The 72,089-nt window shown below is 40.0% G+C and overlaps 3 protein-coding genes across 3 annotated transcripts; 2 read left to right on the top strand and 1 right to left on the bottom strand.

The window, feature by feature from the left end:
* Positions 1-24,855: 24,855 nt before the first annotated feature.
* LOC121641288 lies at positions 24,856-26,246 on the top strand. Its single transcript, XM_041987354.1, has 4 exons — positions 24,856-24,957; positions 25,056-25,211; positions 25,528-25,620; positions 25,929-26,246. The coding sequence occupies exons 1-4, from the start codon at positions 24,856-24,858 to the stop codon at positions 26,244-26,246; spliced, it is 669 nt and encodes a 222-aa protein (XP_041843288.1).
* Positions 26,247-31,808: 5,562 nt separating this feature from the next.
* On the bottom strand, positions 31,809-33,617 carry LOC121642247. The gene is made up of 3 exons (XM_041988857.1): positions 33,487-33,617; positions 33,044-33,326; positions 31,809-32,925 (listed from the first exon to the last, which is right to left on the bottom strand). Exons 1-3 carry the CDS (start codon positions 33,615-33,617, stop codon positions 32,224-32,226), a joined length of 1,116 nt encoding a protein of 371 aa, XP_041844791.1. The 3' UTR covers positions 31,809-32,223.
* Positions 33,618-39,365: 5,748 nt separating this feature from the next.
* LOC121642118 (E3 SUMO-protein ligase KIAA1586-like) lies at positions 39,366-52,502 on the top strand. Its single transcript, XM_041988612.1, has 5 exons — positions 39,366-39,377; positions 39,546-39,641; positions 40,115-41,611; positions 51,897-52,006; positions 52,383-52,502. The coding sequence occupies exons 3-5, from the start codon at positions 40,339-40,341 to the stop codon at positions 52,500-52,502; spliced, it is 1,503 nt and encodes a 500-aa protein (XP_041844546.1). The 5' UTR covers positions 39,366-39,377; positions 39,546-39,641; positions 40,115-40,338.
* Positions 52,503-72,089: the final 19,587 nt, after the last annotated feature.

Here is a 72,089-nt window from a genome sequence, read left to right as displayed (position 1 = left end):
CCACTGAACCCACGAGGACTGAGTGGATTAATTTTATTTTTGGAGGAAATGTACCCGGAAAACTTCCAAAGGTTTTGCATGTCTGTGGCCAGCATTTCAAAGAGGACTGTTTCCACAACATGGGGCCATGGAAAGCAGGCTTCGCCAACCGTTTGAAGCTGAAGCCAGGTTCAATACCAACTGTCCGTGACACAGCTGGAGAGGTAAGAGCTGGCAGTTATTTTATCGTTTCGGCCTTATTAGTCTGATAGCTTGAAAATATATTAACCTGTCAATCACCTCATGACGGGCGATGCGATGGGCGGAGCCAACAGCTGAGCTGCTCCACCAGGGTTCCGCCCACCACAAACGGCACATTTCTGAAGCTGCTAAAAAGAGGGAGGTGAAGAGAAGCCGCTGCACTCAAACTGAGGGTCGATTTGTCCATACCATGGCGGAAATATTTCATTTAGATATTAATGAATGGTCTCAGATTGGGAATAAAGTGTATAATATGGGACCTTTAATAAAGTCAGTCAGCGGATAGGATGCACAAGCAAAAGCAAGACTAGACACTGAATGAGGGTAAACAGTAGATATATATAGGGCTGTGTCCAGGTGAAGACTATTAGTCTGATGAGGGCCTGCAGGTGATCCTGATAATGACAACTCCCGGTGCGTTGTGGTTAGTGTAGTCCAGTCCTAGTACTCGGGAGATGACGAGCGGGCCGGAGGACGAGGTGCAGCCCTGACAATTATTGGACCTCTTGGTAATTTTTTGATAGCTTGAATCAAAGCACTGATAGATTCTTTTAGTATTGCATAACGAAAACAGAAAATATTGCAGTCAAATCATCTGTGGTATTTAAATTTGACTCTTCTAAAAATATTAGAGAACATATGAACTTCATTAATAGCTCATTTGTACAAAGTATTTTATCTGTTCGAGAAAAGAAAGGTTTTAAACATGACTTCTAGAACAAAACCACAAACCAATAAGTTAGCTGTTCCTGTAGCTGCTGGAATATAGTCTGAAAGGTGGCTCTGGTTTAAAGGCTTAACATGGGTTACCCACCAAATCCAGTCCCACCACCCTCAGCCTGTGTCCATCCATATGCCACACACAGGTTAAACACATGGCTCTACTGTAACATCTCTTTTCGCCAGTGATGTGATACCATTGTTTTTATCTGATCTGATAGCAAGTTAAATTTAAATTCATAATTTTTAAGTAATTTTAATTGTTTATTTTAACTTTTAATTGTTGCAATTAATAATTTGATTGTAACTGATTTGCTGCCTCTTGGTCAGGACTCCCTTGCAAAAGAGGCTTTTAATCTCAACAGGACTTCCTGGTTAAAGAAAGGTTAAATAACTAAAATAAAAATAAAAAGCCAATACCGATGGTACCAGCACTTCGTACAAAAACCTAATGTGTTTGGAAAATCCCTTACACTGAGAGGAAGTTAAAGTTTACATTTTTATAAAATGCTTTGCAACTCAAACCGAAATTACAAGTAAAACACAACATAAATTAATGAATAATTTCACGTTTGTCAACACAAACACAAATACATACTGGTAGTACCTGATAGAACCTGGTAGTCTCTGATAGAATCTGGTAGTACCTGGTAGTCCCTGATAGATCCTGGTAGTAACTGATAGTATCTGATAGAACCTGATAGAACCTGGTAGTCCTTGATAGAACCTGGTAGTAACTGATAGTATCTGATAGAACCTGGTAGTCCCTGATAGAACCTGGTAGTACCTGGTAGTCCCTGATAGATCCTGGTAGTAACTGTTAGTAGCTGATAGACCCTGATAGAACCTGGTAGTCCTTGATAGAACCTGGTAGTAACTGACAGTATCTGATAGAACCTGGTAGTCCCTGATAGAACCTGGTAGTACCTGGTAGTCCCTGATAGATCCTGGTAGTAACTGTTAGTAGCTGATAGACCCTGATAGAACCTGGTAGTCCTTGATAGAACCTGGTAGTAACTGATAGTATCTGATAGAACCTGGTAGAACCTGGTAGTCCCTGATAGATCCTGGTAGTAACTGTTAGTATCTGATAGAACCTGATAGAACCTGGTAGTCCTTGATAGAACCTGGTAGTAACTGATAGTATCTGATAGAACCTGGTAGAACCTGGTAGTCCCTGATAGATCCTGGTAGTAACTGATAGTATCTGATAGAACCTGATAGAACCTGGTAGTCCCTGATAGAACCTGGTAGTACCTGGTAGTACCTGGTAGTCCCTGATAGAACCTGGTAGTAACTGATAGAGCCTGGTAGTACCTGGTAGTCCCTGATAGATCCTGGTAGTCCCTGGTAGTATCTGATAGAACCTGATAGAACCTGGTAGTCCTTGATAGATCCCGGTAGTCCCTGATAGAACCTGGTAGTACCTGGTAGTATCTGATAGTACCTGGTAGTCCCCGATAGAACCTGACAGAAACTGGTAGTACCTGGTTGTATCTGATAGAACCTGATAGAACCTGATAGTCCCTGATATAACCTGGGAGTCCCTGATAGAACCTGGTAGTACCTGATTGAACCCGGTAGTACCTGATAGTACCTTATAGAACCTGACAGAACCTGGGAGTCCCTGATAGAACCTAGTAGTCCTTGATAGAACCTGGTAGTACCTGGTAGTAGCTGATATTAGCTGTTGTACCTGGTAGTATCTGGTAGTAGCTGATAGTACCTGGTAGTAGCTGATAGCGCCTGACTGTACCTGGTAGTAGCTGATAGTACCTGATAGTACCTGGTAGTAGCTGATAGCACCCGACAGTACCTGGTAGTAGCTGACAGTACCTGGTAGTAGCTGATAGCACCCGACAGTACCTGGTAGTAGCTGACAATACCTGGTAGTAGCTGATAGCACCTGGTAGTACCTGCCTGCAGCATCAAAATACTCAGAGCTCCTGTCCCTGTCTTGTTCTCCTTGTGTCCTCCTCTAAACTTCAAACTTTATTTATTTATAAAGCGCTTTTCATGCATGACTTACATAACAATAAAAAATACTCATTAAAATCTTTCACACAGTCGCACGCACACATGTATACACACACACACAAAGCACCCCCCCCCCCCCACCCCCCTTTGTAAAAACATGACTTTCTAATTTCAGTCTCCAAAACTGAATGTAAGTATAAAATATTAAAAGTAATAAACACCTGGCCTGATGCTGCTGTGAGGAAACATTATCATGGGGATCTGTCCACACCAGGAGCCAGTCCATCCATGTCCTACAGCAGCCGCCACCACAGCAACCACCCCAAATGGGGGCAGCCCGGGACCCACATCACAGCCATAAGGCTGCAGTGTAGGACCCCAGTCACCCAGACACGGGTAATCACCGTGGCAACAACCCCCAGACAACACCACAGTAAAAACCCCTGTCCTACTCTCCTCCTCTCCTTGTGTCCTCCTCTCCTTCTCTCCCTGTGTCCTCCTCTCCTTGTGTCCTACTCTCCTCCTCTCCTTGTGTCCTCCTCTCCTCCTGTCCTCCTCTCCTTGTGTCCTACTCTCCTCCTCTCCTTGTGTCCTCCTCTCCTTCTCTCCCTGTGTCCTCCTCTCCTCCTGTCCTCCTCCTCCTCTCCTTCTCTCGTTGTGTCCTTCTCTCCCCCTGTCCTCCTCTCCTCCTCCCCCCCCCTCCTCCTCTCCTTCTCTCGTTGTATCCTTCTCTCCCCCTGTCCTCCTCTCCTTCTCTCCTTGTGTCCTTCTCTCCTTGTGTCCTCCTCTCCTTCTCTCCCTGTTTTTCTTTCTTTTCTTAAAAGTCAGCTGTTTTAGATTGTTTGGTGGACTCCGTTTAAAAACTGCTATATAAACATTAAAGATGAATGGTTTTTCGTTCTTAGCTGTCATGGTTATGAAAGCCGACGCACAGGTGGAATCCAAAAGCAGACTGATACACAGATGTGGAACGAAAGAAACGTTTAATTTACAGAAGCGTGTTCTAGGTGAGTCCACAGAAATTCCAGCCCGGTGAATTCTCTCTAGGAGGAGAGGTTCGTCTGTTCCAGGGGTAAATTGCGAAATGAACTGAACATCTTGTGACTGTGTACCAGAAAATGCCCAAGAGGAGCATGATCTGCAGGCGTGGTGAGGATTTATCTGGGTAGTTGGTGGGTAACTCAGACCAGGTAGAGGAAGCAACTGGTGAATGATGTCTGAATGATCTCAGCTCACAATCCTGGAGTGACAAGGTTGCACTAGAAACACTGGAGAAGCGAGGTTTAATAAAGTTTCCTACAAAGAAAGCACTGGTGGGAGCCTGATTACGACAGACACAGCGAGACGATCTGGCGAAGACTGGAACTCCTGCAGGTCCTCAAGAAGCCGGCTGGAAACAAGCTGCAGGTGTGTTTGTAGGAGCACTCCAGACTCCGCCCTGGACTTCCTGGACACCTGCTCAGCCATCTATCAGTGACATCAAATAGCTAAAACAATTAGAAAAATTACATATTTGGAAGTTTTGTGTAGGACTAAAGTTGATTAGAAGGTTTGTAAAAAAAAAATCTTGATTAATTTTAAAGCAGTTTTTTTGTCTTTGTGACTCAAACGTTTGTAATTTATAAATCTGACACCTTAATAAATAAATAAATAAATAAATAAATAAATAAAGCATCAACATGAATGTTGTTGTTAATTTGTTGTAAATAAAGACTTTTGCTCCCAAAGTCTTTTATATGGAAGATAACTTGCTTTTTGTGTTTTCCTGCTCATTAAAAAAGTAACCTTATTTCATCAAACTGGCATTTAAAGGGTAAAAATATTTTAAATGACATATTTGGTTTAGTTTTGATTCAGACTGAATTTGAGTAAAGAATTGCAGTAAACTAAGTGGAAAAATAATATTGTAATTTTCTTAAAAGTAGTTTTTGAGGGACAACTTTTCAGTCCTCTAAGAGAAAATTATAGCAACACAAGGGTTAATCTAGTCATGCTGACCTTATGTGAATCCCGGATTTGATCATGACCCTACTAACACCCACTTCCTTTCCCAAAGCAAAAATCTGATACGTAAAGCCAAGATGGGAATTTGTGTGAATCAGAACTGGAGAACGAACAGTTGTGTTGGCAGTGAATGAATTATTCCACTGTGTCTGGATGATTCATTTGTAATCTTTCACATTACAGATAAATTAATTTCGCTTCCTTCTCACACACACACACACACACACACACACAGATGGAGGAGCTGAACTCAGGACCACCAATAAAAATCCTGTCAAACCAGAAGGGAGATGAAAAGGACTGTAAATGAAGGACATGTGCAGGGCAATTTGTGGACCAGAGAGAAAGTGAGGCCTTGTAAGTATGACATGAAACCCGTGCGCTCAGTCTTTGATGTAACAGTAATATCTTTGTTTGGAACCAATTCCATTTCCTTTTAAAGTCTGACCGGTGCTCGGTAGCTGGGAGCTCTTGTGTAATGATGAGGCCTTGTGAGGAGAAACCTGATGGAAAAAAAGCCTGGAGAGCCTATTACTGCTGACCGCTGAACCACAGAGACCTTTAATGTGCTGTTGCCAACTATCTGCACAGCTTTGTCCTGCCAGCAGTTTCTCTGGAAAGACATGGCTCTGATTTGTAAAGCAGATCGATATGTAATGATATGGCTGAATTAAGTGGCGATCCATCATGTGTTTGTACATGTAGACAGGTCTCTCACAGCTCTGATTCTTTTTTTGCTTCACATGTGTTTTGCCTCCATAACTGGTTGTGTTATGATGTGGTTTTGTTTCTTCCTGATACTTTTCAAACAAAATAGATCGTTTTTCTTCCATCTCTTTACTGTTATTCACCATTTAAATTTAAATTCTGCTCTCCTAAGAAATCCCAGTTTCTCTTTCCAGAATAGACCTCCCACACAAACTACTAGTTTTTAGATCATGTTTTATTTAAAATATGGCAATCAATGTGTTAAACTGTAGGGTAGACAGGATATCATTAATCCATTCAGTTCAATTCAGCTTTATTTATAAAAAACAAATTAACAACAGTCATCCCCGGAAACTTATAACTTTATAACAAATCCATTTTATAACCCAAATTAGTCCAATCTGGGACTATTATGATGAGATCTCCCCTAATGATGGCTAGTCTGGCATCGTCTTCATCCCGTCTCTTCTCTGGGGTCTCTCCAGTCAGTAAAAGTCAGTCTAATGCCGACTCTTGTCTTATCTCTTGTTCAGTTCCTTTCTCTCTTTCTTTTCCTTGCTTCTTACAATAATGTGTTGATATCTAGTTGTAGGGGTGTGACGTGGTGGCGTAAAGCAACATGCTGCTGTGATGTGATGCGCTAGGAGACGATAGAAAGTAGTGAATGTGGTTTCTCAGCCTTGGGATGCTACCGGGCAACAACAGCTCCAGGACACAGACATAATAAACATAATAAACATAATAAATGTGACCTTTGTCACAAGTCAGAAACATATATTTAAGGTCAGAACCTTACATAGTGCTACTTTAAGTTATTGCGCAATGGAAAACGTGGTCTTACAGACCAGAACAGGATGAAGCAGGTATATAAAATAAATGGATGTGAGCTGTTCACCTGGATAAAAACAAGCAGAAAGTATACTTTTATCTCAAGCCCGTCTGTTTCTCATGTAGGGACAGAGCTGCGTTCTTATGTATATTATCAGTAAATGTCCCTCAGAAAGCACAAAAATAACTTGGAAAAAAAGGTGAAAAACATGAGCTGTAGATCAACAAAGGTCAACACGTGATGTCACACAAACCTCCAGGGGAACAGAAAAGGAGGAAAAACATTGTGACCTGGTTATGAAACGCATCCTTGTGTAGTTGCTGTTTCACCTGTTACCAGAAACCCTGAAAACATGGCAGGAACCGAGTCATGTGACCTTGATAATATGTAAAACAGAGACTTCTGATGTTAATGTTTCAGAACATGAACACAATCCAGTTTAACCAGTGAAGATTTAACAATATTAAAAACCATCCAGGAAAACCACTTTTGCATTCACACACATACAATCCTTCCTAGGATTACCTAGTGCTGCCTCAGGGTTCACAGGATGTTGCCCAAGGACACTTTGGCTTCTACTTTGGGGAAGCCAGGATTGAATCAACTACCTTCCAGTTGGAAGACAACCGCTCTTCCTCCTGATCTCCAGCCGCCCGTGTGCCAGACTGACTGATGAGGGAGAGTCAGGATTTTTCCTACATTCCCTTTTTTATCTCAATGGTAACACAAGCTGACACAGTATAACAGTAATGAGATATTTATTGGAAAGAATAACTGATTTACTTGAAGTGCAACACTAGCACAGATTAAGTAATCAGAGTACCCAAAGTGACTCTGATCCCATCATGATAACAAGTCTAACACTGTCCTGAAGTCATGTTGGAGGACAATTTAAACTGGCAGACCCACGAGTATCCACACACACACACACACACACACACACACACACACACACACACACACACACACACACACACACACAGCAAACCATGCACACTGTACATTCACACTGTGGAGGAAAACAGGAAAATCTGCAGCCATGCTCCTCTGTGTGTTGTTTAGCAGGGAAGCATCATTGTGTTGTGTTGACTTGTCCATATGAGGAAATATGAGGAGGTCATCACATTGTCAGATGTTTCAGCTGTATGGCTTATTAAGAAGCCTTTAACTTCTGGCTGCAGAGCTCAGTCTGATTCACAGAGCCTGTAGGAGCCATAAAATGTTGATTTATCTCTCCTCCCCGCAGCTCTGCACACTGAGCCTGAGGAGAAACTAATGATGTACTGCAGCAGCTATTTAAACCTCTGCTTCAACGCTGGGTTAAATATGGAAAGAAGTTAGAAATTAGCAGCAGTTTTGTTACTGTGATTTCAGCCCCAGACACCCCAGTGTGCACTCTCCTTTAAAAAAAGGAAAGTGAAGGGAAGCTTAACACAAATAGAAGTCTGGTTTAGGGGGAACATTTAACTAATTAAGAATAAGACTTAATCGGTGAAACATGTGTAAATGAGATTTTTACAAGCACTTTTTTTTTTTACAAAAAGTAAACTTGGATTTTAGCTTTAATAAAATTGTGTATTTATTTATTTTTTCAGTTCAGGGTGCTTTTATGTTTTAGGATGGACAAACATTCTTTTAAATGTCCTTTTTTTTTATCATTCATTCATTAATTCTCTGTACCGCTTAGTCTATTACGGGTTATGATAACAGCATGTGAGGATGGCAAAGACGGAAAATCTAACACTTTTTGATACAACAATCAGGGAACTGACAGAGATGTTGCCAACCATTCTGTCTTCACGTCCAGATGGTATGAAGATTATTGTCCACACAGGGTCTTTTGATATTCTGAGGAGGAAAACTGGCTCAGAGATCCTGAAGAAAGACTTTTCTCTGTTGTTGGAGAGACTGTGTCAGTTTGGAGCACCATGTTTACATTTCAGGACCCGTTCCTACAGCGGATAAAGGAATTTATGTTTTCAGTAGACTTCTTGGCCTGAACACATGGTTATCAAACGCATGTATCACCCATGGGATAAAGTTCATTGATAACTTGAATATCTTTTGGAACTGTAAGGAGCGACTCAGACCTGATGGTGTGCATCCAAATCTAACTGGATGCAGATTACTTGGTGCACACTTACGTCATGCTGTTGGGACGGCAAACCCAAACATGAGTGGACAGCTCAACCCCAGCTCTCCCCCCTCACCAGACCCTCTGCTCCACATCACCCAAGGTCTTCAAAGGATGTCTCTATCCTGGTCTGGACCCCAGCGACCACCATCTACCAAGAAACACAGGGCTCCTCCTCCTCATCCTCCTCTTAGATCATCTGTACTGGCAGAGCAGGACACAGGAGGATGTGCAGGAGGTTCACAGAGCAGCAGCAGAATTCACAACAAAGATAACATGCCATGATGTGTTCAGGGTCCTTGAACTGACAGCTGTTCTGAGATCAAGCCTGGATCCAGTAGGATTCCTGTGTTAGTAAAATAAGGAATCGAACACGGTCAGTTTGTGGGGTGAATCGATCTAATCTGTTAACTGTACCTTGTATAACTCAGAATACAACAGAGACCAGTGTAAACTTCATAAAGCTAGCTGTACTAAATGTTAGATCTCTGTCCAACAAGTCACTGTTAGTTAATGACTTCATCATTTCTCACAGTTTAGATTTTCTTTTTCTGACAGAAACGTGGTTAACAGAAGACACAAGTGCTACAGTTCTTAATGAAACAGCACCCCCTCATTTTAGTTTTATGAATAAATGCACTCAAAAAAAGGAAATATCAATGTTGTTGGCTATAAAACATAGTATTATATTATAATCACTCAAAAAAAACAAGTATTTCATATCAATTTGAGATAGTTGTGTTGTTTGAAAGCATACATATGCAATGTCAGGTCTACTTAGTTGTGTTAGTTACCCCAACTTAATTTTGTAATGTAAAAACTATGTTAAACGAAAAAGCACTTCAGTAATAGAGTACTTTGTCCCTTTGGGGACACCATACACCTGGCAAGCATCCTTTTCATTTCAAATAGATACACGCTGTGGATAAATCAGCAGCCATCCTCAACATAGAGGTGAGTAAACATCTTTTACTGCCGTTACTTCATAGAGCAATTAGTGTTAAGCAACGTTGTTGTTGTTCTGATACTGGCCAAAATTCGTCGAGTACTGGTGCTATTAACAAGCATTTTTTGCTGTTAGCTCCATAAGCGCTGTTGGCGCGGTTAGCTCCGTTAGCGATGCTAGCCCCATTAGCGTGGCTACATTGAAACTTTAAGGGTCCGTTTGAGCAGCGCTACAAATAACCTGTGTACTATTATACCCAGATAGGTAACCGACTCTTTACGGGTATGTTGGAAATGCATGTAATAATACAGTTTTGAGAGGAAGCAGCTCACATGTAGTTAGGTTCAGATAGAGCCTGTGGATTTTGTGAACATTTTTTTAATTCTGATAATAGCAACTGAAATTTGTGAGACTTATTTATTTATTTATTTAAACATACAAACAGTCTGAAACCATGTAAACAAGACCTTATCCAGGATACTCTGGACATGATGTGCAGCTGGAAAAATGAGGCAATGTGTTACTGTATACACCAGTTTGTGTGAAAACAGCAACTGTGGCTGCACCAGTTTTTAATGAATTTATTATTTTTTATATTTATATTTCACTTATGTCTGTCAAAGGAAAACAAAAGTTAAATATCTTGATTTTGCTGCATAAACCTTTTTCTGAGGTTAATGTGTAATTGAATAAGATCAAGCAATAAATTAATTACAATTTCTATTTTTTCTTAAGAGGCAGTAGTAGAGAAGTAGAGAAGGCCTGGCAAGCCAGTTGAAGGAGCTGTTGCATAGAACTGTCTTTTAATGCTTTGACTCTAATCTTGCTCTCTTTTTTTCAACAGATATGAATGTGGTCTTGTAAAGACTGTGGGACAACTGTATCAACAAGAGTCCATCTACTAAAACACTACAGGTTAGCTCATGACAATTTTGGCCGCAGACACCCCTACCCATGCACTTATTCTGATTGTCCATGTGTATTCAAAACTTGGAATGCCCTTCATAGTCATTTAAGCAGGTCACATACTAATCAAAGTTTTGAAAAATGTGTTATTTCAGCTACATTTAACTGTCAGTTGTGTACAAGCGCCTACATAGCATCAGCACAAGAGTATTTTTGTCAACTTAATAACCATCTCAAGAACCATGAAACAGTGAATTGTGTGTTTCAGGGCTGCTCTTTCCAGACAAATGTTTATGGTACTTTCAAGTCCCACAGAAATAGAAAACACACGCCATATTCTCTTCAAGATTTTAAAGTAGGTATTGTAAACACTAGTGAAGCAGAAAACTCAGCAGATGGCGACACTGATAATTTAGCTTTTAGTGGTGAGTGTAAGGTTGATTCTGATAGTGATATAGAAACTGAAACAAAAGAACAGCATTTATTTAAGACTATAGAACTGAAATTAGGATCTCTTTTACTAAAACTTGAAAACTATTTCCACGTTCCACGCACAGAGATAGATGAACTGCTTGCTGAATTGCACTATTTGTTAGGATCTGCCTCTGTGCCAATATCAAACAAAACAATTCAAGAAACCTTCAGAAAATACAATGTCTGTGTGGACCAGATTGTGGTTACTGAATTGACCACTGAATTATCTTGTAATCCTTTGTTAAAAAGTATAGCAAAGGATGGCCCACTGGCTACTGCTCATAAGCGCAGAAAGTATTACAAAGAAAATTTTGACATTGTTGATCCATTAGAGTACGTACTTGAATCAAAAACAAAACGAACCTTCCAGTATATTCCTGTTTTGAAAACTTTAGAGCAGTTACTCAAACAGAAAGATATACTCAGTAAAGTTGTTGATAGTCATTCAGACCAGCATTCAGTAAATGCCAAGTATAGATGTTATCAAGATGGTTGTCACTTTAAAAATAATGAGTTTCTTGCAGGTGAGGAATTAAGACTTTCATTGTGCCTTTACATAGATGACTTCGAAATTTGTAATCCATTAGGGACGTCGCGAAAAAAACATAAACTTTGTGGAGTTTATTGGATTTTAGGGAATTTGCTGCCAGTTTGCCAGTCGTCACTGAACTCAATTTATCTTGCTTTGCTATGTAAAAGTGAAGATGTCAAAACATTTGGCTATAAAAAAATATTTGAGCCTTTCTTGCGTGATCTTGTCACATTAGAGCAACAGGGAGTTTTCATCAATCATCTAGGGACATTCATCAGAGGTACTGTTCAGTGTGTGGTGGCCGACAACCTTGGAGCTCATGGATTAGCTGGATTTGTGGAAAGTTTCTCTGGAGATTATGTCTGTCGCTTTTGTACTGCTACACGCAGTGAAATTCAGTCACAGGAAGTCAAAGAGGGTGGCTTCAGTCTCAGAACTAAAGAGCTACATCTTGCACATGTAGCAAGTGCATGTAAACAAGGTAAACCCTGTTGTGGAGTCAAAGCTACGTGTGCTTTAGCTGAGAGCCTTTCATTCTTTGAGGTTACAGCAGGTTTCCCCCCAGATCTTGCTCATGACCTGTTCGAGGGGCTAGTACCCGTTGAACTTGCTGAGTGCTTTGGATTGCTGTTAGCCAAGAAGTACTTTACTTTTGATGGTTTAAATGAGCTAATTCAGTCTTTCCCATACAAGTGGGGGGATAAAGCAAATCGCCCTCATTTACTTCCACGTGCTTTCCAAAGTAAAAACAATATTGGTGGCAACTCACACGAAAACTGGTGTTTATTAAGACTAATTCCACTGATTGTTGGAAAACTAATTCCAGAAGATGAACCAGCTTGGCAGCTAATATTAGATTTGAAGGATATTGTTGATCTGGTCGTTTGCCCTGTACATACCAATGAGTCAGTTGCATACAGTAGTAGCGGTTTAAAAGTTCCCCTGTTTCCATGATGGGTCCTTGACTGGTCCTTGACTGGTCCTTGACTGGTCCTTGGCTGATCCTTCACAGGTCTGTGGGGGTAATGTAATCCCCCGCAATGACGTCGTCAGCGAGGCTCTGCCCCTAAGCAGCCCAAGTAAAAAAACAGCTGCAATCCCTCTTTTGTCCACGGGGAGGAGCAGTGATTTGATCTTGCTGCTCTCTAAACAGTTTATAATGAGCTGTGTCGCTCATTTGTTGCATTTTTGCCAACATTTAAAAAATGATTTGATTTGAAAATGGCGTCAAATAAATGTATCAAAAAAGCCGACATGTGTAGCTAATGGTGTTATGAGGCAAAGCACAACCTCCTCAAGTCGGGTAAGTGGTGAATGTCACTAGCAGCGAGCTTTCTAAACATCCCGAGGAGCGCCGCCAGCGGTCATTTGACTGCAACGTAAGTTATTCACAGTGGGGGTTGATACAGCTGCTGCATAACTGAATATTGACAAAATCATAACGTAATATCGGCAGGTAAAAATAACATAATACTGATAATGTGTAAAGCAGGGATCACAAAAGTCCGGACCCAGCCCAACCTATATTCTGAATTAGGCCTCAAAGTGCTATTATCCTAAGTAGATAAGTAAATAAATGGTTTATACTGTGAAATGAAGTGTCCCTGGATTTTATTCATAGCGATCTAGTGATAAAACGTGATAAAACGTCATACAACTGTGTCTCAGCGGTGGGACAGCTGCCTGCCCGCTGTCTGAAGCAGGCACATGCGCAAAGGCTGGTAGGAATGACAGGAACCAGCAGCCTATCATCACACAGGGTTTGTGATCTTACAGCCAATCAGAAGCAGAGTAGGGCGGGCATTTATTACAAGTCCGTAGCCTTGTTATATACGACAGTTTGGCTGAGAAAGAGTCTCCCTGAGCGGCTCTGTGGAAGTTTAGACGTGCTAAACTGCTCGTAAATATTGATGTGTTTACTTTTCCAAACAAGTAAGCAGGTAAAACTATAGACAACAACTATCTAATAAAAGTCCTAAAATACCAGGTTCAGCCATTTAGTTTTTAATACACTATAAGCATGGTAGCATGACTGGCGGTCATCAAAAGACCGCTGGCGACGCTTCCAGTGTTTAACACTAGAAAACCCAGAGATTTCTTACCCCTCTACCATGCCCAGAGTACAACCAAAAGGCTGCCCGGTTTGAAATTAACAATTCAATGGCCAACAATTAGCACCTTTACATTTGTAAACACAGCCATTACCTGCTGTTAGCTGTTCAAGCATACTCCTTGGGGGGAGGAGTGTGCTTGAAAAGAGCCTTGTGGACTGTGCTGTATAGTTTCACTCACCACAAACGGTATTTGTGCTTTTGACCATTTCATGTACCCTTTATTGAGCATTGGTCATGTGAGTTTTCATCGTCATCACACTATTGTACGCCCAGCTTGCTTTCAAGTGAGAGATTATCACGTTTCTGTTTCCACAAAGGCCAAAAGGAAAGCATAATCAAGTATTTCAAATGTGAGATAATTACATTCCTTTTGACCTGGGAACAGAAAAGCAAAATCAATTTAATGTTCCTCACTTCCTAATATGGTGCAACAAGATTCACAGTCCTCAATGTTTTTAGTAAAAAAAAACTAAAAAAAAAACACCTTACTAACAGGGTGGAATGGAACATAACAGAGTGGAACAGAATATAACAGGGTGGAAAATATTTGTTCCCAATTCCAAATTCTGATGATTTTCCTCATTGTCCTGCATTTTGCCATCTGAAATGACAGGTATTACAAGGATTGGTGATAGGTAGCTGTAATTTTTTCTATTTCTCTTTCCAGTCTTTGTTTATTCCTTTTTGTCTGACTTTGACCTAACTGTCTTTGCCTATAACAGAAAGAAATCAAAAGACATAATTAACATGCAGTTGTATTCGTTTTAAGGGTATTGGGTGATTCGTGTGGAGAAGGTATCGCTGCCCTAGCCTTTTCCCTGGTTTGCGCCTCTCTCTTTCTTACTTCCACTTTTTCCTCTGGGCACGCTTTCCTCGCTCAGTGAGGTCTGCAATTCTTTTTTTTTTCTGTCTTTCCTGTACATATATATAGTGTTAAAAGACACACAAATATCTATATTTATATTATCTATTATTGGTAAGCTAACTTGCCAATATCGCATAATAATGAAAGCCAACGAGCCTTCTAACAGTCCGGTTACTTATGGATCCGCTATGTTGCAAAGAATTCCTATAAAGACAGCCTTTAAACATAAGTCTGTGTAAGTACTTTCAAAAATATTTTATTTTAACACAGCAAATTTCACACAGCAAATAACACACAGAAAACCAAAGATGTAGGCCTACAGTAGCCTATAAGTCCCTTTAACGGCAAAAGCCTGGGCGCTGCGTTTCGGGATCTGTCTTGCGGGGAGATCTCAGTCTTTCGTTTATCCTGTTTCTCACTTTCTGCCACTGATCCGGAGACAAGTTGGGGAAGCGCTGAGAAACATGCTGGTGGATTCGCTGTTTTAGACTTTCGGGCAGAGGTTGTTTTCCGTTGGAGCCGCTCCTGTTGACGGTCTTTCCCCAGTCCTTGTAAAGTCTAAAAGGTGTGAGCGCCATAAACACACCGGCAGCGTAGCTTTCGGGTCGAGGGTGGCCTCCACGGTGGCAGAGTCTGAAAAACTCCTCCTCACGTTCGGCGGGGAGAGCTCTGACCTCAAAATCCGTCGTAGTATGTGGGAAAGGTTCTTGAGGTGGGAGGGGGTCCTCTTCTCTTACACCAAAATCCAGACAACGTCTAGCAATAGGACTAGCTTGTGGTGCGGACTGTGGTGCGGGCCTCTCCAGACATTCTAAGCGGGACTCAATATTCTTTATTGACGCTTCCAGCTGGTCGAGTCTCTCCACAATGTTATTTGTTTCTGTGATACAATTCCCGTGGCAACTGTCCCTCGCAGACTCCATTGCTGCGACCCGGCTTTTTAGGGCCCGGACCTCTGCTTCAAAAAATGGCTTAATAGAACCAGCATGGCTTCCTCCAGCAGAATTTACTATGTTAGCCTGTATAAGAAAAAAATAAAGAGAGAACATTAAAATAAATTCACCCTTTCTCCACACAGGTCATTGTTATTGTTTTAGGGGTTAATTCAATAACTTACCGCTTTTTTTTTCACAAGCCTCACATTTCCTCTCACCACCGGAGTTTTAGATTTCCGTGATGATGGTGACGGCTGCTTTGTCTGGAGGGTAGAATTAGATTAATTTGGTATGTTCACCAAACAAGGTAGGCCTAGTTAATTCTGATTAAATGTTTAAAGAAAGACAAATAGGGTATTATAGCTTACCACACGTTTTGGCCTCTTGGCAGCTGAATCAATCTGCCAGCTTCCATCTTTGTTGCAAAGTCGATGATCAAAGATGATGATTTTATCCGCTATTTGTTGTCTACCTGCACAATTGTTCTTTGGTGTAGTGAAACCTCATTGGTTGTTTACACCTGGGGAATGCATCCACCAATCAGATGCATGCATTTACGACACATCATTTACATACCTGAGCACAAAACGCTCCCCTTCCCACACTATCACACTCGGAGTCGGAGCCTAATTGCATCTAAGATGACGCGCATTAAAAAAGAAAGTTCTCAGCAAGTACGTCAGATGCGAGCAACAGGGAAATCAACGAGGGAAATTCAGAAAAATTTTGCTGACCGGGGCATCAAAGTTTCACAAAGAGCTATAAGAAAGCATTTCAAAGAGCCGCAACCTCGCCGTTCACATCCAAGGAAAATGCACGGGTAAGTTTTTCATCCATGTAAAACAAGCTAAAACTGATATTGATAGGCTAAATTTACTTGTATTCTGCAAGTCAAGTCTAATGATTTTGGATTGGTCTCTTTTCCTTCTTCTCACAGAGCCATTCTGGTTGCCATTGATGAAATGACAAAGTCAAACGATGAGATGACCGCCATTGCAGTGCAGCAGAAAATCCTGTCAGATTTCAGTGTTCGAGTTGGTTTGACAAGCATACGCTCGGCTCGCAGAAAAATGGTGAAAGAACGCAACAAAGGAGCAAGGCTGCAACAGGCAATTACGTGGAACACCTCTGGAGAGACCTGGCATAATGTTCTTTTTACAGATGAAACAACAGTTGCGTTGGAACACTACGCCAGACAGAGTTTCCACAGGAAGGATCATGTCATTGCCAAACCTCAGCCTAAACATCCATTGAAGCTGCATGTGTGGGGAATGATCTCCCGGTATGGTGCGGGCCCAATGATCATATTCGAGGGAATAATGGATCGAAAATTTTTTGAAGAGAGCATAATTAAAGAACATGCTGCACCATACATTAGAAAATATTTTGGGTCTGACAATCGCTTTTTCCAGGACAATGACCCAAAACACACCGCTGCTCGAGCGTACATTGAGTCCGAGGGGATCAACTGGGTTAAAACTCCACCAGAGTCACCGGACTTAAATCCCATTGAGCTTGTTTGGCACTCCATGAAAGATTTTATTCGAAAGGAGGCTAAACCAGGAACCAAACAGGAGCTCATCGACGCCATCCACATGTTTTGGAACACAAGAGTCACCGTGGACTTTTGCAACAGACTTATCTCAGGACTGTCAAAGGTTTTGAGGTTTATTATTGATAATGAAGGGGGTCACAGTGGTAAATAATGGTTCTGCTGATGTTTATTTGTTATCATGAAACAATAACAAAACGAAAAATTGAAATGAATAAAATAGCCTGAGTGAGAAGCTGTAGGCCTAATCCGTTGTCAGATGGAGAAAAAACGCTTCCATGGCCAGATGATCAGCAATGAATAAAGATATTTCTACAGTGATCCAGATTTATTGTTTGTTGTTTTTTTGTTTTACATTTTAGATTTTGTAAGAGATGGGTGTGTTTTAACAACAGCAGTTTTATCCGTGACTTTAATCGATAATTATTATCATTATCCAGTGTATAAAAATGTTGGTGTAAAAACGCCAAAGATAGATAAGCATGATGCTGAACTTCGGTGGTCTTAGCTCCTGGTTTGGTGTGTCTTGTTCTGTTTATTATCATTCTGAAAGGTATGCAGCCCACAACTTGAACAAAGGCTAAATTCCTCAACATTCGCACTTGCTCCATAAAATTACCATCTCCAAGGCTCCTCCACCACCACTTTGACTATGGATTGATAAGTAAATGAGCCGCAGTTTTGTAATTGTTGCATTGTCAAAACAGTTCTGTTAGTTTTGTCACACAAAATTCAGTAGACTAGTTGGTCCCTATGCAGTGAATTTACATGTTATTACAAAAATACACAATAATAAAATAGGCAAGTGGTAAGATTAGAATAATGTTATAAGTTCTGCGCAAAGACTCCTTTTTCGTTTTCCAAAACAAAACTGACATAAACAATCTTGAAAAAAAAATGTGCACGTAGGCTATGAGGAAAGAATGAATGCAATGAAGTAGGGACTGGTTGAATAAACACGGTTTAACTGGACGCCTAAGCGAGCGCGTTGCAGGATGGCTCCAGATTTTATTGTCAAATGGTTCCAGGTCAACCAAGTCCGAACTGCTTAGAGCAGAGTCCTGCACGGTTCCGTTTTGCTACGCATACCTGCTCTAACCCGTTAGAATGACTCCCGAACCCGACTCGTCACCAATGTATTTATTCCATTTAAATCCGAACCAGACTGATGTTTAACCCGCGACCCGAGCCATTAACGCATCATTGCCATGCTGCACCGCTTCTTTTCCATTATTATAGCCTATTGTTGTTTTATCATTGTGTTAATCTAAAACACATAGATAGCCTATGAATGTTTATTTTAAGCTTGCTCAACATTTTTAACACTAGAAGTCCCAGGAATTTTGATATCTCCCTAAAGTCCCAGAGAAGGGTCGAAAGACCTTTAGTCCAAACTGACGACTCTGCTGGCAAAAATTAGCATGTCTTCATTTGTAAATGCAGCCATTACCTGAGGAATGCACCCATTGCATCCAGCCCCTCCTTGTTACCTTGAAACGTCTGGTAAATTCTGTGGCAGTGGGGGATGGTGGGCTGAGGGGGATAAATAGTAGCTAGCTTCACCTCCAACAAATAGAAGGAAGCAAAATGCAGAGGCGGCTTACAACTCAGCAGGCATTGGACCTGATCCTCAACGATACAAACCCTTGTGACTCAGATGGAGAAGAGATACAAATTCAGCTGGATTCGGACTCTGACTCTGAGCAGTCTTCAGGTAAGATTTGAAACTATTATTGAACTTTTTGGTATGACAAATTTCTTTCTTTCTGCTTTGTCCTGTACTGAGTTGCAACACTGGAATTTCTCCATTTTTGTACAAATAAAGGATTTTTTTAATCTTATTTCCAAAACATCCTATTTTCGTCCTCTGAAATTGTGAAATTGTTTACCTTGCAGATGATGAGACTGCTCCACTGCCAGAAAAGAGGGCTCGGTTGGGAAGTGAGAGGACAGAGATGGCTAAAGATGGCACAGTGTGGCATGAAGAACAGCTGGGGACATGTCTCAATTTCACCCCAATAGAACCATACGGCACAGATGGAGAGCCAACTGCTAAGGCCAGAAGAAGTATCCGGACTCGTCTTCAAAGCTTCTTCTGTTTTATAACACTTGAAATGCTTCGTAGCATTCAAGAATGGACCATTCAGCATGCACGGCAAAAGGAGCAGGCAGAATGGTTCATGAACCTCCCAGAACTAATGGCATTTATTGCAATTATTATCTTGCGGGGGGTGAAGAAAGTTCCATCACTACGTGACAATTGGTCAGCAGAGCTGGGAAACCCACGAATCATTGCTACTATGGCCCGAAACCGCTTCCAAAACATCATGCAACACCTACGCTTTGATAACATGTTCACACGCAGTGAGCGAGTGGAGACAAATAAGTTTGCTGCAATTTCTAATCTGTGGGAATCTTTTGTCAATAACTGCATCAGATCTTATAACCCTGGTCGACACATCACTATTGATGAACAGCTTTTCCCGACAAAGACTCGCTGCAGTTTTCTGCAGTACATTGCAACAAAACCGGACAAATTTGGCATAAAACCGGACAAATTTGGCATTAAGTTTTGGCTGGCTTGTGACTTGAAATCAAAGTACATTTGCAATATCCTGCCATATCTTGGCAAGGACCCCAGTAGTCCCAGTGGAGAGAGACTCTCTGAGAGTGTAGTGATGAGGCTGATGGAGCCGTTCATGGATAAGGGCAGAACTGTAACAACAGACAATTTTTTTACATCGCTGTCCCTTGCGCAACGACTGCTTAGCCGGAAAACCACCATCCTTGGCACAGTCAACAAGATTCGCCGGGAAATTCCTCAGTCAACTAGACAGAAGGACCACACTAAATTCACCACTCGAGTGTTTTCCACCACTGGTGCAACACTCACAGTATATGCGCCGAAACGGAAAAAGACTGTCTATCTTCTCAGCAGCATGCACAATGTGGTTGAGACTGAGAATACCACCAAAAGGAAGCCAAACACTGTCACACAATACAACACCACAAAGTGTGGTGTGGATGTGATGGACCAGATGGTGCGGGAGTACAGCGTGCGTGCAGGAACACGGAGATGGCCAGTCGCCGTGTTCTACAACATGATCGACATGGCGGCACTGAACGCTCATGTTCTTCATAAGGAATGCACCGGAGTGCAGGAGAGAAGAGTGGACTTCCTGGTTGAGCTCGCGAAAGAGTTGGCCAACTCTCATGTGAGTCAGAAGAAGGCACATAAGGAGCAACTGCTTCAGCAGCAACCTCCCACACCTAGCCCTGGGAAAAGGGCAAAATGTCAGGTCAACCATCGATGCAAGAACAATTGCGCAACTGTAAGATGTGTTGACTGCTACAAATACACATGTGGCAAATGCAGGATGGAGATACCATGGAAGTGCCAAGCATGTTTGGACTTAGCACAGACGGACTGCTGAAAGAGCAGAAAAGCCATTCACACAAGGGCATGCCACTGTAGCCTTGTGTAAATATTTGTGAAATTGTTTCATTACTTGCATTATTTTAACTGTTTTGTTGTTTTTTTTATGACAAAAATAAAAAGCATTGGAAAAAATTCACAGTTGTTCTTTTATATCTTTGTCATGTTGACATTTATGCCCTCTTGACTTAGACACTAATGCTTCTGGACATTTTACTCACAGACCCTGCCTGTACCACCACAATCAAAAAATGTTCATTTTAAATATTCAAAATTGTTCATTGCTTGGGCTTTTTGGACATAAGGTACATGAACATTGGGTTAGAAAGTTTGAAAAATTGGTCAAAAATTCTGAAAAATTTGTATTTTTTCATTTGTATGAAAAGAGGAGAGCTGGACCTTTTAAAGTGATTTTTAAAAAAAATATGAATTCATCATTTTGTCATATCATTCTAAATTGTTTGCTTTTTTATTGAAGGCCCACAATGATTATCTTTTTTTTTTCTTCTAAAAGCACACAAATGTGTCGAGGAGGTATATATCATATATCATATCAAATATATTTTTAATTATTTGAAATATACTAGAATGCAGGAAAACCTTTCTGAATCTGTTTGAGGTCTACTCCAATCTCATACTCAGGGGACCAAGCAGTGTCTCAAGCCAAGCTTTGGGCAAAAGTTGACAGTCCGGTTTCAAGAGTCTACAGTGTCTCCCCTAAGTATGCGCCCTCCTGGGGTGTGCCAGTAATTGACTCGTCTACAAACAAAAGAAGCTGTTCGCAGCTTAAGACAGGATTTTAGCTAAAATCCTACTGGTCAATCGACCCATCTCTGGGTTGTAAAGGTAGAAAGGTCCATTGACCCCTCTCTGGGACTTCTAGTGTTAAAACAGCTTTATATTCCTCTGACTGAACCATTTCAGAGTGAAGACTAAACCAGTTTTATTTTGCCACTGAGAGGGTATTTATAATAGGCTACTCGGAGATTGCTGTGCTTTAACAAAATGTAATCCACCTTTCCTGGCAGCAGCTGTGTTCTCCGTTCCTGGACTACAAATCAGGCGGCAGAAAACTCTGCTGCGCAAATACCAGCGTAAAATAAACTTTCATTTCTCTGTGTTGTTGTAGTATATTCAGATGATAAAACAACAATATAATAAAAAAGAAGACTCGAAAGGAGGAACCGCGGTGCAGTAGGCTATGGCACACGTTAACGTTAAAAAGCACACTGCTTGTTGTAAATACTTGGTTTATGCTTTAAGAGGTAAATATTTTGGTTAACATGTTGAAGAAAATATCATTGTTTCTTTTTTCATCTCTTGCTATGCTATTGAATTTGGCAACATTAACATGGAAATTCACTGCATTAGGACCAACTAGCCATACTGAATTTCTGGTAGCATGACAACACAAACTGGACTCGTTTGACTACCACTCTTACCCAATGTGCAACAATCACAAAACTGGGTCACTGCTTCAGCTGCCTTATTGCGGCTCATTTACGTATCAATCCACAGTCAAAGTGGTGGTGGAGGAGCCTAAGAGATGGTAATTTTCTGGAGCAAGTGCGAATGTTGAAGAAGGCGCATGTTCAAGTTGGGGGCTGAGTACCTTTTGGAATGATAATCAGAGGTAATCAGAGCGTACAATAGGTTAGCCAGACAGTTTTACGTAGTTCCATATGTGCCATTTGTACAAGTCTTTTGGGTAAAATTACTATGCGGACTGCCAAATGGCATCGTGGTTGATTGCCGCCATTCATTATACTTCTGGCCCGTGACTTACGTGACTTAATAAATTTATTTTACTTCTCCAATTGAAATTATGGAAATTATGTGTTGCCTACATATTTGACCATCTGTGATACCCTGATTGACCTATTCGTTCATCATAGGCTACAGCAGAAATTTTCTTTACTCGGTTTCTTTACGCATTAAATGCAATACTTAGGGGCAGTTGTTGTTTTAAACCAGCAAAGCCACTAAAACCGACATGTAAACGTTGTTTCTGAGCAGCATGAGCTGTTTTACAACATCCGCAGAAAGGAAACGTCTGTTTCTAAACAATAAAGTGCCGCTGAGATGAGCCGCACTGCTGTCTGTCTGATTTGGATCTCCTTGCAGCTGACAGCGGCGTCGTAGTTTATGAAAAAGGTTTATTACACTCCAGCAGTATTTTTCATCACCTGAAATTGTTCATTTTTAAATGGAGATTTACAATGAATAAATTGTGATCCAGTATTTGAAAGGTTTTATTAACCTACTAGCATTCATTTCTGAATAAAACAATTGCCAGCGCACAAGCATGTTACAATTTCACATTCTACGTCAAACGATGATTTGTATTATGCATTTTTATGAATTGTGACTGGCCATCAGAAGGTGCTTTGAGTGGCGCCTCTGCCGGTCAGTGTAAATTCAGATAAAATCTGACAGACTACGGGCGATGAGAAGTCTGTGAGCGAAGCGCCATCTTCTGGGTCTACCCTATATTACAAGGAATGGGTGGAGTTTGATTAAAACATCGACACTCCCAGGAGAAGGAGGGGGGCCTCTCCGGCGGCTGGATGTCGGAAGGCAGCTGGCTGGAACTGGAATGGAACTGGGCTGGAAGCCGGCAGGTATTTGGCTGGCTTTCAGCTTGGATGGGAACTTTTAAACCGCTACTACTGTACCTGGAGACTAAGATATCAGAACACAGATCAAGGTATTGCACACTTTTCCCAGAAAGAAAACTGCTACCTAAGCACCACTACCTGGAACATTATCCAGCACTGATCCTTCTCTTTGGTCCACTTGTTTCTTTCTGGACTCTGAGGTTTGAATCCAAGCACAGTTATTTTAAACAAGTTGTGAGGCATACCAACTGTTTTAAAAACATAACACTGTCTTTGGCCACTAAACATCAGCTCATGATAGGCCATAGTATTTTTTCATCAAGCTGTGAGAAAAACTCTGTCGAGGTTGCACAAGTCTCAACAGTCCCTCTTGATGTTCTTAAAGAGGAGGTAGCAGTTAGCCTTCGCCAGAAGTACCCTGATCTTACTCTTGTTAATATGGTACAGAATGTATCTGCTGATGGCATCAACTACAGAAGTGGCATGATAATAGTGCATGGATTTGTTGGTGGACTGCCAGACTTTGCCGAAATTGTGTAGATGTGTGTTTTGAAAGATGGACTTGCCTTCATAGTAAAAAGATTAAGCTCATGGTACAGAGAACACTACCGATCCTTTGAGTTGGATCCTTCCCCGAGGGATGTTTCTTTGGTAGAGCTGAGTCAACTTGTAGATCGTTACCCCCTGTGTGATTACAAAGTTGGTACTCTACGGATGGTTACTTTAAAAAGATACATACATTCTTCAGGTAATATGAGGTCAGGGTTATATACAGTTAAGTATTTTGCTAAACTTGCATATTACTTGAAATATTTTCAAGTATTATGTGTTGTCGTTTTTCATGACAGCCTAGTTTGTAAAGATGTCACAATACCTGTTAGTAGTGGTGCGGTGCTCTGTTTTACACTAATATTCTCCCTTTTTCAGATTAAGAGTTTAATGAGACGGTGCACACAATGTCTGCTCCAGCAAAGCTTTGAATTCTCCTTGGAGAAGATAACTGTGTGAAGCTAACTTTGCCTTCTGGAATACCAGACTCTGTGGACAGTCTTAAATTTGAGATTCAAAAACAGTGTGGAATTGAAGGAGAGTTCAGACTGCAGTATATGGAAAATGACTTTGAGCAGTTTATGAACCTGACTTCAACAGCAGATATCCAAGACAAAGGAACAGTAAAAGTGATTAAACCAAGTAATCAGTCAACACAGGCACCCAGCCATATTCCATTTACACCTTGTCATGAGGATTCCTCTGCAGACACTGATATACTTTCATCTTCTGAGTCAACCACCTCAACTTCAACCACATCTGCAACCGCATCACTGAGATGTCAAGGCTGGCCACGCAGCTTTCCTATTCCTCCGTTCTCCTACGAAGTAGCGATGCAGCTGTCGAAGGTGAACCAGGAATTCCTTGCTGAAGGCAAACGGCTGAACCCAACTTTCAAAGTCAGGCCAGACATTTTGCAGGCCTTGGCTTCTGAAATAATGAAATACACAACAGGATATCCTACGTCTGCACAACTGGATGATGTTGCAGATGCTTTGATAATTAAACATCCATGCTTAATGGAACAGGGCTGTTACTGGATACTATGGGTGGAAAATCAGTTTAAAATACAAAATGGGCAACTACTGACTAAGCTTAGGAGTTTGGGATGCCAAGAAATGAGCATTAACTCTATGAAAAACAGAAAGCCTGGGAACTCCTCAAGCCCAAACCAAGTAAAGAAACCCAGGAGAGCTGAGGTCAATTTTTGTCCCCATTACCCAGCTGGAGAAGACAAAGAAAGTCTTGAGCAGGAGCGAGTAGAACTGCTAACTGAGGTCAAGAAAAGGAACAACCATCATGTAATAAAACAGAAAATGGAGAAAACCTTTGCTCATCAGTGGTATGAGGTGGTTCAAGATATGCCCTTCATCGCAGAATTCAAAAGTAGATGGCCAGCTCTTTTTATGGAAAATGAGGCAAGTCTTGAATTTGCAGGTCATAAGTAAATTATTTTTGCTTCATGTGTCTTAACCTACTGTACAATGTGTTTTGTCTTGTTAAAACACATACCTAGGTAAGTGCAGAGTTCACACGGATTACCACCATCCCGCTCATCCCAAAGTTTATGTCGCAACTGGATCACTACTCAGACAAGTTGGCTAAAGTGCTCCGCAAAAAAGGAGGAGCAGCAGGACGCAAAATAAAAAACATAATGGCTCTCATTGACCAGGTTTGTCTAAAATCAGTTGTATACTAATGGTTACCTCAGTTGTTGTGAATACTATGCATAGTATTGCCTCCCTCACAGTATCACAGTTCACATAACAGTTTGCAGCAAACTGTTGCCTTTCACACTTATTTGCTCTGCCCTTGTTGCTAATACAGGTACACCTGTATTTAACTGATTTTATGAGTGTGTGAGGGACTTCTGCATGAAGACTGATTGATCAACTAATATCTGTATCAGGGATCATTTTATGGAATTCCTTCATCTTCTAAATGTCAATGACTTATATAACCAGAATGTTTCCTGTTGTGTTTTGCAGAATGACTCGGTTGAAACAAGGAGAGCTTGCAACCTCCAAGCACTAGCTGTGTATCTTAATGAAGACCCTGAAGAGCTAGTGAAGGAATATGGGGTAAGTGTTGTCAGTTTTAAAGTGAGATTTTAATTTAACAATGAATGGAGTGCATATTATACGATATGTACACATTTGACAAACCTATCCAATAACACTTTTACAACTACAATCACAGTATTTTTTTCTTTGAGAGTCTCTTCACATTTTCTCCCAAATAGTGTAGTTTTTTTTAAATGTATTATTATTCAGCTGACCTCACTTACTAGTATGGAAAATTATCAATGTTATTTTTTAAATGCTGCAAGTTTCATGTGAATTGTGTGTTTCCTGTGGGAAAATCTTAAATAAATCTTATCTGTTTTTAGAGTGAGGACCCTGATGAAACCCAGAGACATTTGGATCAAACGATCATCGGCATCTATGTGATTAAAAATCCAGGTGTAGATGCTGATCAGCTTCCAGAAGATGTTGGCATCATAGTTGAAGGCGTGCAGCTGCTTCATGGACTCAAAGATGTTGCCACTGCTTGTGCCTTACTGTTTGGGATCATCTACGACCTGAACCTGAGCTATCCAAGTGACCTAAGGTACACTTTTGAATTCATCCAAAAGATCCTGATGGAACTTGACACACACAGGCATTCAACCAAAATCCAGGTGCTCAAGAACAAACTGCTGGAATGATGCATGAAGCCTTTACAGTGTTGTGATCTGGAGGCTGTTCAGTGTGCTGAAATGTTCTGTTTGCCCTGTTTACTTGAGCTGTAGTTTTGACTGCCCATTAATGTTTTTAACAGTAATTTCTTACTGATACTGTTGTACCTGAAAGGTAAAAGTTTGAACTCTAAAATAATGGTTTCAAACTACTGACCTGGGACCAAATGCTGCTTGTTGATGCTTTTGTAGTTCTCTGTTAAGACTGTTAATTTTTACTTTGCCAATTTTTTGGAATCTAAGAGCTCAAAAGTTGTGAATTTATTGGCAAAATGTTTGTTAAAAAAATTCTTGTGGCACTTAACTTTATAATATGTTAAAATGTAGTTAAGGGTGTCATTTAAATCATAGTGGTATTACAGTACAAGCATTTGGATTTTTCTCTTTAGTTTGAAGAACAAAGCAATGCCATGGGAAGCTTATGACAATGGATAATTGTTAAATGTGTAATGTTCATACATGTGAAGCATTTTTATGTTATCCGGTATTTTGTATAACAGGCTGTTTTAAATGGCTAATAAAAGTACTGTTTGAGGAAAGCTGTGAGTATACTACCTGTGTTAATATTTATTTTTCTAGTTTCTAACATTTTAATTAACCACATCAAGTTCCTCTTACTTAATAACCCTGCATTGCTTTAACGTATATCCAGTTAATTTGCTGAACTTAACCATCTCATATAAGTTTAATGTAGACTTTGTGCATAAAAAGAAAGTAACCCAATTTAGTTTAACTTATTAAAGCCACTGTTGTACAATATACTTAAATTGATTGCGTAAATTGTATAAAAACTAGTTTATTAACATCTACTTAACAAAGTTATGTGAAACCACTTGAAACAGCATTTTTAAGTAAATCCAAAATATCTTTTATTTGAGTGTGTAGAAACGGGAGGAAAGGAGGAGGAGACGCTGCCTTATTTAAAGATTCATTCCACTGTAAAGAAATTTCATTTGATGATTTTACTTCTTTTGAATATCTTAGTTTTATTTTAAGGAGTGCTTCTAAAATTCTATTTCTAATCATCTACAGACGTCCAGGGCACTGTGTAAATTTTATTGATGAATTTTCTGAATTATTGTCGGTTATCTCTACTGATTTTAACCATTTCATCTTAACTGGGGATTTTAACATTCACATAGATAACATGACGGATGGTAATGTCAAGGAATTTTCTTCCATATTGGATGTTTGGTTTGTGGCAACATGTAACAGAACCAACCCACATTCGAGGTCACATTCTGGACCTGGTTATTTCAAAAGGTGTTAATATTTCTTCTGTTGTGGTCACTGACTTGGCCTTGTCTGACCATTTTTGTATTTAGTTGGATTTACTGATCACTCAGAATGTCCAATTAACCTGCTCCTTGGTTAGGAAGAGGTACATTAATGAAAGAACAAGTGCTAAGTTTATTGAAGGCATAGCTATGTTACCAACAACCAGTGCAGAGTCAGTTGATGGACTCCTGGATCATTTCAATCTGAAAGTCTTGAATGTAATGGATGCTGTTGCACCGATAAGAATCAGGAGCACCTTGAGCAAACAGAAAACACCATGGAGAAACACCACTGTGGTTACCAGCCTAAAAAGAGAAAGCAGAAAAACTGAGTGGAAATGCAGAAAAATAAACTTCAAATTCATTCTGAGCTGTACAAACAAAGCCTGCGTAACTATAACAATGAGCTGTGCAAGGCCAGAGAGCTGCATTTATCTGAAATGATTAACAGGAATGTCAACGATTCTCGCACTCTGTTTGCTATGATTGAAAAACTTACAAATCCTCCTAAACAGATAAGCCCAGAGCTCCTTTCCACTGAGAAATAAAACCAATTTACCAACTTTTTTAGCCAAAAAATTAAAACATCCATCCATTTTCTGCCGCTTATCTGGAGTCAGGTTGCGGGGGCAGCTGCCTAAGCAGGGAAACCCAGACGTCCCTCTCCCCGGCCACATTCACCAGCTCATCCGGAGGGATCCGTCCAGCATGTCGTGGCTCTTCCCCGGGGGCTCTTTCCAGTGGGACGTGCCCGGAACACCTCACCAGGGAGGCGTCCAAGAGACATCCTAACCAGATGCCCAAGCCACCTCATCTGGCTCCTCCCGGATCACCGAGCTTCTCATCCTATCTCTAAGGGAGAGCCCGGCCACCCTAGGGAAAGTCATTTGGGCCACTTGTATTCGCGATCTTTTTCTTTCAGTCACTACCCACAGCTCGTGACCATAGGTGAAGGTAGGAACATAGATCGACCGGTAAATCGAGAGCTTTGCCTTTTGGCTCAGCTCCTTCTTCACCATGACAGACCGATGCAGAGTCCGCATCACTGCAGACGCTGCACCGATCCTCCCGTCAATCTCCCACTCCATCCTTCCCTCACTCGTGAACAAGACCCCGAGATACGTGAACTCCTCCACTTGGGGCAGGACCCTATTGCAGACCCGGAGAAAGCACTCCACCCTTTTCCGGCTGAGGACCATGATCTCGGATTTGGGGGTGCTGATTCTCATCCCAGCCACCTCACACTCGGTTGTGAATCGCTCCAGTGAGAGCTGAAGATCACGGCCCGATGAAACCAACAGAACCACATCATCCGCAAAGAGCAGAGACCCAATCCTGAGGCCACCGAACCGGATCCCCTCAACATCTTGGCTGTGCCTAGAATTCTGTCCATAAAAGTTATGAACAGGATCTGTGACAAAGGGCAGCCTTGGCGGAGTCCAACCCGCACTGGAAATGATTCTGATTTACTGCCGGCAATACGGACCAAGCTCTGACACCGGTCGTACAGGGACTGGATAGCTCGTACAAGCGGGTCCGGCACTCTATACTCCCGGAGTACCCCCGACAGGAGTCCTCGGGGCATACGGTCGAATGCCTTCTCCAAGTCCACAACGCACATGTAGATTGGTTGGGCAAACTCCCATGCCCCCTCAAAGACCCTAAAAAAGTTTTAGAGCTGGTCCACTGTTCCACAACCGGGACAAAAACCACACTACTACTCCTCAATCCGATGTTCGACTATCCGACGGACCCTCCTCTCTAGCACGCCTGAATAGACCTTACCAGAGAGGCTGAGGAGTGTGATCCCCCTGTAGTTGAAGCACACCCTACGGTCCCTCTTTTTGAAGAGGGGGACCACCACCCCAGTCTGTCAGTCCAGGGGAACTGTCCCCGATGTCCACGCGATGCTGCAGAGGCATGTCAACCAAGACAGCCCTACAGCATCTAGAGCCTTAAGGAACTCTGGGCCAACCTCATCCACCCCCGGGGCCTTGCCACCGAGGAGCTTTTTAACCACCTCAGTGACCTCCGCCCCAGAGATGTGAGAGCCAGCACCAGCTACCCCAGACTCAGCTTCCTCACTGGAAGACATGTTGGTGGGATTGAGAAGGTCATTGAAGTATTCTCTCCTCTGCCTCACAACGTCCCGAGTCGAGGTCAGCAGCCTCCCCGTCCCCGCTGTACACAGTGTTGACGGAGCACTGGACGGAGTCCCACAGGCCTCCAGAGGCAGACTCCAGGCTCACAAACGCCCTCTGACAGATGCCTTTCCTTTGGACATCTTCAATGTTGCTGTGATTGTAGAGGAGAAGATCATCCTTCATGACCTCAGAACTGTGCCTGAAGGTGTTACCATGTTAATGGGCACCATCTACTTCTTAATCTCGAGTACCCTCAGAAGATGAAGTATTTTTTTTGAGTTCCTTCAAAGGATTGTCATAAAGATTAAACCAGACCAATGCTCAGCAAAAATCCATGGACTCAGAAATGGATTACTTAGATATCAGCTGTAAAAGTTTCAGAGGAAGACTGCAAACTCATGTCCAAACAAATTTCAGATGATATAACAGAATATTTGGGAAAATAGTTTTAAAAGTCAGTTTAGTTTCTTGCCACGTGACTTTTGTTCTCTTTTGTGCATATATATGCAGTTAGGTACATGGAACTTATTATTCATATATACACAGAGCAGGGTTAGTTAGAGGTTAGAAAGGTTTAAAAGCAACAAACAGTTATGAACTTAGATAAATATTGTAGTAATGTTGATATATTTTGTATATGTATATGTATATGTCCAGCGGATGTATTATAGTTTTGGGTCCTGACAATTCACATGATTTTATTATGCGCCCATGACAGCCACACTACCACTCGAAAATCTGGGATCACTTTCCCTTTAAATCCAGTGTGAAAGTGATCCCAAACTTTTGAGTGGTAGTGCAAGTCCATAGGTATGTTGTTCAAGGTGTGTAGTCTGTTCTGATGCTGTAATTCATTCATTTGGACTGAGGGAGGAACTTTTTAGGCATTGAAAATCCCTGATACTGATTTGATTTTGATTATACTATTAGTGTCTTTTTACTGACTGACTGTGAAAGAGACATGAAAGATAAGTCACATTGTGACCTCATAGTTGTTTTATGCAAAATAAATGGTTTTGAACAAAATTTAGTGTGTTTTAAGTAAATGATATAATCTGTTAAGATATTTAAAAATGTCATTTCAAACAAATCAGAATTTCATAATTGATAATTGGAAATAATTTATATTAATGTCCAGTTATTTTAAATTAAAAATGCAATTTAAAATAATCAAGAAATGCATGCTTGTTCAACTAAGTGATGAAAGTTTTATTGCATTTACAATTTAAAATACCTATTTGTTTGAACTTAAAGTATTAAGTCAAAACCACTTGTGTTTGAAAATCAATTAACTTTCAGAACTTAAAAAAAAATAATGCTGTGATAAGTTGCCTGAAGTTAAAACATAGACAATTTTCAAGCTGAGTTTACTTGCATTTTCAAGGCAGCAGGGGAACTTGTGTTTTCAAGTTAAGTTAATGTCTTATAGCATAGAACGAATGTAGTTGGAATGTATAAAGATATCAACTGGTAAATGGTATGAGATAGATTACTTTATTAATTATTAATATTTATAAGAAATGTACCCACATCAAAAATCCTGCACATTATATACAACGAACTATGTTTCAGTTTAGAAACTCACAGTTATAGCACAAGACATGCTGTCAGAGGAATTTTTCACTGCCAAATATAAATAAAAACTATTATAAAAAAATGGTGATCTACAGAGCTATGTTGGCATGGAACTCACTTCCCAAACACTTTGAACAAAATGCCAGCATTAAAGAATTTAAATTGTTAAAAAATAAATATCTCTTAAATGGATATATATATATAACATTTAGGCAATCATTATTAAATAAATAATATAAATTATATAAATATTTTAGTTACAGTTTTTCTCTATTGCTTAAACACATTTCACGATACTGCCCTCACTTTTCACAAAACTCTAAACACAAAACACTTTTCTAAAGCTACGTACACTAAACCTCACAGTTTCTTTTCAAAACCAACCCATCACACCAAAACAGTTGCTCATATGCTCAAAAGCAAACCCATCACACCAAAACAGTTGCTCATATGCTCAAAAGCAAACCCATCACACCAAAACAGTTGCTCATATGCTCAAAAGCAAACCCATCACACCAAAACAGTTGCTCATATGCTCAAAAGCAAACTCTGACACCAAAATACCACTCAAGGCCTGCAAAAATGTAAACACTACTGAGCATCATTAACCACATTACCAAAAAAATTGAAAGCACAATTTTCACAGTGTGAGACTGTTCTTTTTACAGTTTCACAACTGCCAGGATGCATTTGAGCAACCCTTATTTATTCTCAAATATGTTTTGGGCATTTTCTATAGATTTGTGCATTTCATGGGAATAGTTACATAATGCAGAAAATGCAGTAATATCACAACTCAATGCAAAAATGAGTACTAAACTCCATGGAGGATCCATTACACACACAATAGATACTGTACAGTAACAATTGAGAACACAATGTTCAGGGTGCGATTTCTTTTATTACAGTACGTTGAAAATTGACACAGTATGTTGTATGTTGACACCGAAATCATGGAGAGGCATCACGTCGTCGGGCTGGGTCGGGCCACAGGACCTCATCAACGTCACAGGCAATATTGTCCATAGCCAAACAACGTGGGAAGAATGCCCTGGCATGCCGCACCCAGCCTTGGAACGCCTCCACAGCCACATCATCACAGGCCAGGTCCATAGCCCTGAGAAGGTTCTCTCTAGTGTAAGGTTGGCGGTCATAGACCTTCCACCGCCATGCTGAGAAGAACTCCTCTATTGGGTTTAGGAACGGAGAGTAGGGTGGCAGACACACATTAATGAATTGCTGATTGATGTTAAACCACTCTCTGACCTGGATGCTGCGATGGAAGCTAACATTGTCCCAGAGGATGACGTATATGGGAAGATCAGCTGGCCCAGGAATCTGCTGGTCGTGGTGATCTGCTGGCCGAGCATTCAGGTGGTCATTGTCATGCAAAACATCTCTGAGCTCTCCTAGGAAGGTGAGGAGACGCTCAGTGTTGTAGGCACCAAGTTCAGCATGCCGGTGGAGAAGCCCTCTAGAACTCATGGCAGCGCAGAGAGTGATGTTTCCTCCACGTTGGCCGGGCACATCAACGATAGCTCTCTGTCCTATGATGTTACGGCCTCTCCTCCTCCTTTTTGTGAGGTTGAAGCCAGCCTCATCCACAAATATAAATTCATGGGGTCTGGCCATGGACTCCAACTGGAACATCCTCTGTGGAAACAAATAGCGTTTTCAGGTGTTCAGAAAGACAGTCAATAGAGCACATTACAGTACGACAGTATAGTATTGTATGTAAAGTACTGTAGGCCATGGATTGTACTGTACTTACTTGCACATACTGGTGACGGAGGTGTTTTATTCTTCCAGAGTTGCGCTCAAAGGGTACCCTATAGGCCTGCTTCATTCTTACTCTCTGGCGCTTGAGGACTCTGTCTATGGTTGTCAGGCTGACATTGTCAATGGTCGGAAAGTTCAAATTGTCACCAATGATCCTCTCCCGTATCTCCCGTAGTCTGATCACATTGTTCTCCCGAACCATATCCACAATGAGGACCTCTTGGGCTGGTGTGAATCTGGAAGCCCTCCCACCTGCAAATGGCAATCTTTCAACTCTAGAGAAACAAACATAGTCATTTGGTCAGAAATGGTCCTTGCAGTACACACTTTTACTGTAACCATGATTGCACTTGTCTGTATGTAGGTGCACTCCACTATACTACTGTATACTGTGAATATCTAGTGTAGTGACTAAAAAACTACTACATACAGTACCTGTTGTGTTCTCTGAAGGCCCGAATAATGGTGCCCACTGAGAATCTGCTGAGGTTTGGTTGGACTCGTTGTCCCGCTTCGGTCATTGTCATGCCGTGGACAATGACGTGGTCAATGACTGTTGCTCTCATTTCATCTGTAATGAAAATGCGTTGTCTTGCTTGCCCTCCTTCTCCTCTCGCTCCTTGGCCTGCTCCTCTTTGGACTGCTTCTCGCCCTCCTTGGCCCACTCCTCGGCCCGCTCCTCTCCCTCCTTGACCTGCTCCTCTCCCTCCTCAGCCCGCTCCTCTCCCTCCTCGGCCCGCTCCTCTGCCTCCTTGACCTGCTCCTCTCCCTCCTCGGCCCGCTCCTCTCCCTCCTTGACCTGCTCCTCTCCCTCCTCGGCCCGCTCCTCTCCCTCCTTGACCTGCTCCTCTCCCTCCTCGGCCCGCTCCTCTGCCTCCTTGACCTGCTCCTCTCCCTCCTCGGCCCGCTCCTCTGCCTCCTCTGACACGAACTCCTCTGCCTCCTCTGACACAAACTCCTCTCCCTCCTCTGACACAAACTCCTCTTCTTCTGTCTTCATCATCCATTTTTGTTTTTGAACTTTCAGCAAACTGCACTGACTTATATAGGTGTGGTCACATCATTTGCAATAGGTGTTTTCAATTATGAGTCGTTGTGTTTACTGATTGGCACCAGGTATGTTCATTGTGTTCAAGTTTTGCTGATTGTGGGTAGCATTTTGCATCACATGAGCTTCACAATGCATATTGGAGCAGAGTTATATGCAAAATGTGTTTTAGCACGGCAATTTTTGTTTTGAGTTTTGAGAAAAAGGGGATGGGTTTTGTGAACAGTGTCTACAGGTGAATTGTGTTTGTGGTTGTGGCAAAAGGGGGGGAGTTTTACTAAATGTGTTTAGGCAACTGGTCATTTGGTTTAGAGTACTGGGTTTTGTGTTTTGGCAATAGAGAAAAACTGTAAATGGGTCATTGGCTAGAGTTATAATTATACAATGACTTTATTGATGCTATGTGATAGAATGTATAAATATGTATTGTTTTGATTATCGTTGAGTGTTTAACATGACACTCTTATTTTATTTTATTTTTTTGTGTGTTTTGTTTATTTACTTTTTTTTTCAATGCTACATTTGTATGTCTGCTTATAATTAAAATTGTTCTAAGTTTTATGTGTCGAACCCCAGGAAGAATAGCTGCAGTTTTGCTGAATGCTGGAGTTATTTTGTTCCGATCGGCAGCCCGAGCGAGTGGCCATGACTTGCAGAGTACCCCAGGGGTCAGTCCTTGGACCTCTTCTGTTCAACTTGTATCTGCCCCCTTTGGGTCAAATATTACAGAACTTTAGCATTAGTTATCAAAGTTATGCAGATGATACACAATTTTATGTCTGTTACCAGAAGACTGCAGCCCAATAGACTTATTGTGTCAGTGTCTGGAGCAAATAAACACCTGGATGAGGGAGAATTTTCTACAATTAAATGAAGACAAAACTGAGCTTAAGAGAAGAGGGTCATTGGTAAACACCCGGAGACTCGGGTTCTTAAAATCACTGACCAAGTTGGTAACCTTGGAGTGTTGATAGACTCAGACCTGACTTTCAGCAGCCACATCAAAGCTTCACTAAGAAGCTTTTTACCAGCTCAGAAACATCAACAGAATTAAAAGTTTAGTCTCACAGAAAGACCAGGAGAAACTCCTCCATGAATCCATCTCCAGTAGACTGGATTACTGTAATGGTCTTTAACAGGACTTCCTAAAAAGAGCATTAAACTAATGCAGCTCATCCAGAACGCTGCTGCTAGTTTTAACCAGGACTGAGAGATCTGAACACATCACACCAGTTTTAAAATCTTTACACTGGTTTCCAGTCAGTCACAGAATAGATTTTAAAACCCTTCTGATCGTTTACATCCCAGAATGGTTTAGTCCCAGAATACATCTGTTATATGTTCAGAGAATATAAACCTAGCAGAGCTCTTAGATCCAAAGACTCTGGTCAACTAGTCCAGACCAGAATCCAGACTAAACATGGAGAAGCAGCATTTAGCTGTTATGCTGCAAACAAGTGGAACAAACTGCCAGTGAAGATTAAACTTTCACCAAATGTAGAAACGTTTAAATCCAGGTTAAAAACATTTCTTTTCTCATGTGCTTATGCATGAACTCTGCACGGTAACTTTTTAACTTGTCTTGCTTTTAATCATTTTAATGTAATTTACGATTTTATTGTAATTCTTGCTTTGTGTTGCTGCCTTTTACTATTTCTTAATATCTGCAATGCTTTTGTTTTATGTAAAGCACCTTAAATTGTCTTGTACATGAAATGTGCTGTACAAATAAACTGCTTTGCCTTGCCTTGCAGCTAGAATCCTGCATCAGACCAGAATGGGACAACATTCCTCTCCTAAAACTCCAGCAACTGGTCTCCTCACTTCCCAGATGTTTCCAGACATTTGTTAGAAGAAGAGGGAATGCTACACCGTGCTGAACATCACCCTGGAACTATTATTTGCACCGTCCCGAACATCACCCTGGAACTACTTTTTACACCATGCCGAACATCACCCTGGAACTACTTTTCCCACCGTGCCGAACATCACCCTGGAACTACTTTTCCCACCGTGCCGAACATCACCCTGGAACTACTTTTTCCACCGTGCCGAACATCACCCTGGAACTACTTTTTACAGCGTGCCGAACATCACCCTGGAACTACTTTTACACCGTGCCGAACATCACCCTGGAACTACTTTTTACACCATGCTGAACACCACCCTGGAACTACTTTTTACACCATGCTGAACATCACCCTGGAACTACTTTTTACAGCGTGCTGAACATCACCCTGGAACTACTTTTACACCGTGCCGAACATCACCCTGGAACTACTTTTTACAGCGTGCTGAACATCACCCTGGAACTACTTTTTACAGCGTGCTGAACATCACCCTGGAACTACTTTTTCCACCGTGCCGAACATCACCCTGGAACTACGTTTTCCACTGTGCCGAACATCACCCTGGAACTACTTTTTCCACCATGCCGAACATCACCCTGGAACTACTTTTTCCACCGTGCCGAACATCACCCTGGAACTTCTTTTTACACGTGTTGCTGCCATCAGCTTCACTATCAGCTCATATTTTCCATCAAATAATAATGTCCAATTTCCCCTCTTTTTTTTTTATTTATGCAACATCTTCGTCAGCTAATAGGACACAGTAAAGTTATCAAAGGTAACAATATGGTAGGACATGAACGGAGGGTAGTGATATTTGTTTTCTAGTTTTCCTGGAGGAGCATGAAAACTCAGTTATAGGATAAATGAGAATACCTGAGGACTTTAGGAATGGGCATCATTAGGTCTATTGTAGGAGCCCCCCTCAAAAAATCATAAATATATTTATTTGAACATTTGCTTTAATGATTGAGGTGATAGTGTTTGAGCTGTGTTCAGTGATGTTTGGAACTCAGTGAAGTTTGAAATCTGGTTTGTTTACCGGTCGTATATGGATGCCTCTATAGACAGAATACCACAATGTCTTGTGGGTTGATTTTTGGAGTTGACATTAATCTATAAATGTTTAGAGTTGACATTCCACTGAATACCAAGAGCTCTCTCCAATGGTGTATTATCAAATAAAAGGTCTATAGTCTTTGTGTTGGATTCTTGCTCTGAGAGCGATATCCTCTCTAGGATGGCCCTCTCATGTGATACAAATTTGTAGTCGGAGGCCACCCATGGCACAGAGTTCTTGTGCTTTTTTGTCAAGCTCAATGGGGTTTTCAGAGCTTTGAACGTCAGCAGGAGTTTTACGGGGCAGCTCCTTCACAGCAATCTTCTGACACACACCACTTGTGTGTTGCAATTCACAACCTTGTGAAGAGTGTCAAAGAAATTTTACTTATTGTGCTCTATATATATTATTATAATCACACCTATAATAACTTCCTTTACAATTTTCGTTTACACTTTTTACATTGTACATTTTTACTCTTCATGCTTTTATTCACTTTTAAGGTTTATTCTCTTCATGTACATGCTCTGTTAAAAGTTCACTACAAGGGTAAGATGACCTTTTTCTGGTCCTGCCCCAGGCCCTTAGTCAGACTGGTTCTGGTGGAGGCACAACTATGTGAGGTTGTTTTTGACAGCAGCTCTTGGAGTTGTGTGTCCACCCAAGGTCTTCAGGAAGGAGGATTCTTTCTACAGAAATGTATAACTATTGTTTTTCCTCTTGCCTCCCCAGAGTCTCCCTCGACTTCACGCGAGTCGGGATGACCACTCTCATTACTTGCAAGTAATTCTTTATTCAATACTTCTCCTGTAATAAGCTTTTTTATACTTTTACTCATTCCAGACTCTTGGTAATTTTCTACAACAAGAGCATCCAATAATGCTCCTGCTTATATCTGTCTGTACAGCACAAGGTTCTTCATCTCCTCTGAGAATGATTTCCTTTGGTGCCATTGCTTTAGAGTATTTGTAGCCAGTGAGAAGGTCCACTTCACATTCCATTAGCGGATGAATGTGGCATAGCTGTATCCCCTTATACGAAGCCCAGAAACGCAATCACCATTAAGAATTGTGTCTCTGCCACTCATAGTGCTGAAATAAAAATGATGTATTTTTATATTGTAACATGTCTCTGGCCGGTGATATGCTTTAAGAATCTGACTTTATGGTGAATGGAGCTGCTTTGTGGTGTGAAGTCCCCTGGTGGCATAGCTGGTTGCCTTTTTGTGATTTGCACCGCCACCCTGTTCTATTACACATAGATGGACCTTGCATGGTCACAGTGTAGCGGCTCATGTAAGCGGTGCCTTTTCTGATTTTCATCAAACTCTTCAGCTATAGTTCTACCAGAGGCAATGCCGATAATTTCTGCAGTGTCTGATTCGCATTGTATCGACTCGCCGTCTTAAATCAGTGGAGAATGTGTTGAAATCTCGAATGCCACAATACATGTTCATATCTTGTTTATCTTTCCTAAGTTCTTCAGTTAGAGTCCAGAACTCATTTTCTGTCATGTATGACTTGATCTGATCCCTTGCCTTTCGTATGTGGAGTTTCCACTGCTCATATGTGGTTTCGCGCATGTTCAGAACATCCAAGACCTTCAAGTGGGTTGTCATGTGTTCGTCTGGATGTTAGTCATATTTTGATCCTCGGTTTTAGTCCCTTCATGTGGAGATGGTCTCTCAGAATACTCTTCAACTGCTTGGGAATCATTGGCCAGATACTGAATCTTGTGCTGGTGCTAACCTTTCTCCTCTTCCAAGTTTGTTCTACAATCTGACTCATTTTCACTGGAAAATCAGTTGATTTTCTTGTTTAGAAAAGCCCTTTAGCTGTATTAATCAACACTAGTATCAGTGGTGTAGTCTACGTGATACGCAGGTATACGCCGTATACCCACTAGAAAATGTCACAAATTTCCGTATAACCGCTGAAAAATGCGCAAAGATACGTATCAGAGGGGATTTGTCACATAACGTTCACTTTCCTTCCTGCTGTCACTGCTTTACGAAGTGAACAAGTTTGGACCATAGGGGCTTCCGTCAAGCGTGACGAAGCGGACTCGACACTAATGGAAGGAGGGAAATTGTATGACAGGCGCCATACTGTTTGTTAATAAATGTTGAACCAACGCTAGTTAGTGGAGAAGGAGAGAAAAAAAATGAAAAGAAAACAAAGCCAAATAACACTACTTCAGTGTTTCAGCAAGTCGGGTGCGTGCTCTAATAATACTGCCGCTTCCGGGGACACTACAGCTGCAGCAGCTAATGCTAACTCTTTGGAAAAGGAGTCTGAACGTGAGGAGGTTGGAGCCACAACTTCATCTGATAGCGGAGAAGCGGAGCCTACTGACAGCGTCTTACTTGGTAAGTGAAAACCAACCCGTGCATATTATATTAATAGTTATCAGTACCACTATTCTTACAACAAATGATTGACACATTTGAATTCATGTAAAACTAGCTAACTGGCAGGTTTAGCTGAAGTTACGAGGTGCGGCTGCTAATGTAAACCTACGTTCATGTGTGTTGTAGACGAGAACTCAACCTGGCCAGCCCTGTGGAGTGAGAGTCAGGCAAGAGAATTTAAAAACAGACATGCTTGGTTAGAATGGAGAAACGGAAAGTTAGGTAAATATTAAACTAGTTTTTAGGCTATTAAAATGTGTTTTATTTATTTATTTTATTTGATACCATTTAGCTGATGTGTACAGCACTTTGTTGCAGCTGTAGTTGTTTTAAAACGCTTTATAAATAAAGTTGAGTTGAGTTGCAAAGTTAATGTTATATTAAAATGTTAATATCCCATTCAGAGAAATGCTATTGAAACATAAAAGAATTTGTTGACATCATAAAGGTCCATTAATCAAGATATGGTGTAAACCATTAAATGACTCATATGTTTGATGTATTGTGACATTAAGCTATTGAAATAGTGGGATTTTTGTCTCCTTTAGTCAACTTTTCAGGCATTTTTTAAAACCCATGTTTGAAGATAGTGAACAGTTCATTAGTAGATTATGGCCTGTTAAGCAGGTCCTAACATTAATATAGATACGTTTTAATGTGTTAAATTAATTATCAATGTTTTTGTTTGCCTCCAGGTTGTGCCGTTTGCAGTGCAACAAAATCAACAGGCATCCTCACAGAGAAAAGGGTGTCTACGTCTGAGGAGTGGGTGTCCTTTAAAATCCAGTCCTCTTGCACAAGTGACAGACAAACAGCCTTAGCATCCTTTAGGAACAAAATCCGGCGACATGAGACATCTAGGGCACATGAAATAGCCCAGGAGCTTACTGAAAAAGGCAAAAGGAATTTACTTGGAAACATGGTGAGAACTGCATCAGAAACTGTGCTAGCTGAGACTGATGCTGTATTCAGAACAGCATATTATCTCGCTAAGATGAACCGGCCGTTCACTGATCATTATGATCTCATTGAACTTCAGCAAAGAAATGGTATCAACATGGGCACTAGTTTGCACTCAAGGTACAGTTCCACAGCAATTGTGCAACATATAGCAAAGGAGATGCAGAAAAAAATTGTTGACAGTATAGTGTCTTCTTCAAGCAAATTGTCTGTTCTGATTGATGAGGCTACATCTCTCAGCCACAAATCTGCCATGATTGTCTATGTGAAAGCCTCTACAGATGGAGCTACTCCTGAATTTTTGTTTCTTGATTTGGTTGAGCTGGAAAGCCAAAGAGCAGCAGGCATTGAGGAGGCTCTGTTGAACAGTTTGAACACTGCAGGCTTCAGTGAAGAATGGCTTCAAAAGAACTGGGTCTCATTTGTTTCTGATGGTGCCAGTGTGATGCTAGGCAAAAACACTGGTGTGGCAACTAGGCTGACTGAAAGATACCCCAACCTTTTCACATGGCACTGCATGAACCACCGTTTGGAACTGGCTGTATCTGATGCTGTGGATGAAGTTCAGGCAGTCAACCACTTCAAGGTGTTCATGGAGAAGATCCACAATCTCTACAGTCAGTCCAATAAGAATGCAAGGGAACTTCAGGAGGCAGCACAAGAAGTGGGCTCACAAGTCCTGAGTATCGACAGGGTTTTAAGCACACGATGGGTGGCCAGCAGCTTCCGTTCTGTAAAGGCTGTGTGGAGGTCATATGAAGCACTGAACAGACACTTTGAAAATGCTGCAGAAGACAAAACAAGAAACAGCAAAGAGAGACAAACTTACAGAGGCCTGGCACGTCGTATGCAAAGCAAGGAATTTCTGTGTGATCTTGGACCCATGTACGATGTACTGTCTGAACTTTCAAACCTGTCTCAGCAGCTCCAGGCGCAGTCGGTCACGCTGCTGAAAGCAGATAAGTTTCTGAGGCGCACCATTCGAGTCCTGGCATCATTCAAAGACTCTCCAGGAGAGAAATCTGAAGAGGCTTTGCAAGCACAGATTTCTGGGCATTTTGGATCAGTTTCCCTGGAATCAAATGCAAAGCTCACACAAATCAATGGAAAGCAATTCCTCCAAAGTCTGATCACCAACATGGAAAAGCGGCTCTCATTTGAAGATGAAATACTTTGTGATCTTAGCATTCTGGACACCAACACCTGGCCATCAACACCTGGCATCCGACATGGTGAGTTAGAAGTCAAACGACTGTGCAGGCGGTTCAGTCTGTGTGAGGAGCAAGCTGTGAATGGTATGAGAGACTTCCTTGAGCACCCAGACAAAGAGCCTGAAAGACTAAAACCACTCATTCAATGCATGCAGACCTTTCCTTGCAGCACTGCTGAATGTGAAAGGGGTTTCAGTCTGATGAACAATGTATGCACAGACAAGAGATCTACACTATTGTTGTCTAATGTATGTAATTTAATGATGATCAGCATCAATGGGCCTCCCTTAAGTTTGTTTGAGCCAAGGCAGTATGTCACAACTTGGTTGAAAAGCCATCGTTCTGCCACACAGGCAAAGAGGAAATGCGCACAAAAGATGGTTGAGCACAAACTTATTTGGAAGGCTTTGTAATCTTCAGGCTACTTTGCCCACCTACACCTCCCTTCTTAACCCTGCTTTTGGACCAGTAACACCATACTCCCAATAAATATATGGTGATGATGTTAAAAGAATGGCAACAGATTCCAAATAATTAGACTGCTAGTTATTTAGGTTGAGTTAAGGACCAGTGATGTAATTTGTGCAGGACTGTTATAGACTGTTTACATTTTTACTGATGTGATGATACAAAGCTAGTTAAAAATTTGCTGTTACTTTTGTTTTTTTAACAGCAACAGCAATGCTTCGACAGAATGTCTGTTATGTGGGATATCTTAACAGACTGCTCCTTTTACTGAGGTTTACAGCAGTTAAGAATGTTAAAGGGATTTGGGAGGAGTTTGACATCCACAAAAAACATGGAAGTTTCTTCAGAGAGGGTAACTTATGCAGTTTGCAGCATTTTTCTCACAGGCCACTTTATCAAACTGAACGTTAAAGCAAATGTCATGGCAGGAACCTGATGGGTTTGATGCTTTAAACAGAGAAAAAAGTGTTGATGTTGGTTTAATGTTTTATTGGTGTTCGACATGTTGTTTTGACACATTGCAAGACCCCTAGTGCCATCTGAATTAAGCCCCACACTTGATTGGTGTTGCAGACGTGTCCCTTTAGTATCCCAGAATGTACCCATTTTTTATGTACTTAATTGCTGAAACTTTGTATGAGTATTGTTTATTTTATTTAAAGACTGTTTACATTTTTATAATACTACTGTTTGTAGTGATACAAAGTTAGCTGAAAATGAGCTGTTACTTTTGGGTTTTTTAGCCGCAGTGTTTCCACAGAGTGTGTCTGTTACTCTTTATCTAACAGACTTGCCTTTACTGAAGTGGACAGAGGGAGGAATAGTAAAGGGATTTGGGAGGAGAACATGGTTTCTTCAGAGAAGTTTATTTGTGTTTTTTGCACCATCTTTTGCAATTAATTGCTAAAACCTTTTTGTACAAGTGTATTGTTTAATTATTCACTTTCTTTATCTGAAACTTGTCTTGTCACTGGTTGTTAAATGTTTAAATAAAGTCCAACTGCTAATGACCATTACAACGTCTTGTGTTACTTATCTACATTTCGATAATTCATAACCAGTCTTTCAGAATCTTAGTGATTTGTTTACTTTATGCATTAATGACCATGGTGGTTCTTGTGTGGGGCTGTTTTAGAGCAGCTGTTGCTCTGGGAGGGGTGGTGTGGGGCAGATGTTGGTTCAGGATGGGGGTGCATGCGAAGCCGGGTGAGGAAAGATCAGAGTATACCCACTAGAAAAAACTAGACTACACCACTGACTAGTATTAAACACCATGCTACATGCATGTGATACCATGTTGAGTGAGGAGCAGGAGATAATACTCACAGTCCTAGTTCCATTTGTAAAATCATATTTTTGCTTCACCATGCACCGAATCCATGAGGCCGCTGCTTGCGTTGCCATAGTAGATGATTCCAACAGAAGGGAGCACTTGGCGCTGATGATGCTGGATGGAAAGAATGGCTACGCAGCATTAGCAACAGAAGCATGAGAGCTGTAGTGAGAAGGGAGCAGACAGTCGTTGGGTCGGTGAGGGCAAAGCTCTAACTGTGGAGGGCCCCAGCCAGACAATAGTGAAGCTTACTAATATTTCCAGAAGAATATTATTTAATGTTCATTAATTTTTCTCCCTTTCGAACATCTTTGAACCTCATTAGAATTATTCCAGAAAACACCACAAGAGCTACAGAAAAGAAATATACACACATGGACAAAATTGTTGGTACCCTTCAGTTAATGAAAGAAAAACTCACAATGGTCACAGAAATAACTTGAATCTGACAAAAGTATTAATAAATAAAATTCTAGAAAATTTAACCAGTGAAAGCCAGACATTGCTTTTCAACCATGCGTCAACAGAATTATTAAAAAAAATAAACTCATGAAACAGGCCTGCACAAAAATGATGGTACCCTTAGAAAAGACTGAAAACAATGTGACCATGGGACGTGTCCACTAATTAGACAAGATGTGTCCACTAATTAGCATCACAAGTGTCTACAATCTTGTAACCAGTCAGTGGGCCTATATATAGGCTACAGGTAGTCACTGTGCTGTTTGGTGACATGGTGTGTACCACACTCAACATGAACCAGAGGAAGCAAAGGAAAGAGTTGTCTCAGGAGGTTAGAAAGAAAGTTATAGACCAGCATGTTAAAGGTAAAGGCTATAAGACCATCTCCAAGCAGCTTGATGTTCCTGTGGCTACAGCTGCACATGTTATTCAGAAATGTAAGCTCCATGGAACTGTAGCCAACCTCCCTGTACGTGGCCGCAGGAGGAAAACTGATGACAAATCAAAGAGACGAACAATAACAAAAGAGCCCAGAAAAACGTCTAAAGAGATTAAAGGTGAACTTCAAGCTCAAGAAACATCAGTGTCAGATCGCACCATTCGTCATTATTTGAGCCAAAGTGGACTTAATGGGAGACGACCAAGGAGGAACCATTGTTAAAAACAAACCATAAAAAAAGACAAACTACATGTTGACAAGCTACAAAGCTTCTGGGAGAATGTCCCATGGACAGATGAGACAAAAATGGAACTTTTTGCCAAGGCACATCAGCTCTATGTTTCCAGATGCAAAAATGAAGCATATGAAGAAAAGAACACCGTCCCTACTGTGGAACATGGAGGAGGCTCTGTTATGTTCTGGGCTGCTTTGCTGCATCTGGTACAGGGTGTCTTGAATCTGTGCAGGTACAATGAAATCTCAAGACTATCAAGGGATTCTAGAGAGAAATGTGCTGGCCAGTGTCAGAAAGCTTGGTCTCAGTCGCAGGTCATGGGTCTTGCAACAGGACAAAGACCCAAAACACAGTTAAAATCACCAAGAATGGCTAAGAGGAAAACATGGACTATTCTAAAGTGGCTTCTATGAGCCCTGAACTAAATCCTATTGAGCACCTTTGGAAGGAGCTGAAACATGCCATCTTGAAAAGGCTCCCTTCAAACCTGAGACAACTGGAGCAGTTTGCTTATGAGGAGTGGACCAAAATACCTGCTGAGAGGTGCAGACGTCTCATTAACAGTTACAGGAATCGTTGGATTGCAGTGGTTTCCTCAAAAGGTTGTTCAGCAAAATATTAAGTAAAGGGTACCATCATTTTTGTCCAGGCCTGTTTCATGAGTTTATTTTTTTAAATAATTCTGTTGAAGCATGGTTGAAAAGCAATGTCTGACTTTCATTGGTTAAATTTCCTAGAATTTTTATTTATTAATACTTTTGTCAGATTCAAGTTATTTCTGTGACCGTTCTGAGTTTTTTTTTCATTAACCGAAGGGTACCAACAATTTTGTCCATGTGTAACATATAAGCTCTTTTAGGCATGACTGAAATCTTTGCAAATAAACATGTTATCACCTACACTAACTAACATAACATTCGACAGAGGAAAATATAAGGTTGTTCTACAAAGATTAAAAGATTTAAATTCTATTAGAGCAACTGAAATTCGTGAGAGTAATTTTTTACAATCTGGACCCATGTAAACAAGACGCTATGCAGGATAGTCTGGACAAGATGTATGAGTGGAAAAATGAGACTGTGTTACTGTATACAGCAGTACGTGAGAAAACAGCAACTGTGGCTGCACCTAGGCAGCTTTTAATTCATTTCTTAATTCCTGTATTTATATTGTTAATTATCAATTGTGTATGTTAAAGGAAAACAAAAGTTAAATGTCTTTGTTTTGCTGTATAAACCTTTTACTTAGGTTAATGTGTCAAATCAAGGAGTAAATTAATTACGATGTCTATTTTTACTGATTTTTGGCAGTGGGTTGCCAACGTAGAGAAGGCCTGGCAAGGCAGTTGAAGGATCTGTTGCACAGAACCGTCTTTAATGTTTTGACCTTATCTTGCTCTCTTTTTTTCAACAGATATGAATGTGGTCTTGTAAAGACTGTGGGACAACTGAATCAACAAGAGTCCATCTACTAAAACACTACAGGTTAGCTGATGGCAATTTTGCCAGTAGACACCCCGACCCATGTCTTGGAACCAACTTGGAATGCTCTTCATAGTCCTTTAAGCAGGTCCCATACTAATCAAAGTTTTGAAAAATTTGTTACTTCAGCTACATTTAACTGTCAGTTGTATACAAGCACCTACATAGCATCAGCAGAAGAGTATTTTTGTCACATTAAAAATCATCTCAAGAGCCATGAAACTGTTAATTGTGTGTTTAAGGCAAGCAGAACCTGTGGCAGTGAAATGCGAAGCCTATGTGGAAGTGCAAAAAGTTGCAGTTCCCCCCTCATCCACTAGGGGCTCCAAAACAGAGCAAATCCCCATAGACTCCCATGTTAAAAAGATCAACTTCACAGCAGAAATAAACATGTTTAAAGACTGGTACAAAAATCAATTTTAGGATTAATAGATCAAGTTTACCTTCATGACAACTGTGAGGGGGGTGATCTTTTTCTAACTCATCGGTTTCAATGTTATTTAATCTTGAAATTAGGCATCATTAAGATTGACAGGTATCCAATATCCACAGCAAGAAGGGAAAATGCAGCACAACATGGTTTTTAGCTGGCTGACAGTGCGCCTTAGCTTTAACCTGCCTACCTCCATTAGCTGGTTAGCTCACGTTAGATCGGAGTTGGCTTGGTTAGCTCTTAGCTACAGTCAGCTCGGAGTTTAATAGACGTCAATCATCAACCCTCACGCTCACAGCCCCCCTCTCAGCTCCGCCATTTTGTCCATTTGTGTTTGTGTTTTCCGGGAGCAACGGCAGGCATGACGCTGTCAAGATGGCGATGGTAGGAACCGCCCAACGAGCTTCACTTTTGCTCTTCAGAAACTTACAGGTGATGTCATGGAGGCACCGCCCATCTTTTATATACAGTCTATGGTATCATGGCCGCTCTTTCCAGACAAATGCAGTATGTGAGGTTGGCAGAGTTTTCATCAAGGTGTCTTGACATTACTTGTGGTGTACCGCAGGGGTCAGTATTAGGCCCTAAACTATTTATCCTGTATATCAAGGATGTATTCAACGTATCTGAATTGTTTAAATGCAAAAATAATATTTGCAGATGACACTAATATATTTTACTCTGACGATAACTAATAACCTTATAAACACCGTAAATATTGAACTTGGTAAACTTAAAAAAATGGATGGATATTAATAAATTATCATTAAATTTAAATAAAACTAAGGTTATGATTTTTGGGAATTATAAAACGGATCCGGACCGACAGGTAGTTATTGACGGCATACAAATAGATAAAGTATCTAAAAAACAAATTTTTAGGAGTAATAATGGATAGTAAATTATCATGGAAATCACACATTAGACACATTAAAACAAAAGTTTCCAAAAGCCTTTCGATATTAAGCAAGGTTAAGCAGTTACTAGATTATAAAGCACTCCGCATCTTGTATTCTTCTCTAGTACTCCCATATTTAACTTACTGCGCTGAAATATGGGGAAATAATTACCAAAACACAATACAGCCACTCTTTATATTACAAAAAAGGGCAATACGCATCATACATAAGGTTGGGTACTTAGAACACACAAAACCACTTTTTTTGCAGTCCAGAGTTTTAACAATCCATGATCTCATTAAATTTTGCACTGCACAAATCCTGTTTAAAGCATACAACAACTTACTACCGGGAAACATTCAGAAACTATTTATTTTTAGAGACAATTGTTACAGTTGGAGAGGTTCTGGGAACTTTAAATTACCAATGGTGAGAACCACCAGGAAAAGTTTTTGTGTGTCTGTATGTGGAATTAAACTGTGGAACGCACTGGGGATTGAATAAAAGCAGAGTCCAAACATCCAGCGGTTTAAAGCACTTTATGAACACAGGGTGTGGTCACAGTACAGAGAGGGTGAGGTTTAAAGGGGAATATCGTGTTTTTTATTATTTATTTTTTTTTGTCTTGTCTTTTCTTTTAGTATTAATAAATTATATTAAATTACATCTACTAGTAATTAAATCTATACTAACGATAAACATATTATATTATATATCATTATGCTTCTAAATCAATATTGTGGGCTGTTTCTATAAATGATGGAGATGGGGTGGAATTAAATAAGTTTATCTTCCTTCCACTCCTTTTCGAGCTTATTGCATTGATTTGGTTTATGATCTACAAATATTCAAGTACGTGAATCTATGGATTGTATTACATTATTATTTTATTTTGTATTATTACTTTGTTTCCTTTCCTTCTGATTATATACATATATATGTATATATATATATATATTGTTTTTGTGTTTTTTTGTCTTGTTACGTTGCACACTATTGTACACTATGTATTGTCACAGGCTGGAAATAAAAAAAAAAAAAAAAAAATGTTTATGGTACTATCAAGTCCCACTGAAATAGAAAACACACACCATATTCTCTAGGTTAAATCCTTCCTCTTCACATGTAAATCATTAATTTATGGTCTTTATAAAGTAGAACCGCATGCTTTGGTCTGAATTCCTGGTTATTCTAGCTCCACACACCCTTGTTAACCCTGTTCTGAGGCGCATCTTTAGAGCGACTCGTTTTGGTCTCTTTAAATGTGAGTGAGGTATTTCATGTCCTGCCTCCCTCCAGGTCGCAGACAGTTCCACTCCACCCCATTCCGCCATATTTGTAGTTTGATAGCAGCGATACGATTATCTACCAGCAGAGAAACGTTTTATTGGCAAGTTTATTAGAGATGTCAACAACGGAAAACGTGTCCGTCCAGCCTTGCATGTTCAAGTCCTCCTCTCTCCCTTTCTGTTCGTCCCTCACTGATAAGTTCCCCAAACACTTCCGTGTTTTTTTCATCATCCCATGTCGTCTCTACCAGCTGTTGTCCCCCCACCCCCAACACTACTTTTTCCACACTACCACAATATGAATAAGATAAACACGGTCTTGACACTGTTAAGGAGTTACTAATTTTAGCGTTATTTGGAGCTTACCGCTTTGCTGTGTCCGTCGTTTCCATAGAGAGAAGGAACCGATTCATTCTTTCTACAAATTCAGCTTAATATTGGCGGAGGTTGCTGAAGCACTCGTCCTTGAAGTGCTTCACGCAAACATAAAGGACTTCCCCCACTGCTGTCGATACATTTCTCTAAAAGAAATTAAATCCAACCAGGCACTTCGAAGAGGCTCTGATGCCGGGGGGGCGATGTAAGGAATTGTGTGAGTTGATAAACCCAACAACCGCACATTTTGACTTGTCTACTGGTAAGTTCGACATAACTAAACGTGGACTACAGAATCGCTTTGAGAAAAAAATAATAAATAAAAAAAAGTAGCGGATTCACAAAATTTGATACCCGGAAGTCCATGAACTTATTTAGCAGACCCACAGAAAATACTGTGATGTAATAGATAAGAAAACGTAGTAGAAAACAGAGAAAACTAAACAGACTATAAAGTATGACTCAAAAAGAATATAAAGTTATATACACAGCATCAGGAGAGAATGTATTTAAATTTTCTGCATTGATAAACACTAATAGTGCACAAAAACATGTATTTAAGGGCTAAAAACGTGGATTTCATGATATATCCCCTTTAAAGTTGGTATTATAAACACTAGTGAAGCAGAAAATTCAGCAGATGGTGACATTGATAATTTAGCCTATAGTGTCCTCCAGTGTTGTTTTCGTCAACGATGACGTTGACGAATTTGTTTCGTTGACAAACCGTTTTTTCATGACGATAACGAGACGGTGGCGAGCTAAAATGTCTCTCTGATGACGAAAACATGACGAGACGTTTATGAGATTTCGTTGACAAGACGAAAATGTTCAAGGGCTGATTGTCAGACATTAAAAACAAAATTTCTGCCTGTTGTGAGCGCAATCTGTCAGTCAGCAATGCTGCTGCACCTTGGCCACGCCCTCCACCAGACGTTCAGTGCACACAGACAAGTAGTTTATTCATTCATATGTTAACCTTTCCCGTTTTCCTCTTCTGACCGTGGTCGGAAGACACAGGGAAGATCCGTCATCTCCGGGGCCAAAGTAGCATTCTCTTCGGGGTGAACTCCCCACGCTCCTCTCTACACATGTTAACGGGGTGAAACACAAGGAAAGGAAGGCAGCTGTTGCGCTGAGAAACGGCTTTATTACAAGACCTCATTCATACTTTTTACACCACTTCTCTTCACTCCCGATGCACGTTTCCCTCCGCGTGCACGTTTACTCACACTCACACACGCACTGAGCTGGCTGAACCACACACACAGCAGTTAGAAACATCCCATAACACATAGATGACTCATGGCGGCAGCATCAACGAAGGGGTTTGGTGGAAGCAATGAAACGATATATGGACATATTTTAACTATAAGCCATCATCATTTCACTGTCAGACCAGGTCACGTTGAGCGTGTGTTCCTCATCCATTGCTCATATTTTGGACATGTGTATGTTCAGGGTGGAGTTTTGCACTTCAGAAAATTCTCCAAAATAAAGCCACAGTTACCAAAGTCAGGATGCTGTTGCTCTTTGCTTTTTAGGAGTAATTGATTACGGTATTTGCTGTTGTTCGGAAACCTTATGAGTCTAAAAACATTCCTTTTAATTTAGTAATTATTAATGAAAATAACCAAACAACAAGCTCACAATGTGTTGCTATATGTTGAACTTATAGATCAGCTATTTTCTCGTGTGACGTGTTTGTATGATGAATTGGGCATCAGTTCATGAAAAAATGTGAAATATAGAAATAAAAGGTTTCTGCCCAGCAGCAGTTAAGTAACATGGCAGCATTTCATCCCTGTTGATGGGAAAGTCTGGAATAAAGCTATCAGTCTGGTAAAGGATCTGGTTATTATGTAAAAGCATTAAGGTTAACTTGTTTTATGAATTACTTCTTATAACCTGTCAACCTTGATTCCACTTTTTAATATGTATTATTTACCTAAATTAATTTGTTAAAAACTAATACTTTTTTTATTTGACTAAAACGAGACTAAAACCTGTTTGAGTTTTCGTCGACTAAAACCATCAAACTTAGACATGACTAAAACGTGACTAAAACTAATAAACATTTTCATCATGGCGACTAAAACTAGACTAAAACTGAGATGCTGCCACAAACAACACTGGTGTCCACATACGCCAAAACTACGTTGAAACGATGATGATGTTCAGGTGACTGATCAGGTTTGTAGTATTGAAGCTCGTGCTACTTTTCCCTCCTTGTGGAACTCGTTTGGAACAGTTATTACAAATGACCAGCGAACTGAAGAATTCCCACACTACCGATGTTCTCTATTGTCAAACGTAAGCATGCTGTGCTGCATGCTGGTGGTGCTGCATTCACGGGGGGATGGAAATTCCCCATTCCACGTTTGCTATTCGTGCTTCCAGCCATGTCAAGTTCAAGCTTCTATTGTAACATGTCGAAAAATACACTGATGTCTATAGTTTGTAAAGATGTCACAATACCTCTTAGTATTTGTGCAGTGCTCTGTTTTACACTAATATTCTCTCTGTTTCATAGTAAGAGGTGAATGAGACGGTGCACACGATGTCTACTCCAGCAAAGCTTTGAATTCTCCTTGGAGAAGATAACTGTGTGAAGCTTACTTTGCCTTCTGGAATACCAGACTCTGTGGACAGTCTTAAATTTGAGATTCAAAAACAATGTGGAATTGAAGGAGAGTTCAGACTGCAGTACATGGACAATGACTTTGACCAGTTTATGAACCTGACTTCAACAGCAGATATCCAAGACAAAGGAACAGAAAAGTAATTATACCAAGTAAGCAGCCAACACAGGCACCCGGCCATACTTCATATACACCTTGTCATGAGGTGGATGATTCCTCTGCAGACACTGATGTACTTTCATCCTCTGAGTCAACCACCTCAACTTCAACCACATCTGCAACTGCATCACTACGATGTCAAGGCTGGCCACCCAGCTTCTTCCTCCATTCTCCTATGGAGTAGAGATGCAGCTGTCGAAGGTGAACCAGGAATTCCTTGCTGAAGGCAAACAGCTGAACCCAAGTTGCAAAGTCAGGTCAGACATTTTGCAGGCCTTGTTTTCTGAAATAATGAAGTACACAACAGGATATCCTACCTCTGCACAATTGGATGATGTTGCAGAAGCTTTGATCATTAAACATCCATGCTTAATGGAACAGGGCTGTTACTGGATACTACGGTTGAAAAATCAGTTTAAAATACAAAATGAGCAACTACTGACTAAGCTTAGGAGTTTGGGATGCCAAGAAATGAGCATTAACTCTATGAAAAACAGAAAGCCTGGTAACTCCTCAAGTCCGAACTAAGTGAAGAAACCCAGCAGAGCTGAAGTCAGTTTCTGCCCCCTTTACCCAGCTGGAGAAGACAGAGAGTCTTGAGAAGGAGCGAGGAGAACTGCTATTTGAGGTCAAGAAAAGGAACAACCTCCACATAATAAAAGAGAAAATGGAGAAAACCTTTGCTCATCGGCGGTAGTGAGGTGTTTCATCACAGAATTCAAAGGTAGATAGCTAGCTCTTTTTATGGAACATGAGGCAAGTCTTGAATTTGCAGGTCATAAGTAAGTTGTCTTCATGTGTGTTAACCTTCTTCTGTACTTGGTAAGTGCAGAGTTCACACTGACTACCACCATCCAGCTCTGGACCACTACTCTGACAAGTTGGCTAAAGTGCTTCACAACAAAGGAGGAGCAGCAGGATGCAAAATAAAAAAAACATTATGGCTCTCATTGACCAGGTTTGTGTATAATTACTTGTATACTAATGTTTAGCTCAGTTGTTGTTAATACTATGCATAGTATTGCCCTTGTTGCTAACTGCAGGTGCAGCTGTAGCTAACTGTGATTTTAAGAATGTGTGAGGGACCTCTGCATGAAGACTGGTTGATCTACTGATATCTGTGTCAGGGATCACTTTATGGATTTATACATAAAAAAGAAAGTAACCTAATTTACTTTAACTTATTTAAGCCACTATTGTAAAATATACTTAAACTGATTGTGTAAATTGTATAAAAACTGGTTTATTAACATCTACTTGAAGTTATGTGGAACCACTTGAAACAGCATTTTTAAGTAAATCCAAAATATCTTTTGTTTGAGTGTTGGATGAGAAAATGAAGTGAGGGGCGGCTTCTTAACCATTTCTTAGAGAAGAGAGGTGAGCAGCACCTGAGCTTAAACAGTTTGAGCTGATATCAGCAGCAGTTGTCCAGGCAACATCTTAGGATTCCTTTGGGGACAACACAGATTGATTACTGTCAGAAATTCATAAAAAAAAAACAGTTCCACTTTATATTGATATTTTAGTCCTTTCCCACTGATCAATCATGACATATTTGGCATCAATTGATTCACTGTCATTTTTAGGATTATGAATTCCACTTTATTTAAAAAACTGAATGCACCAGACCCCAAAGTCTGTAATGTTGATAACAAATTATTTACCAACATTCTTTTTAAATTAATAAAATAAAACGAGAGAAACCCGGAAAAGGGGCTGTCTTATAATTATTACTTAATTACTTAGAGCATTAAAAATGAAGGAGTGACATGAATCATAAAGCTGTGCAGCCTGCATGTTATGAGTATGATGAGTTCACAGTAAGGCAGGAGCTACGGAACAAAACATGGCGTGTTTGCTGGTGTGGCCTAACAACAGGATTATTGCATAACAATCATATACTGAACCTTTCAGCACCACTTTAACATGGTAACATCAGCATTGGCAAAGATGAACATCATGAACCACATGGTCCTCAGGTTCAGACCCAGAAGCAGCAGCAAGTCCATCATCACGTCCAGATGAGGCTGAATTCTTCAGTTTACAATCATCTGCAGCTGGTTCAAACAAAATGATCTCAATAACACTGACATTAAGTTTTACTCTATTGTATGTTCTGCAATAAGCAGGTTCAGATAATCTTGTATCTATATAGCTTGTATGGGGTCTGTCCTCCTTGCGGCACAGCTTGTCACATACCCCACGAGAAGCCAGAAGTTTGTTCTCGTTCTCAAGGCTGCAAGAACAAGAAAAAAATCTCTATTGATCTGGTCAGTTCATACTCCACGAGAAGCGTTGGTGCAGGGGTTACTGCAGGGGGGGACGTCTGTGTGTTTATGTGCAATGAACTGACCCGGTGATTTCATGTTTAATGAGAAACTTTGTCCACAGTAGGGCTGAGCATGCAGCAGTGTCTGTGTCTTTATTTTCCACGTCTTGTATTCATTTTCGTACTTTCTCACCACGTCAATCAGCTGTTAATTAAAGTTATACATTCAGCGTTGCATCTTTGGAAATGAGGAAGTAACAACTTTCCGCTTCCAGCTTTTCCGTGTTAACTATGCCCACCTTAACAAAAACCAGAAAAACGTTCTCGCTTCTCGCAGAATATATAAAAGCCTTAATATACCGAAGATTTAAATGAAGAGATGAAAAGTGAAGGTTGCTCTTAAGGTAGTGAGGAGTTTGAGGAGAGGAAAGAAGAGGAACAGGAAGACTGTGAGAGGCTGAGCAATGCAGAAGAGTGTCTGCCAGATGAACTAGGACTATGGCCAGAGACTATTGCCAATTAGAGGTTAAGCCAAGACTGTATTTATTAACCATGGGAAAAGTATGCATGGCAACTATCAAGTCCATATAGGGGCCCATGATGTGTGATGATGTGTACACTGGGCCCAGAATTTTGTGCTCTACCCCTGCAGAGCATGTCTCTTTAATTTAATACTTAACAAACCCTCACAAGACCAGGAACAACTTGGCCCTAGACGGAAGCTTATTATTAATAATGACAATTAAGATGGTGGGCCACAAGCCCTGCTTCAAGTGGGAGCCCACCACAGAAATCATCAGGGCCTCCTAAAAGGCCACAAGCCAGTCCAACGAGGCATGCAGATCAAAGTTGTCACAGGCAAACTATGGACCATTATCCTAAAAACTTAAAGTGAATATGCACAGATGGAACCTTATCCCATTTCAAAGCTTGAGTTCATATGTACGTATGGTGAAAATTAATTTTCTCCGTTGACTAGTATACATTTTTCGGAATTTACCCACAGAGCTAAACGACAGCCGATTTAGAAAATGGAATTAATGGATTTCTCAGTTTACATGGCAGGGAAACAAACCATCGATTTGATTTACCTTAATTTCCAGACTATAAGCCGCTACTTTTTTCAAACACTTTGAACCCTGCAGCTTAAACAATGATGTGGCTAATTTATGGATGTATGGTGATGGCTAACGCTGGCCATCACTGAAGCCTTTAACACAAAAGCAGCATCTAGCAACCAAACATCCAAGTCTCATGAAAAAACCGATGGCATATTTAAGAAACAAACAAAAAAAGACTAAATGAGCTATTGATGCAGCAACTAAAAAAAAAAACCATTCAGACACTGAATTGGGACACATCTAGGGACTGCATGTTTCAAAGCCAGCGGCCAGCAAAAAAAAACCAAACAACAACAACAAAAAACCAAAACCTTAATGCTCGATTAATATATATATATATGTATGTATATATGGACGAGAGGTGAGAACAAGGCTCTGTTGGAATGTTACTACTCCAGTAACCCTAGTCAGAGGGGTTACATGCAGAGAATGTGGGAAATGTGGAATCTTCAAAACCCACAATCAACACTCTCTGCCAAAAAACTAGTAGCTCAACGTTCCAAGATCCACAGACGGCAACTGCTCTCACAGCTTGAGATTGACGAGGTACAACACAAATGCTACGGCTAGAGGGAGCCAGGACGCCAGGTCAGGGGGGGAGTTGACAACAACTCCCCATCCAGAGATTGGGTACAAATTCCCAATAAGCACAATCATGCTGAGCGAGGCAGCGACTGACCTAAGAGATAAGATCATGGCAAAAATGAACATCAGGCAACCCCGACGCTAATTACAGAGGCTGAGTGGGGCACCTTGAGAAAGTCTTCTGGAAGATGTGAATGTAGCTTTGAGTACGATTCCTACAATGACCATCACTGAAACCAATGAGCTGATCTACACCTCAGCAGCAGTGATCCTTGAGGTGTTTGGCTATCAACCAAAGAGCTCCCATAAAAAAGATACATATCCAAAGGAAGCATATGGGAGAAGGAGGCATCGCACAACAGCGGTGCACAGTGGCTGATGGATCTAAGACCACAGCAACCTCCCTGAACAAGAACAAGTAACCATCACAGTGGCAGACATTCAACAAAGAGTCTCAGGTATGAAAAACTGGACAGCACCAGGGCCTGACATGGTTCACACCTACTGGTTGAAGAAGCTAACTGCACTCCATGAGCACCTGGCAGCACAAATGACACAGCTGCTAAAGGATGGGACCCACCCTGAATGGCCAACTGAAGGCTGGACAGTCCTGATCCAGAAGGATCCCCTGAAGGGAACAGTTCCATCCAACTATCGGCCAAAAACCTGTCTCGCCACCACATGGAAGCTCATGTCAGGCATCATAGCAGCTAAGATAAGTGGGCACATGGATCAATACATGAGCACAACACAGAAGGGCATTGGTAAAAATACCAGAGGAGCGAAAGCTCCTGACCATTCAAGGTAGGGTTTCACCCCAAATCCAGCACCCTCAGACTGTACACTAATCGCAAGGAAGGAGGCAGAGGACTAATGAGTGTCCAAACCATTATCCAGGATGAAACACCCAACATCCTTGAATACATCAGGAAGACCCCAGGTGTAGACTGTGCAAAGAGGCCCCTGAGACAATCCAGCACATAACTGCAGGGTGTAAGATGCTGGCAGGGAAAACTTACAAGGAGCGTCATAACCAAGTGGCTGGTATAGTGTACAGGAACATGTGCGGAGTACAGACTGGAAGCCCCGAGGTCAAGGTGGGAAACACCTCCAAAGGTGGTAGAGAATAACCGAGCTAAGATCCTGTGGGACTTCCAGATCCAAGGCAAGGCAAGGCAAGGCAGTTTATTTGTATAGCACATTTCATGTACAGGACAATTCAAAGTGCTTTATATAAAACAAAGACATTACAGATATTTAGAACAGTAAAAGGCATCAACACATAATCAACACATAATCAAAATAAAATAATAAATTAAATTAAAATGATTAAAAGCAAGATAAGTTAAAAAAAAAAAAGTTACCGCGCAGATTTCATGCATAGGCGCATGAGAAAAGAAATGTTTTTAACCTGGATTTAAAAATGTCTACATTTGGTGAAAGTTTAATCTCCACTGGCAGTTTGCTCCACTTGTTTGCAGCATAACAGCTAAATGCTGCTTCTCCATGTTTAGTCTGGACTCTGGTCTGGACTAGTTGACCAGAGTCTTTGGATCTAATAGCTCTGCTAGGTTTATATTCTCTGAACATATCACAGATGTATTCTGGGCCTAAACCATTCTGGGATTTGTAAACAAGCAGAAGGGTTTTAAAATCTATTCTGTGACTGACAGGAAGCCAGTGTAAAGATTTTAAAACTGGTGTGATGTTTTCAGATCTCTTAGTCCTGGTTAAAACTCTAGCAGCAGCGTTCTGGATGAGCTGCAGATGTTTAATGCTCTTTTTAGGAAGTCCTGTTAAAAGACCATTACAGTAATCCAGCCTACTGGAGATGAATGCATGGATGAGTTTCTCTTGGTCTTTCTGGGAGACTAAACTTTTAATTCTGTTGATGTTTTTGAGCTGGTAAAAAGCTTCTTAGTAACAGCTTTGATGTGGCTGCTGAAAGTCAGATCTGCATCTATCAACACTCCCAGGTTACGAACTTGGTTGGTGATTTTAAGAGCCCAAATCTCCAGGTATTTATCAATGCTGACCCTCTTCTCTTTGCTACCAAACAGAATAATCTCAGTTTTATCTTCATTTAATTGTAGGAAATTCTCTTTCATCCAGGTGTTTATTTGCTCCAGACACTGACACATTAAGTCTATTGGACTGCAGTCATCTGGTGACAAAGACACAAAGTTTTGTATCATCTGCATAACTTTGATAATTAATGCTATAGTTCTGTAATATTTGACCCAATAGTAGCATATACCAGTTGAACTTAAGAAGTCCAAGGACTGACCCCTGGGGGACTCCACAAGTCATGGCCACTAGCTCGGATTCATAGCTGCCGATCATAACAAAATAACTCCGGCCTTCTAAATAGGACCTGAACCAGTTAAGAACCGCTCCAGAAAGTCCAACCCAACTGGGGCAACCCAGTTTTCCAGCCTGTGCAACAGGATTCTGTGATCTACAGTATCAAACGCCACACTGAGATCCAACAGAACCAGGGCTGATACTTGACCAGAATCAGTATTCAACCTAATGTCATTTAACACTTTGACCAGAGCTGTTTCAGGGCTGTGATGAGGTCGGAAGCCGGCCTGAAATTTATCAAGATTTCCACTTTCATTTAAAAAGTCATTAAGCTGGTGAAATACAACTTTCTCAATAATCTTGGAAATAAAAGAGAGGTTAGAGACAGGTCTATAGTTGTTCATTATAGAGGCGTCTAGAGTCCTTTTCTTTAGGAGGCTTAATAGCAGCTATCTTTAGTGACTTGGGAAAAATGCCTGATGCCAGTGAGCTGTTAACTATCAGTAGGAGATCACTTTCTACTGAGGTAAAAACTGTTTTTAAAAAGTCGGATGGTATCATGTCCAGTGTGCATGTTGTTGATTTCAGATGCCAAACTGTATGGCAAGCCGTTTGAGCATTTATTCCATATCCTTGATATCAAACATCAGTTTCCTTCACTAGTTTGCATTATGCACAAACTAGTTAACATGTGCTCACATTTTATGGGCATTTTTAATAGACTAGTGGAACTCAAAATCTGACAAGTAACAATTTTTCAACAACTAGTGACACTTTGTTCAACTAGTTACAACAGAAGTTGTACTTGTAAAACAAAGCTCCATACACGCACCTTAAAAAAACAAACTAGTTGCCTTTTTATGCACTAGTGGCCCCATGAGCTGAACTATTTACTTTGTGTGCCATACTTGTTAACTAGAGAGACACAAAAACTCTAACATGTGCACAGGTCAAGAAAAAAAAAATTGTTTACTTGTTAACTACTAACTTATAATTTCCTGGGATAGTTAACTAGTGAGCATGACAATGCCTACTAGTTAACAAGTAAAGGCATAAGTTTTTACTTGTCAACTAGTAGATGTTAAAATGTCTACTAGTTAACTAGGAAAAGCCTATTTAGTCTAGCTAGTTATTTGTTGAGACAAAAAGGCTTACTTGCTAACTAGTAAAATCCAAAAAGTGTACTTGTTACACAAGTTAAATAAAAATCTAACACCACTAGTCAACTAGAGAGGTCCAACATGTTTACTAGTTATCTAGTTAAAGCATGGTTTGATCTTACTAGTTATTTGAATGTACCATAAATGTTTACTAGTTGACAAGTAAAGATCTAAGCTGTCACTAGTTACACTAGTTGCACTAAATGCTAATCAGGAAGGGGAGGGGATAAGCAGAATGATCTGATTGGATCTCCAGCTGGAGCTCCACCCAGTGGATATTTAACCCGTTAAAGCCCGACACATTTTCACTGTGTTTGCAGAGGAAAGTCTGACAGAGCATGTAGAACAAAAATAAGTTATTTTATTCAGCACAGCCAAATAAAACACGTCACATGGTTTTTGGCTTTAAAAGAGTTACTGTTGTGTTGTTATTTTTAGTTGTTTTAAACACTGAAACACAAAGCAGTTTTATCGTTTTCTGATATAAGCAGAAAACACACAACAGTTCACCATCTATAAGTTTCCCTTTGTTCCCTTTTAACTTGGTCAAAAAACATATTATCAATGAAAATACCCAGAAAGGAAATAAAGATAGTCTAATTCAAAGTAAGAACACAAATAACAATAATCACATACTACTTACAAAGTGTGTGAAGTAACGATGGCTTGCTGTGCTTCTTTGTTCATAATGTACAACAAAGACTGTGTTTACATCATTTAAATTTCTAATGATAAATCTACAAATTTAATGCAGAAAAAGCTGTTTTACTGGAGATGTTTATTGGTGTTGTCTTTTACTAGGACTTTTACTCTGCTACCTGCAGTGCTGCCCCTTAATTCATCATTACCTGAAAACATACTGTATCCACTTACAAACAGTATTAATAGTCTTCAATTAGCTGGTTTGGTCACTTTAAAATGTATTTCAGACTTTATATTTACTTATTAATTTATTCATTAATTTTGTCAAACATGATTAGCAGGAACTGTCACGTGACAATCCAAATCTTTAAACCCCTTTTCCTTAAATGAATTCTTTCGTCGTATATATCAAAAACTCAGTTTTATTACACACATAAATCTTTCTAGTTTTAATTTATTGTCTATGTTCTAGTAGCTTTTGGAAAGGAGCTTGGTCATTTCTCATTCACAATGTGATTAATAACTAAAAAAAAGGATGGTAACATGTTATGTTTATGTTATTTAACAAGTTTTCTCTGTAAAACTGAATAAACAAAAATTACATTAACATTAACATTGACAAAACAAAACAAAACAAAACCTTTGACTCTAGCATGTTAACAAGAAATGAAATCTTTGAACCTGACCATCTCTGGTGTTCTGATTCCTGTAATAGAAATATATTAGCAAAGTAATACCATCCATGCATCCATCCATCCACAGAGATGATCGTGCTATCTCTATCCCAGCTATCACTGAGCAAGAGTTCAACCTTAACAGATCACCAGGCAAAGGCAAAGTAATCTCTTATTTACATATGTAAACATAAAAAAAGAAGAAAAAAAAAACAAAAAAACAAAAAGAAAAAAACAGCAAACTTCACATAATCAAGATTTTTTTTAATTATATATATTGATTTGTATTTTGGTTTTGTGAATACTGTTGACTTTACATTTTTATACTACAAAAAATGTTTAACAAACACGTTTGGTATCCTTTTCTTTACTAACATATTAGTCCCAAAATGTAAAGAAATCGTCAAATCTGAATTAAAAATAAATGTACTACTTACTACAATTAAAATACCCAAAGATCATTTTATTTTGTTAAGTTAAATAAATAAAAAGCAAAAATTACTAATATAGAGAGAAATGCAACACTGGTCCATCATATCTCAAAAAAAAACAAAAACAAAACTGAATAAGTTTCATATTTGTACTTTCTTGTGCAGCTGAGAGCAGCCTCAAGGTGACCAATTCTTCTTTTTTTTCTTTTTTTTCTTTTTCCTTATTCTTTGCTGTAAAGATGTCACGTGATCTGATCAGACCGGCCATGATCACAGACCTTTGCAGGGTTCAACTGTGTGTTTCGATGTGATGTTTCAGACAGGCTGTTGTTCTTTATAATGATGTCTATTCAATATGTTATCAAACATATTGCTTCAGTCTTGACCAACTGTTAAAAGCAGGTTCTCAGAAAACTGTTAAATAATTGTGTTTTGACCAATCAAAACACTTGTTACGGCAACATACGTCGTTCAACTGCAGTCCTCAAGTAACATTAGTAATACCAGTGAAGTTTTAACATTTTACTAGTGTACAAGTGAATAATTTACTTTAATTTAAACTATTATACTAGTAACACTAGTGCAGTTGAAACTGCACAAATTTCCTACGAGCAAACTAGTAAGAACTTGTTAAATTTAACTAGTGCAACTAGTCACACTAGTGCGACTAGTAGAACTAGTAACACTAGTATGACTAGTAACACTAATGCAGTTTAAACTGCAAAAATTTCCTACAAGTAAACTAGTAAGGAAATTCCCTTGTTAAATTGAACTAGTGCAACTAGTAACACTAGTGCGACTAGTCACACTAGTGGCACTAGTAACACTAGTATGACTAGTAACACCAGTGCAGTTTCAAATTTCCTGCACTTGTTCATCAAGAGGTGGGAATAGCGGAGTTCAAGGAAAGAAACCTTTTTTTTCATTACTCGTTGATGCAGCATTAAAGTTGTTGTTTTTGTTGTGAACTGCAGCAAGTGTTGAAGTTGAAGGCAGACATGGCCGATACCATACTGCATTCCTATGGTCATGGTGTGGACCTCATCCTGTCCTAATCTGTGCAGTTTTTGTGGAGATGTTTTCTATGGTCAATGGGTAGAGTGGTTTCAAGTGTGAATGCAAAAGTTAACTGTCCTATCACAACACAGCAATAAATTGAAATTAATTTATTTTTGGTATCTTAATATTTCATAACTGAGTCATTTGCCTACTGCAAGACCCCATCTTGACATAACGGAGCAAAGTGAGCTGCTTCTTACTCAAGGTGTGGTCCTGTAATCAAATCAAATCAAATCAAATCAAATCAGATCAAATCAAATCAAATCAAATCAGATCAGATCAGATCAGATCAGATCAGATCAGATCAAATCAGATCAGATCAGATCAGATCAGATCAGATCAGATCAAATCAAATCAGATCAGATCAGATCAGATCAGATCAGATCAAATCAAATCAAATCAAATCAGATCAAATCAAATCAAATCAAATCAGATCAGATCAGATCAGATCAGATCAAATCAAATCAGATCAGATCAGATCAGATCAGATCAAATCAAATCAAATCAAATCAAATCAAATCAGATCAGATCAAATCAAATCAAATCAAATCAAATCAGATCAAATCAAGGCTCTACTTATAAAGTGCTTTTCACAGCGAAGGCAACACAAAGTGCTTCACAGATTAAAAACAAAAGCAATTCATGCATATTAAAATAAAACAAACCTTCACATAAATACATACATAGCCATTTAAAAAATAAATTCATGATAGTCTCCCTCACACACTGTCACTGTGCACACAAACAACAACTGGTTATAATGATGATGATGATGATGACGATGATGATTATTATTATTAATATTATTATATCACATTATTAGAAAAGGGCCCTTTAAGGTTCTGAAGCACACACTGTAAACCTTTGATGTAAATTTACAGTTAAATGTGAACAGTATTTTACTGTATTGCTGCCGTACAGTATCATACTGTAAACTGCAATGCAATCTGGGAGATAAAAATGGATTACAGTAATTTCAGAGAGTGTTTGTTTTTATTACAAGATTACTGTAAATGTTACTGTAAACAGCTAAGCAATATGGGAAGGTGAAAGAAAAGTGCGGGAAAACTGGAAACTCCAGCAGTGTTGCCAACTTGGCGATTTTCTCGCTAAATCTGGCGACTTTCTAAACCCTCTTGGCGACTTTTTTTGTCAAAAGCGACTAGCGACAAATCTAGCGACTTTTACCGTTGTTATTGGAGACTTTTCTGGTGTTTTGGAGACTCTTTGAAAGCACATGTTGTTCTGCAGTTACTGTCGTGAACGAGCAGCGTGTGCTGCAGGAGCTCCTCCCCGTCCCAAAGCACTCACACAGGTGTTCAGTCTCACAGTAGCTCGGGTAGAGGCTGCAGTCAGAGCAGCAGAGAGGAGACCCACACCGCTCCGCTTACACACTGAAAATGAATTGTGATGCGCAAAGGCGCCGCTGATCCCGCCCTGGCTTACAGAGCTGGATGTAAATGTAAATGTTTTTTCGCTGTCATACTAAAATAAATAATTGCAGTGAATAAGTCCAGTGAACACTGTTACATGGCTGAAGTTTTTTACTCCATGTACAATGATCCTCAAAACATCTTGTATCTGACTTTTTTGAAGTCAGTGCTTGGTGAGGTACAGTTGGCCATCAAGGCTTTTGAGGGTGAGCAGGTAGATCCTCCTAAACGTCTTGACAGCTTGGTTAGCCTGATAAAGTCTGGGAGTAGCAGGGTGCTGAATCCAATGGCAAATATTGATGTGCTCAAAGAGCCAATGGATGGATACATCAGTTGTAGGCATCTAAGTGCAGCATAAGGTTAGAAACTAAACTAAAAGTAAGAAAACTAAAGAAAAAAAAAACGAAAAAAAAAAAAAAAAAAAAAAAATCTAACTCTGCCAAAGTGTCTCTTTTGTGTTACTTTGCCGGTCCCAAGCCCGGATAAAGGAGGAGGGTTATACATAGAGCAATTCCACGCAGCTTAACAGTCCTTCGGTTAAATTTGATATTCTAACAATTAACAATAAAGGACAAAATTGATTTATGTAATGTGGATCTCGACAAAGGTTATCAAAACTTATTTTTAAAAGTGATGGCCAATTTCAATAACAAAAATCCAAAAATAAAAAAACAAACCAAGAATCAACAGAAAAAAATATTTGTAGCTCTAAACATATTTAGGGTGTTTTTGACTCTTCTTTTGTCTTTCCACGATGTTATTTCTTTCTCCCACAATGGCCATTACATTACATGCAAATGGCCAATTATGCAAATTAGGCGATGACGTCATTTAGCTACTTCTAGCTAGAGTGCCTCTAGAGAGAGAGTGGCGCCACCGGAAGCTCAAAACGCTTGCCGATCACGTGGTCCATGTAGCCTCCAAAAGTTCCAGGAAGTGCTTGGCGGCCAATACAAAATAATAGGAAAACTACGATAATCGGTAAATAATGATCAATGAAGGCTTTGCTCTGCAATATTTTTATAGTTGTGTTCATTGATATGAATCATCAAAGTTTTACTAAACCTGTTTGACATCAACAGCATGTAAATCTAATATTTTCTGTTTTTTTAACTTTATCTTTCAGACTGAGGCATACCAACAGGTGAAGACAATGATTTATCAAGTGACTACACAATAAATCTAGGCTCACAGCATAATGATAACTGTTCTTACAGGAAATCTATATCCAATAAATAAAATTTAGATCCCAATTCATTTCAAATAAATGGGTTATCTATTCTTACTTATTACTATCTACTTGTGTGAATTGCTTTTAAGTCTTAAGACTTATTTTGACTGAGGCAGACTGATAACTACACAAGTCTGGACTCACAATATAATGTGTTCTTACAGAAAATCCATGGCAAATAAATAAAATTTTGATTTCAATTCATGGAAAATACATGGCTTTCTATCACTATTTGTTAACTATCCCAAGACTTACTCCCTACATATACATAATAAATCAGACAAACACCCTTTGTTTTCCAAATGCATTTAATACCTAAAAGAATTCCTTTACAATAAAACTCGACAAGATCAGCATGTCTAGCCATTTCTTTTCTCTGCTATCCTTGAATACAGTCTTAACCATGGTATGCTGTGCTGCATGGGGATGCTCCAATCGCTCAGAGAAAGGCGTGCGTATGTATGGCTTCCCCAAAGACAGGGACAGAAGGAAAATATGGATGGCCAAAGTCAGCAGGATACATCTGACCACCATCAGGGACTGTAAAAACAAAAAAATATGTGAGGTAATCATATTAAAACAATGCATTACACATTTTCAAAGACCATATCATTGGGAAGTTTATTTTTAAATTAAACACATCACAGGGAGATTTATATGGTTGAGGTTGCAGAATATAGAAAAAAAGACAGGAAACAACACTTAAAAGTGGCCAAAGGAGGAAGGTGAAGAAGAACAGTATCCCAGTTAACGTCAGGCAACCCCAGAACTGATAATACAACATAATTAATATATAATAGTATAATATATAGTGAATATATATGACTGAACTTTTCACCCTGCAATATCAAATGACAGCCCTAATATTGTATAATTGTATGGGCTGTACTATTCGACAAAACAGCTCACTTTCTAGTTATTATGTAAAATGAACGGTGTAATTATTGGCCTGGCCTATAGTGTTAAATGTGTGAAATGCGGTGGTCACACATTATGACCCACATACAGAATCATCTTCATATCTTTGTCCATTATTCCACAGCCTTATAAATACATTAAAATTAAATAAAAATGTAACTACAATCGCTCTCCCTACACATTAACCTCGCTATCAACGGCGTTGGATCAATTTATATTGACGAACAGAATTTACATTCATCAGCCTGTGGCATCTGCTGCTATCAGTGTGCTAGCATAAACTTTTATCGGTTTATAATCTCTAAATATATTAATCTAGACGGTGACAATCCGCCAACATATTTAATTACTCATGTCAAGTTGATTTAGATGCACAACTGATATGGAAATATGACTATTCAAACATCTTACCTTGAAGAAGTGTAGCTCCGACAATCTGCTCCATTGAAATACATTGACCGTCGCTTAGCTTTTGCTAACTTCCGGGAACTTTTGAGGGGCTCCATACGCTGCCATTGCTGTGAAAAAACTGAACCATTGCAGTGAACGGAGATGACGCCACTCTCTCTCTAGAGGCACTTCTAGCGACTTTCAGGACAGCCAATAGCTACTTTCCTAACTAACTAACTACTAACCCTAACCCCTTCCTTACAGGTGACACCACACACAGTGAACTCCAGACCATCAGTCACAGGAAAAACTGCTCAGCGGACTGCACAGATACCTGGAGCTGCCTGAGGTCCTCCAAACTGTCCACAGAGTGAGTTAACATTATTCACCTTCCCCCCCTTGATTTATAAAGGGTATTTGAGGATTTCTCTCTTTGAGTTATCTGCAGTTTATAACAGTGCTACCACAGAACTGTTGAAAAATGTTGTTTAAGCTAACATTAGCAAAAATTAAAACGTGTTAGCATTTCGTCTCAGTTTAGTTATACCAACATTAAAAAACCATGGGGTTGGATAAGTAACGCAGCAAGTCTAAGTAAGCATGTTGTGTGTTATTCTCATCATCAAAAGAGCCACAAAACGGGCAATGTGCTAAACTTAGCTTAAATTAACAAGTGTCAGTAAGCATTTTGTTTTGGTTGTTTTTGCTGGTGGATTTAACGTTAGTCCTCTTTCTTTTATGCATCTAGCAAAACGAGTCTTGCGTGGATTGTTTTTTCGAGACCTCTTCACAGCCGAAGTTGCGACTCTGCCTTACAAACAAAGCCAGTCAGAACCGTAACAACCAAGCACAGCTCAGCTGCTGACAGATGCCCGGAGCTGCCTGACATCCTGTACCCTGTCCACAGAGTAAGTTAACATAATTTTAATATTCACTTTTTTTCTGACTTAAGAGGATTTTTCCTGTTGCGTTTTCTGCCATTTCTAACAGTGCTATAGAAAAGACATTTCTTTTTGAAGCTGGAGACAGAGATACTCCATCTCTGTCTCCGTTTCAATCATTTTTCTTTCTTTATGACAGAGGGCTGCCATCTTGGAATCATGTGAGTGAAGGATGTGTTTTGATGGTCACTTGAATTCCTGCCCTCAGCACGTAGCTCAGGTGACACCACACACGGTGAGTTTTTCACCTCGCGAGGCAAAAAATATTAAACGTGTTTGATTTTCATCTCAAGGCCCCATGAGGCAGAAAACTCATCCAAAATCAGGTGCGCAGCGAGCTAGCTGCTGAGCAAACTGTCTCAAATAACTTTTAGCTCAGTAGATAGCTCTCGTGTGCGGCAGGCATTATTGTTTCTAACTTGTAGTCTTTTTTAGGTCAAATGGCACAGGCAAACCAACGATGGATGCTGAGCATAGAGAAAGAGGTGCTATGTGAAGGGACGTCCTTTGTTCTTGGCCTTGCAGTGGTCTTCTCCTCCTACTACAACTTTAACCTGCAGTACCAACATGAGGCATCGTGCACATTGGAGTTCATTCAGAGGTAGCTTTTTTTCACATCTATTGTTCCACAGAGCTTAACTTGATTGACTTTTCTTCACCCAACACCATACTCCAATAACCTGGTAGTGATAGCCAATGATGCTTAGGCTCTAACACAAGAATAGCAACCACAGTTATAATACTACCTTTAGTAATAATGTTATGGCTGAAACTCCTTTTTAATGTGGTTCAACATACTACATTGTACTGAACATGCTCTTATTTGATATGCCACATTCATAGACAGATATAACCATAAAGAAAAACTTTTTTTGTCTATCTATATTGTTTTACAGAAGCTGCATTGACATCAACCCGGAGAGGGGCACAAAAGCAAGCCATGAGATGGTGAAAAGCAAGAAGAGCGGGAAGATGGTCCAGAAGAAGTCAACATCTGTGAATCCGCATGTCAGCACACTCATCAAGAGGATCAGTGACTTCAAGTGGGACTTTGTCTGATCTACACATGTACACATACTGTCACATGCACGCACACGCTCACAAACACACACACACACACACACACACACGCACGCACGCACACACACACACACACACACACACACACACACACACACACACACACACACACACACAGTGTTAGAGAAAATACAGTGGCATTGTTGAGGTGAACGACTGACCAAAATGTATGTTGGTGTTTGAGAGGTCAGAACAGCATTTAACATTTCATACATTGTTTAGATTTTTTTTTTTTCCAGTTTGAACATGGTGTGACCCTAAGGCACTGGTGTCATACTGGTTCCAGAAAGGGCCGTGCAGCTGCAGGTTTTCATTCCAACCAAGCAGGAGCACACCAGATCACTCATTTCATCAAGTGAGTCCAGTCTGAACCTGAAGACTTGATGAGATGAGTGAAGTCTGGTCTGCTACTGCTTGGTTGGAATGAAAACCTGCAGCCACACAGCCCTTTCTGGAACCAGTATGACACCCCTGCATAAGGTGTCAGATTTCAGCATTCACCAACATGTTAATGGAGCAGTTTCTGTGTCTCAGGGCAATGGCAATAGAACACCAACTAGGATGGTGCATTGTGGAATATTCATGTGTCACTGTTGCTATCATTTGTAAAGAACAGCCTCACACTATAAAATACAAGTGTAAAAATACAACAGGGAAAAAAAATTCCCTGAGGTTATAAACTTTATTGATATAATTTTTGTGTTCCAAATATTTTTTCAAATAAATATTTGAAAAGAAACTATACATATTTTCCGCTGTCATTTCTTTATATTATTATTATTATTATTATTATGTCCAGTTGTAGTATTACAGCAATGAGCTTTACAATTATTTACAGGAATGTACTGTAATTCTGAAATACAGCACTGCAAAAATACAGTAGTCTACTGGTGAAAAGAACCAGTAAATTACTGTAAAGTTACAGTAAATTAATATATGTGATAGTGTTGTAAATTTACAGTAATTAACTGTAGAATCATTTACAGTAATATGCTGTATTTCTAAATTACAGCAAGGTGCTGTAAATATTACAGTAGTTTACTGGCGAAGCTGCTGCCAGTAAATTACTGTAAATTCACAGTGAAAAGTCTTACAGTGCACAGTTTGATCACTGACCAATCAGAATCCTTCTCCCGCCTCTTTAATTTACATACAATATACACGTGAACCTGCTGACCTTAAGATTATGCAAGTTACTAGGGGCAGCTTATTTCAGTTTACATGTTAACTATAGGTCCAAATCCTTACTAGTTGCACTAGCTACGGTCTTTTCTTACTGATCTAGCATTATGATAAGGTTTTAAGACATTACATGCCAACTTATCAAGACAAAAATGCCAACTAGATGACTAGCTAAGGTTTACTTTTTATTTTACAAGTTAACAAGTAAGACATAAAGATTTACTTGTTAGCTTGTGAGGCACAAATTTGTTTGAGTTCCACTTTTGCGATTTCACTCTTTAACTAGTAACACAATTACAATTCTGCTAGTGAACTGGTAAGCTACCAAAACAGTTACTAGTAAGCTAGTAACACCTATTCTATTTTGCACACGTAAACAAGTGGAGAGTGTTGTCTCCTACCAGCCAGACTATTTGTCAAACATGTAAAGCCTTTGGCATGACATGTTGGCCATGTTTCTTACATGTTAGATCTGTCCATTAACTAGTTATTCATTTCTTGTTACTTGTGGATAAGTATATGCTACTAGTAAGACATTTCTTTTACATGTTAGCATTTTTTTGCACTTGTTAACATTTCCTTTGCACTAGTTTACAATCAAATCTTCTCAGTCAAAGAAAAGTGCACACTAGTCAACATGTGCTGCAACCAGTTAACTAGTTTAAGTAATATCATTTCACTTGTTAACATGTGCAACACGTGCAGCACTTTGCTAGTTGACTAGTTGTTGGTGCATGCTGACTAGTTAGCAGTTTTATTGAAGTAGTAAGGTATGCATGTTAACCAGTTCATCTATAAAATCAACTAGTGAGACAAAAAACCCACATGTTGAAAACAAACTCTCACTAGTCATTATAGTTGTGTACCTGTACTTAATTAGGGGCAACAAGTTAAAGTAAAAGTCCAACATGTCAGAACAATTAGCAACATGTTCAGCCTAAGACCCTACATTTTTAAAAAAAATCAGACTAGAACATTAGGTTCTCTGGTAAAGTAGATACTTTTTTTCCACTGAACTAGTTTACAAGTAAAAGATAGTTTATGTGTTACTTGTTAACAAGTAATATCAAACAAGATACCATCTTGTTTAACTAGTAACCATTTAGATCCTCACTTGTTAATTAGTTCATGGTTTTTAGTCTCACTAGTGAACATGTAACATTAAACTATACTTCAACTAGTCAACTAGTTGGCACTTTGTCTTTACAAGTTTACATGTAAGCTGCAACTTGCAGCCACTAGGTGGCTACTTGCTGTTCACTGGACCACATGTTAGCTAGTATCTCAAATGGTAATGAACTGCGTGGGCTGTTATGAAATCTTGGAGATATGATTCGTAGGCGTTTTAAATTTTGAATTGGAGAGCCAATAGGATGCCTCAATAAGCCTCTCCCCCACCTATCTATTTGCATAAAATCAACTAGTTGAACTAGGGAGTGCTACGTTTTAACTAGTCCACTAGTGATGATTTCGTCAGTCAGGTGTTCACAAGCTGAGAAGATATGTCACTCACTAGTATTGCTAGAGGGTATTTTGGCTTCACTAGTTAACTAGTAATCCATCTTTAGACACACTTGCTCTCTAGTAAGATCAAAATTGGCATTTACTAATTAAATAGTAAGCTTTTTTATCTTTACTAGATAATTGGTTAAACATTTGGTCTTCACCTGGTTATTTAGTGCAGATTATTGCTGGCCACTAGTTAACTAGAGGAGAAGACCAAATGTTGACTAGTTAACATGCTGATATTGTGCAGTTCACTAGTTAACTAGTAAAACATACTAGTCAACTAGTTTGATCCAAAGTCCTACTAGTGCATTAAAACGCTGACTAGAAATTCATTTTATCCAACTATTATAGGAAGTGGCCTCACTTGTACGGCTTCTGTTCAAACTACTTGCACAAAAGTGTCACTAGTTGTTAAAAAATTGTTACTAGTCAGATTTTGAGTTCCACTAGTTAATTAAAAATGCCCATAAAATGTGAGCACATGTTAACTAGTTTGTGCATAATGCAAGCTAGTGAAGGAAACTGATGTTTGATATCAAGGATATGGAATAAATGCTCAAACGGCTTGCCATAAAACTGTTTCTTGTAGGACTTTCAAATTCACCATTTTAAATTGCGACATGACATCAGAATTATTTCCGGGTTTTAGACACAGACTAATTTTCTTGTTTGACTGTGTGGAACCGACAAAATGGTAATGGCAAACCAGCCGGACATTGTGGTGATGGACAAACAGCAGAGGAAAGCCGTTGTGGTTGACATCGCAATACCAAGCGATTGCAACATCAGGAAAAAGGAACATGAGAAACTGGAGAAATACCAAGACCTGAAAGAAGAACTTGAGAAGGCCTGGAAAGTGAAGGCAACGGTGGTGCCCGTGGTCATCGGAGCACTCGGGGCAGTAACCCCCAAACTGGAAGAGTGGCTACAGCAGATCCCAGGACAAACCTCAGACATCTCAGTCCAGAAGAGTGCAGTCCTAGGAACAGCAAAGATACTGCACAGAACCCTCAAGCTCCCAGGCCTCTGGTAGAGGACCCGCTCTCTGCCCCCTGATCACCCCACATCTCCCACCCCAACCCTTGCAGTTTCAGGCATTTTTTTCCAAATTCAGCAGCAAGTGCAGTTATGCAAAAGGTAGGGGTGAAGTTACACTTTAAAGTACAGAGGTAGGTGGGTCTGATGATGATGATAGAGGGAAGGAGGGGGACTCTAAAACCAGTCTTCACCGACTTGTTTCAAATAACCTTGAAATATTTTATCTGTTTTCTTTTACCATTTTAAACAAGTTTCAACATGTAAATGTAAAATTGTCTGAAATACACCACACTTGCTGCTGAAATACTCCAAGA

The sequence above is a fragment of the Melanotaenia boesemani genome, chromosome 6 (assembly GCF_017639745.1).
Source record: "Melanotaenia boesemani isolate fMelBoe1 chromosome 6, fMelBoe1.pri, whole genome shotgun sequence".
NCBI classification, from domain to species: domain Eukaryota; kingdom Metazoa; phylum Chordata; class Actinopteri; order Atheriniformes; family Melanotaeniidae; genus Melanotaenia; species Melanotaenia boesemani.
This window is presented reverse-complemented; position numbering and strand designations above follow the sequence as displayed.

Excerpts from the sequence above, each read along its gene's own strand:
- LOC121641288 (XM_041987354.1), top strand. The coding sequence starts at position 24,856 with ATGGAGAAAACCTTTGCTCATCAGTGGTATGAGGTGGTTCAAGATATG. Across the intron at positions 24,958-25,055 it reads CTCTTTTTATGGAAAATGAG|GTAAGTGCAGAGTTCACACG; the intron begins GCAAGTCTTGAA and ends ACACATACCTAG. Across the intron at positions 25,621-25,928 it reads AGCTAGTGAAGGAATATGGG|AGTGAGGACCCTGATGAAAC; the intron begins GTAAGTGTTGTC and ends ATCTGTTTTTAG.
- LOC121642247 (XM_041988857.1), bottom strand. The coding sequence starts at position 33,617 with ATGAGAGCAACAGTCATTGACCACGTCATTGTCCACGGCATGACAATG. Across the intron at positions 33,327-33,486 it reads GCCTTCAGAGAACACAACAG|AGTTGAAAGATTGCCATTTG; the intron begins GTACTGTATGTA and ends TTGTTTCTCTAG. Across the intron at positions 32,926-33,043 it reads TCCGTCACCAGTATGTGCAA|AGGATGTTCCAGTTGGAGTC; the intron begins GTAAGTACAGTA and ends TTGTTTCCACAG.
- LOC121642118 (XM_041988612.1), top strand. The coding sequence starts at position 40,339 with ATGGTGAGAACTGCATCAGAAACTGTGCTAGCTGAGACTGATGCTGTA. Across the intron at positions 41,612-51,896 it reads AACACCTGGCATCCGACATG|TCAACCACCTCAACTTCAAC; the intron begins GTGAGTTAGAAG and ends TCATCCTCTGAG. Across the intron at positions 52,007-52,382 it reads TAGAGATGCAGCTGTCGAAG|CTGGAGAAGACAGAGAGTCT; the intron begins GTGAACCAGGAA and ends CCCTTTACCCAG.